Genomic DNA, 72089 nt, shown 5'->3' with positions numbered 1-72089 from the left:
AATAATTTCATCCATTACTTTGTCGCGAAACTGACATTTCTTACATTAAAAACGGTAATTCACCTATTGCAGTTTAACTGCTTTCATAACTAAATATTAACTGTATTAGACATTTCACAAAGTTCTATCAAAGCCTAAGGAGAGATCTAATAGATTTGTATCTTTATCAATATTAGAACAGGCATATCTCATTAATGTATAAAGGCATAAAAAGTAAAGTCGTCATAGGTATTGATATTTATAATGTAAATACCTTTGATGTCAAGTTGCGAAGTAAAACATACAGAAATATTCCACGTTAAAAAGTTCATATATTTTTCATAGAAACTTATGACGGTTAAATGAAAATATCTTATATGTATTACAGGTTTTTCAAAGACTAAGATGACTGTGCTTGATCACTAAATGTTTGGATGTGTATAACTGCTCACATTGTTTAGTTTCAGGATTTTACAGTAAATATGTTGAAATGAAAACTTTTGTGGCAGATTAAAAGATCATTGGTATTAATTTATGTGTTAATGGGGTAGTTCTGTGGTTAAACTCTATTCCCAATGTCGTTTATCTAATGGTCCAATCTTATAAACAGTAATGTTATTTTTCACTTGGCTGTTAAATGGAATGCCTTAAGGTAGTTCAATAAATTTTGTAGTATGGAAATAATTTTTATTTTAGTTTCATAGAACTTTAATATACACTTCCTAACTTCGAAAAAAGGAGAAACAAATGTTTTATTATTTCACGTGATATTAAACTCATGTGAAGTAGACCATATTGTAATCAGAAAAAAATAAAAACGCCTGAAAATGAAAGTAGTAAAATTTTATAGTATTTTCATGAGTTATGGATTCAGTTAATGGCATATTTGTTATTTATTTGTGGCAAAGAGTATGTATTTTAAATCTCAAGTGTTTGCTTGGAGTATACTTAAACGATCTTAAAAGCGCATATTATTGTAACACACGTGAAAATCAATCTTCACCAAATATAATAAGATGTATTCTTATTAATTCGCATACTTGAGAAAATATTTTAAAGTGAAACTTCTATAAATATAATTAATTAATTAAATTTTTAGTAAAAGATAAAGATTACTCATGTCATTTTATTGTACCCTACTAAGAAATGGTACAGTAGTTCTTATTTAGGCTTCTTTCTCTTATTCCATATATAAACTAAAGTATACGGAATATGAAAGAATAACTATGCTATAAATTGACAATGTATTAATTTTATTACATATGACATCATTTAATAAACTTGGACATCTCAATAAATGAGTAAGAAAATTAAAGCAACAGTCAAGATTTAGTAAACAGTACAGGAACTAAAAGTTATAGTTCTTCCATATAGTTTCAAATCTTTTACTCTGGTACCACACATAATAAAGGAGGGAAATTGTAAATCTCGGTCCGCAGCATTAGCTAAGACAACTGGTAAACAATGGCGCGCTAGCCCTTGGGGTTGTTATACAGCTTGTAATATCTAACAGCCATATTTATGAAGCCGTGGTCTCATTGCAGTTCATTGTACTCACAATGTACTGATATGTAATTTTTGTAAGGGACATGCTGGAGCGGTAGTGTACTACATGTTTTACACTTTCGTAGGTTATAATAAGTAGTAAAACAAAATTGAAATTACTTTCCATAGTTATAGGTTGTATTTATTTTAGACACAATTATGCGTTTACAGTGTACACCCTCAAAAATGTGACATAGTAGATATTCTTCTAAGTCGTAGGCAGTCTTATGAATGAATTTGACTCTATAAGGTGTTAAGAGTCAACTTTAGTAACAAGTCTTTGAAATTTACCCCAAGGGAACAATGTACAACTTAAGGTACCTTTATACTCTTATTGTTTATTGTATAGTTATGGAAGGTATGTTCATATTATTTTGAGTATTAAAATAAATCTCAAACTTTATTGTACCTTATAATTTTATATTAATTATTAAATTTCAAAAATAATTAAAACAGTTTGAATACGAATTAATTATATCTTTAAAATGATAATGTGTTCGAGTTTAAAATTTGTCTTATTTACGTGTCTGACTGTCAATTTAAGCGAGTCAAACATAAGAAAAGTATAACCTGATAAAAATTTTGTTTCATATGTTTAACTCTAGATATTCTCCCATGTTGATCACCACCATAATTAGCGCGGCCCATAAGTGATTTCTTTCATAAAGGAAATCTTCCTATCGATTTCAAGGGAACCAGGCTGTTTACTTTGCAGAACAAATTGGCTCTCAGCTCATAGATTAATAATTTCACTCAGAATAGAACAGAGAAAAGTAAGGACGAGTTAACAGTAATGGATAAGACAGCAGGTAAACGGTTCTACACTAACCTGTCGGGTATACCACTTCTATATCAGGCAGCCATGTTTATGATTGAGTTTATTGACTCTTTACTCATTTTTTTGATATGTGATCGGTTCTGATGCTTAGCATGTGTACCCTCTCTTTTAGACTTTTAGAAACCCAACAAAGTCTAGTGAAAACAAACTAACTAAGAGAAACTTACATATTTGCCTACTGCTGTCAAAAGACAACTAAAATGAGTTTGATACCAGTATTTATATTTATAATAAAAGTTTGATATTAATTTTTTTTCGATGTCAGCTCTGCGCTCAACAGTGATTCAAGAAAAAATTTTAATAGAAGTTTTGTTACTATCAAGTTTGATATTTGGGTTTAAGATAAAAAATTAAAAATGATCTTATAACAATAGCTTAGTAAATAACATATGGTTATAAAGTAATAAAACAATTTTTACACAGAATATTTTATTACACTTAACAGCAGTTCTTTAAATAATAACGTATGATGTAATGAAACTAACCAGTGGGGAGAAGCCTAGGGGGATTTTAGAAATAATATGATTCTACCCAACTGGCGAGAAGTTTGCTGCAAGATGAAAAGTATGCATATATTATGTGTGCCTCTCAAAGACAATTACCAATCCACTGTACAATTGTAGAGCAAGCCACAATAACGGTCGGACTAGATTTTACAGAAAAACAATTTGCATCTTTATGAATATTTAGAGAAAACGTTCTGCTGAATTGTATCTCAAACATGCTTGTTAAACATTTGTAGTAAACATGTTATATATAATTTTCTATGCATTATTTTATAGAATACATTTCATATAGAACCTTTTTTATTAATGTAATATTTTGTAAATTCTTTATGGCATTGCTAAAAATGTTAGTTTTTTACAAAAAATATTTAATTTTCTTGGTTTTAGAAAATATTTTCTGTAACAAAGATGAAATTCAGAACAAAAAGATGGTCATGAAACTACATGTATAAATACAATACGTTATCAAATAGCTGCATGGAGGGGAGAAATGGGTTACCGATGTAAAGCATCTAAGAGAAATTATTTTTTATTCAAAGATGGGTTGCTGTTAAGAGCGACCGAAAGATTTAATGAGGTTTTAAGATGAATATTGTGTTATAATCCTTTAAGGGTAAATTAAAAGTAATATTTATAAATAATAAAAGTCTGAATAATTGCTTGATAAGAAACAGCAACAATAAGAGTATTTACAGCTTACCAGTAAGTTAGTGTAGGCTGTAGTAGCTGCCATAACAACACACATTAAAACAAAGTTTCAGGCTTTTACGGCTTAGAACTGATTTAGCCAAATAAATCATGTTGAGGGTTTTCATTTGTGTTTGTTGTAATAAATGTGCTACAAGTTGATATTTCACGAAGTATCATTAAGACAGAATCTGTTGGCAACTACCATAACATACTTTCTCTTAATCCTTAATGAGATTAATTTATAGTTTTTATTCTTTGAACGCAACTTAAATAATGAGAGAGCTTCTGTTTCGAATTACTAACATTACTAAATAAGCAAACCCAACTAATTAATTTAAACATTTATAAATTTTACAATCCAAACTCTTCAACAACTCCTGCCATTTTTCTGAGACGTCACGTATATAAAAGAACTTTTATTGACATCAAAAGGTAAAAATGCTTAAACTTGACAACTAAAACATAAGAAGTTCGGGGCCAAATTAAGTTCTAAGTCTGGATGTAGCAGATAGCTCTAAAGAGCTTGAAAAAGAACATAAAACTAGAACTGGATGTACCACCAGAATTAATTATGATAGTTTAAACACCATTTAAAGATCTATAGAAACTTCTGTAAAAATTAAAAACGTATTGGTTAGACAACCTTAGTTTATAGAGCAGAGCAGGAGAGGAAAAATTATTGGGAAGTCTATAAGAAGCGTAATGTCTTGTTATTGATCGCATATTTTAAATTAAAACTTTTAAGTTGGTTTCGTTAAAAAAAAATACAATTGGAATATTAAAAGTGTAAATTCGGAATTGATCGTTACGCCACTGATCCATGGAGTTTTATCTTCACCAGTTCACTTGTAGAATGGTTTTCCCATTTTTGGTATATTTAATAAATGGTATTCCAAAGTTTCCAAATTATTATATGGAGTTACATATTTTACCACAATGTATAAAACTTATATAACGTAAACAAATATTAAATTGTTAATCATATTATACAATTTTGTAACAGCTTTGTACAGGAATAGAACGTCGATGGTATAGACCTAAACTTAATATGTTTGATTTAAAATTTACTTTATTATACCTACTTACTAAATACAGTAAAATTAGTTAAATTATTTCCGATTTGTATAAATCTTCCTTTATTATTAAAAGAATATTCTATTAATCATTAGAAATACCAAAGTCCAAAATAGGCATCTGTAGAAAAATTTCTTATTTTCACATTTAAACGTATTAAAAAGAGATCACGAAATGCCGAAAATAAGTTAAGTTACAAGATTCTTTCAAATATTGAGTGATAAAAATTAAAAACTTTAACTAGTATCACTGTTTTCTACTTAATTATTAAAAACTTTCTTAGAACATATTATAAGAAATGTCATACTATTTTACCAATATTTTATTCAGAGTGCAACTTCTCTTACAAAATACTTTGGTTTCTGACGTTAGGATTCTGAATCCTAGTTATATCAGTGCTATAATTTCACCGCTTATTACCTGTACTTCTCAAAACAACTTCGTTTTTTAATTAGTTTCATTTTTTAAGAATGCCGTTCAAGTAGGAACAGTTTTTATGATGCTCCAAAATAGAATTGTTTTAAATCGCTCGGGAATGATTACAACAGTATGAATATATGACGGCAAATTCAACACAGTATTGTTTCTAATATTTGTCTCATGGGGTCTGGGTCATGTTAAGGATGATAAGTGACGATGAGGAACTCCCGGCTTTCATTAACGATCTCAGGATAGTCGATGAAGTCCTATTAAATGCCGCGAGTAATTAGTGTATACACAGTTTTATTGCTGGATACTGCTATACATGTCATACTCTACATGTAATACTGTTGTAATTATTAAGACCACCCTACTAATTTCAACACTCAGATCAATTCAAGTGATAGTTACACATGAAATTCATCCAAGGCATGAATTTTAAACATTTGCAAAGTCCGAGTTTTGTTGATGAACTTAGTAAATAAGTCTTTTTATTTAGTTATAAATAATAAAAATACTTTAACACGTATTAGAATGCATACTTTGCTCTAGATAAAATTAAAATTGAAATATGCATCACTTAGGAGGAATTTTTAACTTATAATGGTCAGGAAAAAAGAAAAGGAAGTGCTTTTATCACACACATTAAAATTTACTAGACGCATTAAAAGTTAGGAAGTCCATTAATGGCTGTTACTAAGTAACGTTTGTTTAATATAAATAAATAAATATCAACAGGTATGTTGTAAAAATGTTATTGTAATAATATAAAAATTAATATCATAAAATCTGATGAACTAAATAATACGAAATTTGGATTAAATGTTTCTCCCAACAATGCCAGGTATTGTAAAAAACAATTACATTATATTTGATATTTTCAAAATGATGGCTATAAGACTTTCATCTTAGAATATTTTAAAATTTTGTTTAAATATTCAGATCAAATAACAATAAACGTCTTTATAAAGAATTGCAAAGAAAAACAAAACCAAACTCCTAACTAAGAGTAACAAACTCCTAACTAACAGTAACAAACTGATTTATTTATATTAAGGCTTCCTTTATTAAAAATCACTGTTAAGAAACAAAATAAAGGTTTTATTAACTAGGTTTCAATATTTGGTATTAAGAAAAATATCCAATTAGTACAATGTTACAGTAATGTTTAGAAAACAATGGTTTTTTATAATTTCCAACAGCATAGTTCAGCTATTTTATGTGAAAGTCAACTCATTACATTCTTGAAGCTCTTGCCTTTTTGGAAATGATATATTAATTCAAACAAACTCTCCAATAACATAAAGTTTTTTATTTTTGTGAGGCCTTTCGTACTCAATGAGTACATCTTCGGACTCACACAACTGAATGAAAGTTGTGTGAGTCCGAAGATGTACTCATTGAGTACGAAAGGCCTCACAAAAATAAAAAAACTTTATGTTATTGGAGAGTTTGTTTGAATTAAATAGTCAACTGATTGTCATATAACCTAAATTTAGTAAATAAATAATTCTTAAACAACAGACTATAACATAAACTCATTGAACATGAAATATTAGATACTATAATATTCTTTGGTAAGCCTGAAATGTGTGGATTTAAATTATTTTGAATCATAAAACACAAGAAACGACAAAAGGCATAAGGCGTACTGGAGCTGACGTTCATTCTCTTTTGTATTGTTGGCTATTCGCTGAGAACCTCAATATGAGCAATTTCATTTCACAATAGATCTGCTCTAAATCAATTATTTATCATTGGATTTATAATATACTATTTAATTTTGGAGTTATTGTATTCGTAAAAAGATCCACTAAAATTTATCATTCTTGTAATTTTGGGCAAAATGGCTTGGTTTAAAAATGTTCAAAGATTCAAGTTTTAATAGCCGCCATTTTGAAAATATGAAATATAATATGTCATGAATTTTGCAGAACCTGGCATTGTTGCCAAAAATATTGTATCTAAATTTTGTATTATTTAGTTTATTACTTTTTATTATATTAATTTTACTATAAAAAAGTTCTGACAAACATCAAAGAATCTAAGCACCGAAAAACATGGGGTTCATATGATGAAATGTGTTTTTCTTGATAAGTAATAATATGGTATACTTTTATCCAGATACCAAGTATATTAATTTAAATTCCTAAGATCAGTTTCTGTTAAGTCAAAAGTTAAAAAGACACAAGATGAAGATTCAGCAGAGCTGTTTCAGCAGAAAGTTATTTTAGCTGAATGTTTTACAGTTTTTACAACATTCAGAAAACTACTTCGCGCTGGAGAGAGGTATATCTGTAAAAATGTTGTAAAATCTTTATAGACTCCGCTCCTCAAGCCACTATCTCTTCCAGCCATCAAACACAAATCATGAGAAAATAGGGCTTATATTTAATCTTTTATACAAACAATGTTTATTTAAATATTTTGAATACTAAAATGACAAGGCTAATTTGAATATTAATTCTGGTTTGGATATATTTTTTTACCAAATATCCAAGTAAATTGTTCAATGTTGCATTGAAACTAGACTTGACCATAGTCAATAAGTACAGGTTAGAAGTAGTTTATGTCCATGTAAAAATAAAGTGTCATGCAAAACATAACCCGTTCCAGGCATATACACGTATTACAAGCAATCTCGCGCGGCTACTTAATTTTAAAATCACGTAGGATAAAAATTCTCGTAATTTAAGTTTTTTATTTTTTTTATTTTGAATTGTATTTCTTAAAACCAGCGATTTAATGCATTAGGGTGTACGCTGAACGTGAGACAACATTCGTATTGCTGCGCTCATTTCATTGTTCTTAGTTTTATGTTATCAATTCGAAATTAATTTTTGTTTTTACCGACCCTTACTTGGCCTTGACACGGGAGCGTTTGATAGGGTTTCCGTACGGGAAAGGTGCTAGTGCAACTCTTGTGACCGGCGAGTAAGCTTATCCTATCTAATGTTGCGAATAATAGGAGGTTGTTTCTTTGAAATAGAGATTGCATCTGTGTTTTCAGTGAATTCTTTTAAATTTTATATTAAACCAATTATAAAAATGACTAACCCTGGTGAAGAAAATGTTGATTAATGCGTCAGGTACATAATAAAACATATATAAAAATCATTTTCCAAAATCAGTTTTTTTTATTTTGTCCTATAAAAACTTTAAAAAACTAAATTTACAAAGAACCATAAACAATTTTATCATTACCACGCTAGGGAAAAAGTACAGAAATTTATATTCAGCTTTCTAAGATATACAGTTTACAGATAATATCTTTAACGGCGTATTTATCACATGAGGCATTTAGATCTTTGGTTAATAAATTTTGTTTCATATCAGTGTTGTAATAATAAAAATTCCGTTCTGGTAGAGACGGTAATAACATGTAGGAGTGTTCTGAAATTATTATTGTCACCAACCCTTGTCACTCTATTATTTTTGTTTTTATTTACTGTTATTATCTGTGAGTAATAATTTCATTTTAAAACTTTTATGACTGTACTTACTTTGTTTTCAAATTGATTTATTCTGCAATTTTCTCGTTGCCATCATGATTACCCATGTGACCAATGTATAATGTTTGCTACATCTCAGCCAAATGCACAACTTGGGCAACCTTATGGATTTCCAGGAGCGGCACATCAATAACTCTAAGAGTCAAAGGTTCTTGCCTAGACATAAGGCTGTGGCACTCCCTGCCTGCTTTCACTACACTCCTTATTCCTACGGGACTTAACTTGAGATTAGTGCCCTACGATTTTCCTTATGAATCTCGACAGGAGGCGGCCCATACTTCCTACATTATCTATCCAAAATATCCTGTCATTCCGAAAGCAGCGTAAATTTCCTTATAGGACAAGGTTGCAATTTTATAAGCTTCTTGTCCTAAGAGAACGAAAAAGCATAATTTGGTTTTTGTATAATATACATACATATCCAAATTGATCACCTTCTTAAGAGAGTAAAGCAACAGTCTCAATATCTGAAGTATAGTTTTTACCGTTACAAGCAACATTAAAATAAAGTAATATCAGCACACGTGCACTCCCCTCGTGTCTTATGAAAGAGGTATTTTATGAGAGGTACTGATGTTGGACACGGTACTGCGAAACATTTATGTGTTACTGATAGTGAATCAATAATAACAAACTAATTTGATATTATTTACTAGATATGCATTTACGAGTATTAAAATGCTAATTCGTTTTATGATAAGAGAAATATAATGTATAAATAAATATTAATAGTTCCCAAAGTGTCTAGTACGTGTATTTATGTCGTCCCTCTATGCTTCAATTCACCTCTATGCATCTATCCTTTAGTTATAAATAAAAAACTGACTGCCCTTAGGTCGCTTTAAAATTGTATTGCCAACTTAAAAAACATATAGGTGGAATTAATACGAAGGTTGCTGATAAAAATGAAGCGTTAAAACACACAGATGCAATACACACAACGTTTGGACTCGCTTGCTACTAGGTATAGATAGATTTTCAGTTCATTAGACTGGTATATTTGAAACTTGCTTCATTCAACCTCCTGGTTCCGTAAAATTCACAATAATGTGCATTCAACTCGTTCTCTCGTCAACTGAAAGTATCCAAAGTCTGTCAGGTCACCGATATTGAGATTTCTCAGACTCTGACAGCTCTTAGCTACTAGGCAGTTCTCGGCTTATAGAAGGCTCCGTCCTTTAAAACATTCCAGCCTCTGACACCTCTTGGCTTCTGGAAACTCTCAGCGTCTTGGATCTCCCAGCCCCAGGCAAGGCACAGCGTTTCACATTCCCAACCATCTTGGATTCTGGCAGCTCTGGACATCTGGCGATTCCCGACTTATAGCAGGCCATAGCCTCTTTTTGGATTCTACCTCTAGCAGTTACCGGCTTCTAGCAATTTTCAGTCTCTGGAAGTTGATTCTATATACATCCCACCAAGTACAGGTCCCGGACTTTAAGATTTCACATTTGCTATCTTTCGGAATATATCTATTCTGTGTTATGATTGTTATGACGAATTCCATAAAACGTTCAAACCAATTGTAGTTCAAATAAATCTCATCAAAAATATTTTAAAATAAATTTGTTTATACGGTTTTAGGGCTTTCGTTCCATTACATTAAAAGAACCATGCAAGAAAATGCCTGCTTCGTTAACATTTTCCATGTGGTATTAAGTGTTTAAATTACTTGATATCACTGAAAGTCCAATTTTTTTACAGGAACAACCTAACTAATTTTACAAATAATTTACGTGCTCTTCGGTAAATAAAAATATAAGAAACAATTGTTAAAGTTTAATATAAATAAAATTAGTTTCTCAAACTTCTAAGAATTAATTTCTAAACAAAACAATTTTTTTAATCGAATCAAAATGTCCTAAACCAGTTAACACGAGTAATACAAGATCTACTACCCAGAGCCGTGGAGAACCTCATGAGGAAGAAATAACTGCATAAGAACAACTTAGCAACTTACTGTGATGAAATCAGTGATAATCGGTCACGTCCAAGCAGAAGCTGTTGGGAAGGTATGCTCCTAAGCAACGGACTGAAATTACTAAACAATAGTAATATATGATAAGAAATCTTATAATTCATATACAAAACGCGTTATCGCAGATTTCATATTCTACTACATATTTACAAAAACCCATGTAACACTATTGTTTGAAAAAATAGGTAAAACTGAATTATAAGTAATTTTTTTTTAATAATTAGTTCAATTTTTAAAGTGTATGGTTTGACAACATTTTTAATTATTACTAAATGTTAATAAAAACACTACTTTTTTCCAATGTTAGTTTATTTATCATGGACGAGGCCTTTCGAAACCTGTAAAGGGTTTCATCTTCAGGCAACTCCACAAATAGAATATTTACACATTGTATTGTTACAATTAATATTAAAATAACATATGGTGTAAAAATGTAAATACAAAAATTTTGAAAATATTTCAGCCAGTATGAAAAATTAGATTTGACTAGAGTTTAATTTTTGAATAAATTGAGAAGAAAGAAGATTGGAATTTTCAACAGGGCCCTCTTCATTGTTCATGACTTTTTCGGTTTATTTCTGTTTATGATATAGTGTTTCCCAAGCATTCAAGTTCATTGGTTTTGTTATTTCTTTTATTAATTTTAGATTTGTAATCGATGTTCTGTGTCCTGATTCAATGCAATGCTTGGCTACAGCAGATTTGTCAACTCTTCCATATTTTGTGTGTGATAAATGCTCATATGTTATTTTAATATTAATTGTAACAAACAATGTGTAAATATTTATTTGTGGAGTTGCCTGAAGATAAACCTCAGGTTTCTCAACCTCGTCCAAAAATAAACAATTTGGAAAAAAGTAGTGTTTTTATTAACATTTAGTAATATTTAAAGAATTTTCCAATTGCTCCAAGAGTCTACAATAACATTTTTCACGAATAAACAAATTATCTCATCTATGAATTTCAAACACGTATACGGTATTCCCGTAATGTTAGTTAAATTAATACTTATCATGACTCCGAGGACTAACGAAAAATACATGTTTATCAAGTAACAACTAAATGCCAATAAACATTTTTGGAAATAACTTTGTAATTTTACCACTCTTTTAATATATTGAGATAATAATATTGGTTGACTGGACACAACTAGAGGATAACTGTAATAATTTACGTTTTGATGGTAAAGCAACACAGAATTGAGAACGCTTATATAAAAAAGCTAAATCAGCAAGAAGCTTTCTGTTGTTGGTTTAAGTGAATAGGATAACAATATTGTCTGTCAGTGAACCACGTTATTTTATTCCGCACAAAGCTGAATTTACTCTGCTCCAGTTCACAGAATTTTATATCTATAGAATATTTTAATTTAAAGTGGATTCTAAATATATAATGCCATTATATTTACTCGTGGATTGAAACTAATTTATCAATGTAATGAAAAGTTCATCCATTAATGGAATTAAGTTTGATTAATTTAAAACTGTATGCTTCTTTTAAACCAAAATTGTGTAAGATACACATAGTAACACTACTTTAGCAACGAGACATGACTTAATGACTTCATGCATATAAGTTAACTGAAAATTCTTCGGTTTTTAGTTCCGCCATAATGCTATGCAAACATAAAGTTCTGAGCTGAATGTTTTGGATCCAATGGTACATTTAGAAAGTTATCGCTGGAAAGAGTAACTGTGGGGATCTCTGTAAAAATGCTATAAATACTTTACAGCCTCCGTTCCTAAAAGCTTTATCACCACATACTAAACATAGGCCAGGAGAAGAGAGATAGCTTACATGATACCTCTCATATAAACAGTTCTCATCTAGGCGTGTTTATGATTTTACTGTTCAAATTACAAGATTACTTTTTTTATTTTACACAATTGTTATTTACATGCGATTGGTGCATTAATTTTCCGCTCCATCCGTTATATCATAGTTGAATACCGCTTTAAAAATAAATAATAAGAACAAGATTGTATGTACATTAATGTATATAAAACGCATTAAAGTATTTATATTTATCATCAACTATATATAAAATATTATAAATCAAGTTATTTATTTTTGTTCACATTTGTTTTCAAAGAAACTATCAAAAGAAGGTAAGAGGACGCTACAAATGGCTTCATTGAAGATGCATGTAAAATTTCAAGTCATAGGACTACATGTATTTCTATGTATTGTTAAAACATCATACGATTATACTTAGTTTGTATAAAAATTATTTATGCTGGGGTTTTCTGAGGCTACAATACGTTTCTATCATAAATGTGTCAAGCACATAATGAAATAATAATCATTTAATATTGATTTTTGAATTAGGTTATCTGTATGTTTTGTTCTGTTATTTGAGCGGTGATACATCAATCATTTAAGTTCGCTGTTGCATTTGATCGTTTTGGTAGCCCAATACGGCGCTTAGTAAATGTATTTATGACGGATTCTGTGAATCACTCACGTAGATTTTGCCATTGAACATTGGCATATTTTCTATGCGATCGGTAAACAATTATTTGTATATTAATTTAGTTAAGGTATTTACAAACTGGATCACACATTAGATAAAATAAATAAATGAAAACTTACCTGACAAATTAAGCAGACATTTCCATTGTGGATGGTGAATAAATAGTGAGAAGAAGCTTGCTAGCGGTTTTATATTACGATACTTTACTAAGTAGTTGGGTTTGGGGTATCAGTTTAGTTCTCTACGTAATTCTTCTAGGATTAACAAAGTAGCAACATTCCCTTCCAATATACATAGTAATATTAGCGGTAGAATATTCGTAAAACAACTCTTCAGAAGTTTACTTTGAATGCACTTAATAAATACCGTACACTTTTAAACTGCAGAAAACTGTTATTGTTACATTAATAATGTCCTGAAATCCTGTTAGTATAATTTTAAATATGCATGTGTTCTGAAAACGTATTGAGTAGTGAAACGTTTACCGATTATGAATGTATATTTGTAAATAACTCCTCCTGACACATCCTTGCAGTCATTTAAGGTGATCCCGATTGGAGACTTCGTTGTGCGCGTCCAGATTAGGAACAGTTAAGCCACGCTTAATAAGGAGTATCCTTACAGTTTCCGTACACATTTTTTCTTGTTAATTTTTAAAACCTGGGTAAATCTAACTACTAGAACATTCGTTGGTAGTTATAAACCCCATAAATTTAATCCCTAATGTATTGCGCTAAGCATTTCTTATATTATTATATTATATTTTAGGATCAGTCCACCTTACAAGTGCCATAGTTTATGACTACGGCTTATTAGCACTTCCGTGAACAAAACATTACACTGTTAAACATTTACAGAATTCTAAACAAACACTCATTTTTCTGCTGGCCGACAAAGGAGAGCGGTCCAGCTTCTGGTATAGTAATAGTGTTGTACCAACCTTACGCCAAGTAACCTCTGTAATTTCCAGTTCTATCATCGATGTTAAATGGGTCGTCCATGGGTTATTAACGTGTATATCTAGAGTCAGTCATTTCTAGGCGTGATATACAACAGACCGCAGTGTTTCTTCACCACATTATTAATGTAAATGTACGTCAGCCTTAGAGTGACCTTGGCAGAGTTCAGATTCGTCCTGAAAGGAGATAGCAACGTTAAAAACAACTCTAAAATTTTAATATATTGGTCTTGTCTCAAAACAAGATTTGGGAATAGACTCCTTGTTCGATGTTTCATTAAAGCTAAGGTTTTACAGTTAAATTCAATATTTATAAACCTATAAGATAAATAGAGATTCTTTAATGTTACTCTTTACCGCTGTGGGAATGGATCATTCCATAACATATACATTTTTCAGTCAATGTCATGTTAGGAGAACTTCCACTGTGAAAACGTAGCGAAGGAGTTTTCTATAAAAATGTAATAAAATATTTACAGCCTTCGCTCCTTAAACTTTTATCACTTCCTGGTTTACATTTAATCTTTGGTACAAATAATGTTTGAGTAATAAAATACCATCACTACATATGAATACCTGTTTTCATTTATGTACCAATTAAAGCTTTTAATTCGTTTCTAAATTGTAGACACTATGGTGAAACTAATATTATAAAACCTTCGAAAAATTATTTTGTTATTCCTCGATAATATAATCCTTTGATAAGGGTTGAGTAATTGAATACAAAATAATAAACATTTCATTTTCATTTTCGGTATTTCTTTATTAGTATGTATAAATGTTTAGAAACTTACAGTCATAAAATGTGTTTCTTCTCTACTTAGTTTTACTTTAAACTAAATATAGCCTTAATCTTTATCAATTTTGTCAATTTTGCCCCTTGTATTATCTTATGATACTAAAATCTTACTGCAATGCTTGATAATTTACAAGATTATCCATCCATATATTCCTAGTTCCTGACACCACCGGCCCAAAAAATATTTTAGGATACGATTTTTATTAAATAACAATTATATTACAATTATATATTAATTCTCAATTTTTTTTAGCCTCCAAAAGTTTTGATAAAATAGCATTTTGTATTTTAAATCATTTTACGCCTTATGTGTTCTATGAAAATATGAAAATTTCTCTTTAAAAAGAACATTCTTGTATGTATTTTCCAATCCTAAAAAATGGTCAGTTGTAAATACAAAATTGTCCTAAAATATGGATCCCAAAAATCCCGGCACACGCCTTTCTTTTATATTTTGTGCAAGATTCACGGAAAATATGGGGATTTCTGTGCTTCCGGGCCTGCAGTTGTGTTTGTTTAAAACTTCATTGGTAAAAAAACGTTATTCATCACTGAACATAACATTTCTAACGAGCAATGGTTGAGTAGAAATTAGTGCTTATATTTCCTCCCAAAATTGTAAACACGTGAAGTTCCGTCTTCATCTTACTCATATACAAGTTACATTTTATAAGGGTGAATTTTTTCAGTAAGCATACCACAGACCCTTGGGAAACGTCATAAATATTTGCTACTGATCAGGTATACTGCTTGTATCAAATGTATCACAATCTTCAAAAATTGTGGTACATTAAAAAAAAAAATTGTTTTTGTCTAAAGGTGGCCGATCTGAGCGTAGTATCTGAAATGGGTCCAGATTCTTATTACAAAAGTCCATTAGTACTTCCTTATCAAATGTAAACAAAGATGTCCTACATTAAATCGCCTTTCTGCCTCATGAAAATTCAATTCAAATGGCAGAAATTAAATATTATTTCTAATTAATAGTCGTGACTGCGGGGCATTATTTCTCGTAGGCAGTAGCCTAATCATTTGAGAATATTATTTAAAGGTACGAATGACAAATCGATTGAATTTATTAACTGTAATAACATTATAACAGATAAACATTTCTCAAAAAACTTCACAAAACAGTAACCACACAATAATGATAACACTGGGTTATAACCACTCTAAAAGTATCACCTTTTCTGACGAGATTAAAACAAGGAAGGGACCTTTTTTGTATTAAACATTAGTTGGAACCGGGAAAACTTGTCACTCTTTGCAAATAAACATCTTATAAGTTGACATTTTAATCTTCATTGGATCCTTCATCCATTGCATTCCTAATTGAATCAGAATAAAAACGACCGATAAATCGTTTTTTTCCTCGCAAACAGTAACAACAACAAAGAAAGTTAGTGTAAAGCCTTAATTACAATCATAACATCCTATTATTTTTTTATGGGACAGATATAGTGATATCTGGTATTCACCTTTTTTTTAATGTTTATGCTCTTAAAAATAAGGGGTGAATGAAGAGCGATTTAATTCTAATTCTTTTTTAATTAACTCCCAAAATCCTGCACTTTTAGGGGACACAAACATTTTCAAAATCACCTAAGGAATAAAACTTCCTTTCCACCACTAGCCAAACGATATATCATTATATAAACTTTATAACAAAAGACAAAGGGTCCTGACTTTTTATTTACCTCGTTTTATAGTAGAAACAGTTATAACAGTTAATGCCCGTTAATGCTAATATTTGCTATTTTCTATGTCCAAAAGACATGAATACTCATTTGGTAAATACAAAGAACACATTTTCCGAAAAAGACATTTTGTTATTAACATAACTAACTTAACTTTTTTTATACAATAATATTCAATTTTGGCAATAAACAAGAGGAAGAAATAATTACTGATATAAATAAACATATATATAATACATATATATATATATTTAAATGTATCATGAAAAAATTAGATGATACATTTAATTTTATGATCAGTAATGAGAAATCCATCCATTATCGATTAAGGCGAAGTATAAATGATGGAGTAGTATTCAGTCGACGAAAGGCGAGAGCGTCATTAGTTTTAATGGAAGATACGGAGCCATTTGTGTAATAATAATGTATAAGTGATTTTCAATCATTAAAATATCGTTAAGCAGACTGGATTTTCCTTACAGAACCACTGTAATATGAACTTTATTCTAAGTTATATTTTGTAATACTGTATTTGGTATTAGTACATATTTAAACATCAGAATATTATGAACGCTTGTGAACGATTATTAGAACACTTTTTGAACTGCAGAGTTAAGTCGCTTTCAATTCATCTTAAAACGTGAATACAAACAAATATTTTAAAACGTTTGTACAAATGGACATAGACACTACTTGTGTCTAAAAAGTTCTTTTATTTATGATCAAATGTAAACTTTATTAAAACATTATTCCGTTCTTGAGAGACAAAACCATGTCTTTATAGTTAAATGATGATTTTGGTTGATGTAATACTTCATTGCCTTGAGAGCCGACTGTAATGAAACGACCATCCATACGTTTAGAGCTCATACCTATGTACTAGTGTTTTATACGTAATGTGATTTTGGAATGTAAATAAGTTTATTTAACCTTAGTATTATTTCAGAGTTCAAACAAGCATTCAAACTCCTGCTATATAATTTTCCATAATAGAAGCATGTGTAATTGATTTAAATTAAATAATTTATATGTTACACGTACCTGTAAGATAATAAGGAAGCCTCTGCCTATTTTATTCGGACATATTGGATAGCCATATTTTCGGATTTCTTTCATAGGATTCGAAGTGTAGACTACATAATTCGACACAGGGTATTGTGCCGGGTTTGGACCCGGTGTAATAGACTATATGTCCATGTTTCAATTACTTTATTTCCTTGATGACCCTAAGAAATATATAAATATACAAGTCTATCCAAAATGAATTTAAGATAAGGAATTGATATCATGATGATATCCAACACTTGGACCTCGATGTTCAGGTCATGATATCATTGCACTTTGTTTAATTTTTTGTTTTATTTTTTATGCCCTTTGTAATAGACGACAGGTCACATTGCACTCGCTCGTTTTTTAACACGTTAATTTAGAAGAACTCTAGAAGTATTGTGCGGATACCTTTAGAGACCTTTACTTGAATACACCATTAATCTGTTACGTCTTGAATCACTGTAAACGTTGTTCTGCCACAATTTCAGATAAACTGCCTTCCAAACGCTGTACACATATTCAAAGTTTTGGTGATTACGGCTTTATAGCAATTTGTATACAATAAACCTTATAAATTAGGTGTTGCAGAATCGTAAGTTTTTATATATATAAAACTATATATATATATATATATATATATATATATATATATACATATAAAACAGAGTTATATAACGGATAAATTGCTTTATGTAAATAGTTTTCACTATTTTCAGTAAGTATGTCTCTACACCAAATGTCAGCAATGCCTACCATTACGTGGATATGGATGGTGGGCAAATCTAGAGACTACACATTGATCAGGTTATATCTTGAAATTTTTAAGATGAGGATTGATATATATTCTCTTCGTATGTACTATTAGAAACATTAGAAACATGAGTTGCATTATAAACAGGTGTTGTAATGTAAACATCTGTTATTTATTGTTTACCCAAAATTTTATGTGAATTATGTTATTATTATGGGTTGAGATACTAAATAAACAACTCATATATACAGTGTTTTTCATGTTTTATATAATAGCCAAAGAGCACAGTATTAATATTTGCGCTGCATTTGATTTATATTGGCAGAAATTGGGCCACGTTTTGTTGAATGTAATTGTTTCTGTCATCAACATGTTAACTGGTACATGCATAAGGAATAGTTTAGTATATTTCGAATACCTCACAAAATATTTTCTTTTAGCATTTATAGACAAAATCAAGCCTATCTATATTGATTTGGCAAATAGTACTGTACTCTAGAAATGCTTACTTGGAAAGATCGAAAACTAAGCTTACTATGGAATCAGCTACCAAATTATATATATATATATATATATATATATATAATATATATATATATATATATATATATAAATATATATATATTATTGTAACTATATGCTTTAAAATATAGTTACAATTATTTATTACTAATGCAAAATTAATCAGGATTTTAGTAGCAAAAACTATTTTTTATTCAGTTCTATCCATTTAAGTCACAAAAGAAAATCCTAAATCTTTCCAATTTTACTGATTGATCTCGCCAGGTTGAACAAGGACCTGTCTTTAATGAAAATGTAATTTCCCCAGAGGACTTTACATCACTATCCCACTTCTCCACTTCTGCTCTTCTACTTCAAATATATATTTTTTATATTTAAATGGTAATTTTCTGACCATATCCTTATTCTGGGTTGCTCTTATAAACATAATGTATATACATTACAATGTATATACTGTATATATATATATATATATATATATATATATATATATATATATATATATATATACATACAATTAACCATGAGATAGATTTTAGTGTTTAAAAACCGGTAAATACTGGGATAACTTTTAATTGAATACTTTACTTCATAGTGGGAAACAGATACTTACTTACAGTATATATTTACATATATCTATTTATGTATAAATTATATGTTATTGCGATGCCAAGGAAATTGCTGTTGGTTTGTAGATAAAGTTTTATACCGTAAAACACTCCTTTGTTTCTGTGACACCAGTAAGTCTTTCTTTGGAGAAATTCCATATGGTCAGTGTCATAAATTGTATTGAAGCACTTAAACATTTTGTTTCACGAGCACAGTTAACAAGACAGAAATACAAACAACTTTCACTGGAATGTGAGACTAATTTATGGAACATTTTGATTATAAGACAACAGACGAATAATTATTTACAACATTCTACCGATGCTTTTTTGTTTCATTGAAGCTTTATTTATCCTTATACTAGTTGTTACCCGCGGCTTCATACTGCATAACAGGGACGTCAGGAATATATTTTTTCTAAATTGCATAGCAACTCATGAGATAAGTGGGCATTGAGGATATACCACTTCTAATTTACTAACAACATTTCATGTTTATATATAGACAATATATGTATTGCTATATGATAATTTTTTAATTATTTATTTTTGTAGTTTTAAATCAATTAACTGTTTCCGTACAAATGTTGTTTCTCAAGGTTTTTGATATTGACTAAACTAAACTCATTTACAGAACAATGTAGTCATGAAGGTTGGAGAGGTATGTAAACAGCAGGGTGCAGAATAAACATTTACGCTAAGATGAGCCTTTAAAATGTGTTTTGATAAGAGAATGGTACATTCAACAAATAACAAAATTCAATTATTTTTTGTGTACAAAGTTTCAGTTTTAGTTGGGTTTCAAGATTATGTTATTTGTAAAAATTATTGAAAAAATGTGTAATAAATTAAAATATGTTCATTAACCATCTTTGTATACCAAGTTTTTATGACACCAACCAAGCACTACGATCAACGATTTAACTTAAAATATACTTGTGGAAGTTGTTGGTACTGTAGAACAGCCCGAATACATCAGATAAAAAATTTAAGTCTGTAAAGCTTCGATTTTTATTAAGTATAATGGATACAATGGATAGTCGAAAGTTAAACGGATTTAAGAAATTCTGATATCTTAGTATGGTTATAATATGCCATATCTTAATGTCTTTCGAGATATTTTTATTAAAGAACAACCACACCTGTTATTGGTACAGAAGGAAGTTTTTAAATGGTAATGGTAACGTTTCCAGAGTGGATAGCTTTCGATGTAAAGTCTAAGACAATTAGAATTTATAAAATGCGCTTTTATATAGAGTAATTCAGTCATCTGAAATTAAAATAAAAATGTAAAAAAATTTATAACGTAATATATTAGGGTTTTTATTCAAACCCGTTTACTTTCTATATATTATTGCTTAAATTATACGTACTTACATATTGTAACGAAAAAATAGATAAAATTCTATTTTATGACGAGAGCTGTATTATATGATGGTATTAATATTGTAATATTTTCCCCTTCGCTTTTGTATAATGTGTGTAAAATAAAAAGAAACTTTCATATGTATTTATAAATTAGACCTATTGTTAGAGAAACTCTTTCTTTTATCATTTCTAAAAAAAGAATTAAGTATGTCGTTAATTGTATTCTGGCCGGCGCCAAAATGGCGTAGCACTGTTAGCTGACAACACATCTAATATACCCAACATTTGTCTGTTACAAGAGGGACTTGGTATTTTTGGCTGAGTTTCATGGTAAATTGTCCACATTTATTGGTAAATTGAGTTACAGATATTTATGTCCACACTAATTAAATTTTTATAAATAGCAATAGCCGAATTTAATTTCAATAAACATTGAATCACAAAAAGTACTTGCTCTGCCAGGACGCATATGTGACAGATACGGCCAAATACAAAATAATTGAATCGTAAAAAGGGCTCTGTGGTGTAATGGTAGCACATTCACCCGGCAAGTTAGATATTTATGTCTAAATTATATATTTTAATTTTTACTACTATTTCATTGGAGAACTGGCTGGATAGAAAATAATAATGTACAGTATCAGTACAGTACATATTATGTATTAATATTGTTTCACTAAACACAATTAAGTTAGTATGTGTATTGTTGCTGGATTTAATATATTGTTAAAACAGATCCTATTACAGCGTTATAAGTAAATATAAATTAAGAAAATTTAATATGTGCTTCGAGAGACATCGTCTCTTTGGTTTAAATACTTTTTATACAACTCAAAATTAATTACCACATTATTTACCATTAAAACTAATATCATATTTTCTATACCTCAATATATATTACTGAAACATATTACAAAAACATCATCAAGTAACTTTTATTTCAGCTATGTGGGTCTGATGATGTGTTCATTGAGCACGAAAGGCCTCAAAAATAATAAATCTTTGTCATTTATTGGAGTGTTTGATCATATATTAATCATTTAGTTTCCAATAAGATAAAGCTGGTAAAATGTATTATCACGTAAATTTTGATATGGATTCTTTTTAACCATGGTAACGATGATGTTATTATTATACATATCACACTACAAAGCATATCGATCCAAAAACCCCACAATACATGCGCAACCGACATTCACGGTTCAACAAAAAAGTTCAAATTCCATAACTAAAATTAAATCGATACTGAGAAAACCTCTTCACGGCTCTTCTGAGAAGGTTTTCCATGCACATGTGCAGCTGATTTTCAACAACTGTTTTCTTATTACGTTAGTAAACGTTTCTAAATTATTTTCTTATTCTTCATCGTTAAATCAGACTCTTTCAGCACATGTTAAATTATTGCATAATTTATACATAAAAAGGACACATGAGAATAAGCTTAAAACTCTCATCGGTTCCTCAACATGTGTATTACCCTTTTTTTCTTTCTCTGAATATAAATTTAATTTCTTCTCAACAACAAACATTACAAACCCTCCGAGGTAAAATATATATAACAAATAAATCATAAAAGAAAAATAATGTTTATAATATCACTATCTGATTTGAAACGATTTCTATAGTTTTTATAAGTTATGAGAAAATTTAAATGAAAACTCCTTCTTTTACCTTACCTATTAATCAAATAACACAGAAATTGTTGTTCTACTGTACAGATTACATTGTAAGATTAAATCCCACACAATTTCTGAAAGTATTTACGATGTTAATAAGTTATGAGTATCCTTTTTTAAGCCTGTTGCTCGAACTATCTGTAATTTTGATTCGTTGTAAAACATATACAATATGTACATCATTGTTTTTAAAATACTCGCTCGTAGTTAGGTGGTGTATGTTAAATCACTAGCTAACACTGTTTCAATGCTATTTTTACATAATACTTTCTTATTACATAATTCGGAATTACGTATAAAAACTTGGATTTATAATCAACTACATACTATTATTGTATAACTAAATTGAAGAGAAATTATCACTAAATATGAGCGAGTAAATCCTTTTGTAAATTTCTAGGTTTTAGCACTCCCTTGCTTATAAAGGGACAAATGATGATATAAAAGTGCCCTAGCCTTGTAGGTATGGTTGCCAAACTGTGTTGTATATCAAAGCTAAATTACAATTTTCAGCTTCACCCGTTTTATCAATTTAGCGTAAAATGGAGACAAGGGAACAATCACTCAGTTTCCAAACTTTTATGGCAAATGCCTCTATAGTAGTATTTGAGAGGCAGCTCAAAAAACGTTTTAAGCGAAGATAGAAAAACAGTAGACTACTTATTCAATCTTAATAAAATATGGCAGGATAAGAATTTCAGCTAATAAGAAACATAAGCAAGATATTACTGACTTTTACTAGACACAGGTTTCGGGCAACAACTCAGAGTGAAATAGTTCTAAGCTAATCTAAATTTTAATGAAGAAAGTTTACGCTGCTATTGTACTCATGTTGATTGCCTTTCCGGCTCAGTAATGTTTCTTTGCACAGTAAAAATGAAATGTATCTTTATTCCGATAATCTGTGTGAAACTTTGGTGAATAGATTTAAAAAGTTTTAGACACTTTAACATGCTTCATAGAATTATATAAGTGATATACAGGTATTTCACTTAAATTAAGCTTTATATTACATACAAAACCTTAAATACGTTTTTATATCAAAGTAATTTTGAGAGGTTCATTTCATATCCCCCTTTTTGTATTATATGAAGCGTTAATGGGTATGCATTAACGCTTTTTCATTACCTACTTTAAAAAAAGTACGGTTTAGGTTCGCAAAGTTAAAGATTATGAAACATTTCCTGTTTTTTTAATTTAGAGCAAATCAAATTAAGTTTTTATAGGTAGATTTAAAATAAAAACTATATTTTATTTTTAGGGGAAATTACATGAATTATCTTTTTATCATGCTTGTAGGTGCTAATTATATATGAGAATTGTTTATAATGAAATGAGATAGTTAGATAGTTATGTAATAATATAACGAAAAAAACACATAGTTTAACAGTTTAAACTTCCTTCCTAATAATGAAAATAAATACTTGATTTATAAAGAAGTATGGTTACCATTAAATTTCTAAACATTATATACTAAAGGTTCCCTTAGCGATTCAATAAAGGCTAGCTCTTTAAGAGTTTTCTTCGCTATAAAACATCCTTCAAAGATATGAAGGATTAGGTTTATAAACAAAACAACGTTGAGATCACAACAGAATATAAACTCTAAAAACCTTCTTTTGTTATTTAAGATCTTTCAGTCTTTTTACTGCCCTTACTGAACTATGATAATCTCTGACGAGTACACAATATTTTTACTCGAAAGCTGTAAAATACTCATTACGCATAATGTAAAGTTAACTATTCAGTAGAGATTGAAATACAATATTCAATCTACAATTTAATCTAAAACTAGATCGTCAACGTCACTACTTTTAGGAGGAAATAGAATTCTAAGGCAAGCATCAAAAATAACAAATCCCATGTCATATTTTTTTATTGAAAAACTGAAAGCCGCCTATTAAACGGGCAGAGAACGGTTGTACCAAAGTAAGCCATCGAGTTAATGATAATAAAATATAACAATAAGGATGTCTAATACGTATAAAATGTATGAACATAAAAAATGTCTTACGTGTTAGGCTTTAAAATGGTTCAGGTGCTTTGACTTTTTCAGAGATTAAAAAATACCTTTCTTTTAAAATACTTACAGGGGTGTACATAGCTCATTACTTCACAGGCCAGGTCTTGAAACATTAATCACTCTGAAATATGAAGGCATATTTGTCAAAATTTGATAGTCAATAATAACATACATGCTGTGTATATTGATATAATATTCCAGTTATGATTATAATGTATCCAATCCTGCAACGTAACAAAACTACTGGTGTAAAAGGAATTTAAATTTAAAATACGAGTATAAGAAAGTATTTGAATAGAAGTTAGGTTAGCATAAAAAAACAATATAAAACTTATATGACTATTTTTTCTCCGTGTAAAATTGTTTTTAAAAACTGATTATTTTAGTATTGTATTAACGCGCTAAAATATCTCATCCCAATGTAGGGAAGAAATTATGAAATAGTATTCTCTCAGACTTGATAACCTGGTTTTTATAACAAAGCGTTCTTTCCTTTGATATGGTACGGATTAAGTAAAACAATCTTAGTGAAACACAGACCAACTAAATACCCGGGATATACAGTTTGGAACAGTCTAATGTGGTTAGCTGTGGTTAAACGGTTATTTGCACTGAAACCAATGTTCGTCCACAATTCTATTTAGAAGTATTTCTAACTGTATTGAATGCAGTTTTCATCATTAAAACATTTAAAATGCTTTAGGATATCTATGAGCTGAATTCAGTATAATGAATCATTATTTTTCAACATTAGTAACTCAACTTTATTAAAAAGTACACGTCCTTTTGCACAATATACTAAGATCAGGCAGGAAATTTCAAGCTATTAAAAGTCTATATATTTGACATATTAATCAAATAAATACGTGCACTGAAGTAGTTTTGTTAATTGAAATAAATAGTCATAAATACCTGAACTGAAACACCTTTGTAAAACAGTGTTAATTGAAAAGAGCTAGGAAATAAAGCCATTATTATTATTACCCACACCAATTTACAACTGACAATTGAAATAATAGACTACTCAAGGTCCATAAAATAATGTAATATATTATAAGAATGTAATAAAAGGTTGAGTTATAATATAAGACTTTAATAACTTATTTACCTAAAGAACTAAACGAGAAGTATCCTGCTTAGACAACTTTGAATGATACCAAGATCTGCAAATAAAATTGGTCCCGTTAGGTGTAGGGACAGTTCTCTTCCGTCAATAGCTTATAGAGGTAACTTCTTTGATTACAATATATTACACCGCTTGAGTGCATTAAATGTATTCAAATCTATCTTAAAGATTTTATACTTGTTCATATTTAAACACATACAATATTTAATTAAAGGAATATATTTCTTCTGCTTTTTATGGAACCGTTTAGAAAGAACTAAATCCCAATATACACTAAATGAGTGGAAAACACAGAACGGAACCAAAAAAGTAAATTAGACGCCAGGTTGTCGTGTACTTGAGTATTGTCTTCAATAACAATGTGAAGGGGAAATAATAATGTCATAAACGAAATCTCATTAGTCTTTTAGTTAAACTCTTTATATATATATATATATATATATATATATATATATATATATATATACATATATATATATACTATATATATATATATATATATATATGCAACTCCTCGCATAATTAATGCATATATTTCAGATATTAAATCACAAAAAACATGTGAATTACATTAAATAAAAATACAGTTCCATTTTATGAGAGAGCAGTTTTTAATATAATCAAAGTTGTATGTAAGAAATTTTTTTTACTTAAATTTTTAAATTCTTGTCTTTTTAATAGGCTGGTACTGTTTACTGTTGAGTGAGGTAAATATCAAATAATGTTGATTAAAAATTGTGTATGATCCGAGCTTAGTGTCTATTAAAAGTATTCTAGTACACACGAAACTTTCATATTTTCGGATTGTGTAAATTATTATATTATTATTATATATACATTAACGTTTCAACTAGATGTTTCTAAGCTAAATTGACGACAGTTAAGTAAAAAGTATATTGTCCCCTTGTATATTTGTACGGACCTAAAGCTGTGTAGGAGCATCGTTAAGCTGTTTTTAACTATTGTTTTATACTTTTACAAAACAAATTTCTCTTATTGTTGTTATTAGAAGATGTGATCAAATATTATTTAGGAGTTTTACGTATGTTACTGATAAAACGATAATTCTTAAAAAATCTTTGTTTGCAATGAAAGAAAACATGATGTCTGCCATTAAATGAACGTTATGAGATGACAAAACAGCGCAGCCCTGCGGCTGACAACACATCTTCAACACTCGACCCGACATTTCTTTGTTTAAGAGCGCCTTGGTTTGCTGATCTTTTGTGTGCATGAAGAATGATCGGGTATTTTTAATAAAGTACAATAACATCATTCCCTTATTTAACTAATATTACCATACAACATAAAACAAGTAATGTTATCCTAAATAATACGTTAGTCTAAATAATTATAATACATTAATTACGAGTTAGAATGAATCATAAAGCTTTTTCCCTCAAACTTCAACATTCTAACCGTATCAGTGGACATCAGGCCGATTATATTATTGGAATTGACATTCTTTTTGATATTCCATGTACGTTGGTATAATGCGTTTTTGTTAAATATTATACGATATATTACAAAATGTCCCACATCAAAATTTTTATATTTTAATTGGATTACTGTAGACATTAACACCATAATTAAAACCAACTCTAAACTTCAGTTCCATATACGAGACTCGGCTAGGAGACCGCCACAAGAAACGATGACAATACATATTTTTTCCTTTTTTTATGTAAGTTGATAGAGTTTGTCACATATATAATATATCATATTTTATCAGTTCTTATGAAAAAAACAAAAATAGGGACGTCGTGATCGAATTTTGTACTTTAATAAAATTAATTTTATTTGGTACCCTTCTAAAAATAGGATTGTACATGATAAACGTTAGTAAAACATTGACTGCATAACCACAAATGTGTGCTTTTATGTGTGTTTACATGATACGTTGACTGTTTTTATATTCAAAATGTGACCTATTTATGAGGACGCGCGCTTTTTAAAATAAAGGATTGGTAGACTATAATTAAAGTTTTAAATATATTGATAAACATCTAAATTTAATACAAACATATGGTGGCTTTGAACTAATTAACACCATTGCAGTGTTTCATATCATGCGTATCTTGTACGAAATACAAAGAACTATGCTTTTGCAAGGTTCTTGCTTTTTTAGATTAAATTTTCATTGTGACAACACTTTGCTAGGAATGTATTCACCTATTTTACTCTGAATCTCAACAGTAATGAACTACTGAGCAGTTTATTCTTTTAACTTTATTCTTTTAAGTTTTTAAGTTTATTCTTATAACTTTATTTAAACTTAAGCGGTATATATTTATAGTTTTTTATACATACGCACAAACCTTGTCTGATAAAATCTATAATTATTAAGTCAAGCATCTATGACTTTCAAAATTAAACATGGCCTGTTATCTGCAAATAAATAAGTATATCAGGTAAAGAAAGGTTTGCGGTAATAAAGGTTAGCATTAATATTCAGTTTCAACAATCGTAGGAAATTATATAAGATTTCATAAAGACTTTTAACTTATCGGTGCATTCTAATGAATAAGTCACAAGTCCTACTTCATATGTTATAAATTAGCAGTAAGAAATCTAAGATAGTGATTTATTTCTCTTATTTAACTTTCTAACGATTTTACAATACGGGTACCTAAGAAAGAAGAATTTGTATTTCGGATCGGTGGGCTGTAAATTAAAAACAAAGCAGGCCGGGGATATCTCTGGGGGCAGGTTCCGTTGAAACAAACTGTTCAGAGGTAGCAGTGTTGCATATAAATAGGACTCCAAAACTCTACTCCGAACTCTGTAGCTCTCAGTTTATTCAAACTCTTTTTCAATCTACCAATGAAATTTGTATATTAATGTAGTGTTAAGATGAAATACCTCTATAAAGAAGTATTAATTAAAATGTTAAGAGAAATACAATCATGTTTTTCAAAATAACAGTATGTAAAAGAAAAGTTATTACAATAAATAAATATTAACAAATCGATGTTATAATCAACCGTTACTATATACTCAAAACTAATTATTATTGACTAATTTTAAATAGTAAATTAGTAGACTGTTTAAAAATGTTTCATCTAAATGTACTTAACCACGTTTAGTTATTTAGTTTTCTATAATTAATTATAATTTACCATTAAAAATACTTTTTTTAAGATGTAACATGGTAAATAAGTTAGGCCTATTCTCATATTCTACAAGTAAAAATACAATTGAGTATGTAACTGCCTTAGGGATTGGAAAGATAATGATAAAGTGCTAACTATTTCTATGTAAACCATTTTTGGATGTTTTTAACATTATTTTTCCCATAAAGCCACTTCCACACATCAATGTAATATCGCGGTAGATTTCTTTTCTTTACCATTCATCCATTTGCTACTAACCTCCTATATCTTATTAATCCCCATTTAATAGACGGGTTAGTAAGTATTTTGAATATTTACTATAGTTTATTAAACAGGATATATTCCTGTTTACCCTACATTTAATTTACTACAAATTGAAATATATACAAATATATATGCATATGGCAACTTTTTTATCACAATTTTCTTTACGCGGATATTAATCAAGAGCGATGATTTTAGTAATTTGTTATATACACTTATATTATAACATTTCCTAACAGGTTTTCGTATTTTTATCAACCATAGTTTTTTTAAATTCCTCACTTCACTGAAACAGTTATAACCATGCATAAAAGTGGAAATGAACTTAATATATAAGGGAGACAATATTTTCCATAAAAACTAGCCATTTAACTTTTTACGATAATCAATGTGATGGTTATAGGTTTCATGTTACCTGAAGTACACTTAATAATAAAGTTATGTTTATAAAAAAGCATATAATGTTATACCGTTCACAGGCATATGCGATACGAACATTATATTGACGCTCCTATTAGAGTTCATATGAAATATACCTCCTACAGCAGTAAGATAGGCAAACTGCAAAGATTCTTCCAAATAATCAATAATAACAATAAAATAACATAATTGTATTACAACAAACCGACTTGCAAAAATTTGTTATCAAATTGGAATTAAAATGTATAAATAGAATTTAATTAGATTAGAAATAAGTTACTTAACCAATACCACTCCGATATGAAGATAGCCTCAAATTCTTTCCTATTTTACAGTCTTTATAAATTTAATGTGCAATGTTTCTTAGGCAAAAAATAAAACCTTCACATGTTTTGATTTTACTTTACAACATGGCACTTACGAATTCAGTAGCTGCATATTGACTGAACTGCATTATATATAGTGAAGGAACAAACAATTACATTCACCATATATTATAGGTTATATTATTACCCTTTCCATCAAAATAATAAAAGAATAGAACTTTATTCATAAGACCGAAGCATACGAAAATTATATAATTTTAAACTTGCTTTACTTATTAGAGTCTTATCTTAAAATTGCACCCGATATCTTTTTTAGACTAATTATTACCCAACATTAATGTTTACACAAAATAAAAGTTTAAAATGCCTTCCAAAACTGTATGGTAGGTATCGGCTTAGAATTTTCATCTTGGAATCTTGATATATGAAATGGAATGTTCTCACAACCACTCTAAGGAAAAAATATTGATTTAAAACATTGCTCGAGGACGAATCATTTATATTGTCTCCGATAGGAACGTCACTCGTATCATTATCATGAATAACTATTCTCTATCATCTGTGAGGGAAGGTATGGTCATTAGAAGAAAAGAACATCTTGTCATCATATGCCGTCCTTGTTGCTCCATGTCGTATTTCCTACATAATTGTTTTCTAGAATCTAAATGTAGAGTCTAGTAAATTTTCCACATCAAATGTGAGGCAACTTGCAAAGGCTTAGACAATTCCAAACTCCGCTCTCAATTTTGTCCCGTTGTTGCAAGACGGACCTTTTACTTGTCAAGTAATAGGGTCATCATTCCATGAAACACAAAAAATAATTTTTCTGCCACTTATGACGTAGTTTTAAAAAACGGCATCTCCATAAGTTGCTCTTTTTGGCTTCTTCATACGAAAACTACGGGTTAGATAATTGTCAATTCTTAAAACATTTATGTGGAGTCCATCTGAAGTAGCTTTTGTTACTTTAAAAAGATCGGTCTATAAATCGTTATGGTACTTTCAGATAAAATCTCTGATCATATATAAAAAAGCAAAAAAAAAAAACAAAACTGGTAGAATTGTATAACCTCCTAAATTCCTTTTTGAGCTCGGTTAACCAGTTTTTTTTTAGTTATTCATGTAGTTTCTTGTGAAACGTTTCAAATTAGTATATTACTTTAAGGTAATATTTCCAGAATAATATATATATATATATATATATATATAAAATTATCCCTTATATTAAAAACAATAAATTATAAATGTAAGTGCACTAGATAAGTTAAGGCTTGACAGATAATTCTTAGTAAGGGAAACGTGCTAACTTTATACCTATGGCCGAAAGAACACAGATCTAAGAGTAACACCTTAAACCGAAAAGGGGTACCGTTACGGTTAAATTGTACTCGAATCTAAACTTAAACACAATCTACATAACTTTAATTAGGCAATAGTAAATACATAAAGTCATATTCGCCAAAGCTTGATAAAAATACAAAATTTAAGATAAACTTGTGCATTGTGATACAAAACAACAACGACGGTGTGACGGTTAAAAGCTTTCTTATGTTCGACAAATTAGTTTTGGAATTGGGATGTTCTATAATTCAGGATCAGACAGTGGTAAGCGTTGTGCAATCTCAATCTATAATTCACAGCTACCGCTTGGCTGTTCAGACGGTTAACTGGAAGTACGGATGCAACTCGTTTTGTGCCTCCTGCCATTGCTAACCTATTAGCGATTCCAACATGTCCATATTAACAACGGTTTTATCTCTGCTATAAACTTTTGTTGATAAATAGATTTATATTAACTTCTATTAGACTAAATAATAGGTTACACTTTTATATTACAGATTTTAGTAGTTTTGGCATTTTGAACTGTTTAATATTGTATTTATAATTCTCACTTAGTAGATTTTATTATTAAAAACGACTCTTAAGAGTGTAATATTAATTTCTGGGGATTTGTTACTGCGGACTTGGTTTAGATTTGGATCAATAATCCTCACTTCTTCATAGCCTACACCAAGCTCGATGGTGGTGTAGTTTCTTTAGTGCGATTTGGCTGGGCTAGCCAAGGACTTTAAATTATTATGTTTTTTGTTCCATTACTCTTGAATTCTAAATCCTTTCAATCAACCGGACATGTCTACTAGATTTGCGTCTGCAGTAAAATGCACAAAGCTTAATAGGATAAAGCCTAATTATCAGTGATTAACCTAAATCATTTTACTTCCACGATATCTGGAATGTAGGGGGATTCGCTATAATTTCTTTTAACTAATGAAGACACAAAAGTTCTTCGCATTTCTTCCCCCAAATATATTTAGTTTTTATTCTTGAAACTATTGCAGGTAGCACACATTTCAGTATAATTTAAATAAACTTTTATAAGAAACCAGCCATACCCAAAAATATGTAATGGCATCGCACCTGTCCAGGAGAAAGAGGGGGAAAGTTACGGAACCACTCGCATCTGTCTCCCAAAGGGATCTGAAATTGATCCTCAATCACTTCGACAATAGCGATAAATTGGAGGAAGAACCTATGCAAAACATTTTTGGTATGTATTTTTGTCAGACACAATGTTATGTACAAAAGTGAAAGGTTATTCCGCGCGACTCGTCTCTAAAAATGCTGTCTATAAAGAAGCAAAATAGGCTTGTTTGAGGAGATAACGGGGAGAAAAATAGCACCATTAAAATGAGTAACAGGGTCTTCAAAATGTAGAATAATAAGCCGTGTTAGACATTTACTTGTCTATACCTCAGATATAAGCCAAAACTACACGGACGAGTGTGTCTGTCGCTTCCTCCTGCCAGGTTTCTATTTCACTAGCTATGCGTGGAACAGGCAGAGGTGAAAGTCGGCTGCCAATACCCCAAGGAAGTAAATACCAATTTACTGCGAACAAGAAGAATGTTGACGATGTACAAGTTCCCAGTTGAAGGCTTTCAGTTAGCTATTAAAAGCACCATCGTGATTTGGCCCTATAGAGGTTGTATTTCATAACGAAATCATATATCATATGAAACAGAAATACATAAAAATAAACGTTCGAACAATTTGGAAGACATGAAGCAATGGCACAACGATGGACCTAGCTGGATCTGAAAAGCACCATCAGACAATATCTGCTATGCCGTGAGCGTATAAGATACAATAAACATAAAGTAAAAGAAACCGTGTTCATAGACACCTAAAATAAAACAAGAATTAGTGAAAACATTTACTGCTATTTGATTGAATGTAAATGACATCATGTTTCATCAGTGAGTTCTGATCGGCAATGTGAACCGACTTTCCTTAATTACCCTTATTAATCTCAGGTTGTCCAGTGGAGTGGAATATTTCCAAATATTTCACGCGCGAATCTATACTAACAACTTTGCCCCTTGTCACCACCAGCAAATTTTATAGTAAATTTAATGAATACTACTCCGTCTTATACTTCCGAAAATTAAAGTTCTCTAACACTATCAACGCTTTTACTCGGTTAGACGTATTAATATTTACAATTTCGTCTATACTTAGAATAAACTTTCTTTGAACTAACGTTCAAATGTTTTATTTCATGAATTATATGCATCACTTTTATTCCATTACATATGATATATACAAGGAAACATTTAGTATAGATTTTACAACTTTTGTGTTTCGTTTGAATGAATAAAAATATCCTAAAATCTTCGGAAATGTTTCCAGTATTACTTCTCACCTTTTTGGATAAGAGTAAATAGGCATTGGAGTAAGAAAATTCTTAGTTGAAACGAACTTTCGACCGAAGTCCTGGCAGCTTCATCTTGCTAATGAATATCCAGGTGAGACCAACGAAACGCACTGGCCCTCCCTGACAAGGCGCCAAGCCGAGGAATTTTGCAATGTCTGCTCAATGCATGGATTTCTGCCGACTCTCCGTATGCAGAATTCGAGACCATGCCTAGATCTGCGAGGGACTGATCTTCATTGCTTGCTAAGGAGAAACCACTTCGAAAACTGTATTGGGATTCCACCAAATACGGTATATGGGAGGTTCTAAAGAACTTTTTGCTGACTTGTTATATCCTAGGGGATAGCAAGCTATGTCACATCCACCTCCTCAGTAATGGTTTTCTATACTGCTGTACCTTCAACTAAATGTGGTCTAACCCCTGCGGCTTCACCACCACTACTGAAATACTATATTATGGTTAGGGCAATAGCTAAAATACTCTGGAGAACCGACAGAACTCATGGTCCGGACGGCGTCAAATATGGGCATTTGGAAACTCTGTGCCACGTGATTTCCACATTGTTTAATATGTTCCTACCTGTCTGCTCTCTATGAAGTGTCAACTACAGGCACATCCACAAGAAGGCTGCCCCCGATGAGATAACGAACTTGCGTCTTAGCCTCGCGTCATCTCCTGAAGAAATGCCTGTCATCGTGGATAAATGACGCATTTTTAGAGTTGAGTAATGGATCATTTCGAGCTTTAAAAGCTTCTACATATGGCATGTCTCCAGGGTCGAGATCTTAGATTAACGTGGATATACCTTACGAAGACTTTCGGGAGTGTCCCGCAATCAGATGTCGATGCGGTGCTCATGGAGGCTCAGCTTGCCGTTGTAAGGAGCTTGCTTGAGTGGAATACGACGACGATCCAGTACTCTGGCGGGGTCATTCCAGCCACTTCGTTTAAAGTAAGAGTCCATTAAAGAAGTCTTTTCCTTTTTGTATTCTTTAACCTTGTGATGGAGTTCCTTATTCGCACCGTAATTGCCACGTATGAGGCCAAAACCACGAGGCAAACCCCATTTACAATATATGGCCCCCTCTAAATTATTAATAATGGAGATTTCTATGAGAGCATAGCTCCGGTGGGGTGGAGCAAGGAACGGCGAACGTTCCAGCTGGTAGTGCCTGGCTTGAGGAAGAGCGTCATTGTCAACAGAATAAGCCATTGCCTGGATTACCCGTGCCACGAAGCCGAAACCGGACCAAGGAAGGGTGGCTCAGGTCGTTACAACATGCCCCACCTTCCAATAATACAGATCGCGAAACCCATTTTAACTACTGGGTGAACGTTAACACCTTGCCACTCAACGGATTTTGGAGGTAGGTAAACACGACTATAAGATACGATAAAACAACACCCCCATGTGTTTTTCCACTGTTTACCATTGAAATCCGGAACCAGATATTTGGGGCTTCTATTTTGTGCCTTTATTTTCTTGCTACATAACTAGTGTCTTAATTCTAACAATTTCCAAATATCTTAATCTAAATAATAATAAACTTATATTAACAGTGTCAGGTCTTAAAAGGTAGGGGAAGGTGTCAATCAAAGCTGGGTCAATAAATTACTAAAACATGCAATAACACAAATAAATAGTTAAAATCGTCAATATATACTAAGTAACATGCAATAAATAAATAACTACAATATATATATATATATATATATATATATATATATAAAACTTGGTCAAAGGTCAGTCTTGCCACTGCTGGACGCCGGATACATGAGTGACATATATGTCCCGGCTCCAGCGAATGGCCTCGGAGACGCAGCGACGGGAGAGGGATGTGCCGTATCTACGGTGGACCCCGAGGCGTGCCAGGGTTCCCCGGTTGGCACTGTCCCACGCACCCAGGGAGCCGACGACGAACGCGTCCACGGAAGTCCTATAGCCTCCGGCCGTCAGCATCCGGGCGAGTGGACCATAGGCGTCGAGCTTCCTCTCCCGCGCAGCTTCGATGGCCCGCCAGCCGTCCTCGTATGGAACGGCGATGTCGACTATCTTGACAATCTTGTTGTGAGCGTCGACCATCACCACATCCGGACGGCAGCGCACCATCTCCTCCGGGAAGTCATCCTCACGGCCTTGGAGCAGCGCTTGAAGGGGCACCCGCTGGTTCACGCGGACCTCAACTCCCTCCGCAGGTCTGATGGCCGCGACGAGGAGATCCTGGACGGCGTTGTGTCTTCGCGTGATGCCAGTAGCGAGGCTGGAGGTGCAGTGGCAGAGCACGTGGGCGGTGGTCTCGTCGTGTCGACCACACCGCCTACAACGCCGATCGTTGACTCCCCAGCGTCGGCAGCCGTTGAGAGGAAGGACATTCAGCCTGGCCCGGTGAACAAACCGCCAGTCCGCGAAACGAGTGTAGCGCCCCTCGTGCAGCATGTGGTTGGCAGTGGCGCAGGTGGTGGTGACCCTGGCCACCCTTCCCTGGTCGGGTTTCGCGGAAAGGGTGGCCCTGAAGTGTTGCTGCAGCGAGGAGCGCAGACTGGCGGACAGCGCGTGACGGGAGCCCCTGTCGACGATCCTGAGGGCCCTGTCCCCAGGGATCGTAATTTGAAGAGTTGCCCTGCCGGCACACCAGCCCCAGCGCAAGTCAGGCAAGCGCTTCTTCAACCTGTTCAGAGCTGCCCGCGCGGCAGAAAAAGTGGTGGCAACGTTGGAGTTCCCGGGGAAGTCGCCGTTGAGGTATCCCACAAGGAACTCCATTCCGGCGCGGGCAGCACTCCTCTGGCCCGCAGAAGCCGCTAATCCCTCCAACGCAAGCGAAGCCACCCTGGCATCCGGTGAGGTGAGGAGCCTGAACGCGTGGTTGATGGCGGCCAGGTCCGAGAGGTCGGCCAGCGGGACGAGTCCAGCCCCGCCGCAGGAAGGTGGAAGATAGACCAACTCGGCACTGGCGCGGGAAGGAACATTGAAGATCTTCTTCACACCACACTTGATCTTGCTGTCCAGGCTCCTAGGTGCAGCCTTGCGGATCCGCGCGGTCTTGAGATTAAATTCCAACTGCGGAACGATGAAGGTCCGCAAGGCGTGCAACTTCTGCCAAGGCGCCAGTACACTCTGAAGGACGGCCTCAGTCTCGGCTTCCAATCTGGCGATGGTGGCGACCGGGGTTTGGTCCACCTTCATCCCGGTGGGGACTCCAAGATGTTGATAGGACTCCCCTTCGCCGAGGACCCGAAGCGGCGCACCGTAGATCCGGAAGACTGAAGGTCTAGTAGTCCTCCGGGCAACATGGAGCGTGGCACACTTGGTGGGCTTGAAGCGGAGTCCAACCCACGTCGCAGCTGGAATGACGACGTCCAGCAGAGCCTGAAGAGACGCCTCCGACCTCGCCACAAGGGCGAGATCATCAGCGTATGCCAGGACGCTGACGCTGGTGCCGTGAAGTACTGCTCCATTTTGGTCCTCCAGTGCAGTGAGCGGCCGAATCAGGTACTCCATCACCAGGTTGAAGAGGATGGGGGAGAGTGGGCAGCCCTGGCGAACTCCAGCTCCAAAGGCGATGGGGTCAGTCGATCATCTGGAGTGGCGAATGGAAGTAGAGCTCCCCTGGTACAAGTCCTCGATGAAGCGCAGCTGGTCTTGCGAGAGCCCCGCGGAGCGGAGCGCGGCGAGGAGGGCGGAGTGGGGGACACTGCCGAAGGCGTTGGCGAGGTCCAACCACGCCACGCAGAGCTCCTTCCCACGCCGCCTTGCGTCATCGAGGAGTTCCTGGAGAATGAAGTTATGTTCCAGGCAGCCCTCCGCTGGGGTGAACCCCTTCTGAGCCCCAGAAATGAGATTGTTGTCGGAGGCCCACCTGGAGAGACGATCCGCCAGGAGACTGCAGAGGAGCTTCCCCGCAGTGTTGGAAAGGGCGATGGGACGCCAGTTGTTAATGTCGCCATGGTTGTCCTTCTTGTGTATTAACACCGTAGAGGAGGACTTCCAAGATGGCGGGAATCGTCTGGCGGCGATGCAGAGGTTGAAGACCGCCGCCAGCACGTGTCCTGTCGAGTCTCTACGGCGCCACACGTTATAACGTACCCCATCAGGGCCAGGGGCAGTATTGGAGGCCTTCCTCAGCAGGAGGGAGACCACCTCAGGTAGTGCAGAGTCAAGCAGTGGCGGGGGGTGCAGAGCGGGAGGGACCAGGCAATTCGGCGGGGGGACACCGGCATATCCGTCTCTTGAAGAGACGGAAGGTATAAGAAGCCTCAAAGTGTCGCTTAATGGTCTCCTCAGGGATGGAACAAAATGGCGATGAGGAGCCTAAAACTTCCCTCATCGCCTTCCGAGGAGCCCGTCGGTAGAGGCGCTGGAGCCTGGCGGCCTCCCTGACGTCCCGGCGGTTGTCACGCGGTGCAGCAGCAGCACGGCGACGAGGAAGCCTAGGTGGATTTGCGGGCTGCGGTGCCGTCGAGAATGAGGCCGTCATCTCATCCAGAGCCACGATGAACTCATCCCATGGGGTCCCAGGGATGAATCGGGGCAGCCACTGACGCTGCCAGGCTGTGAGGTGGTCAGGAAGCTCGGCAGGAGAGCCAGGTGGCACCCCAGGCGACGGAGGATCAGGTGGAGGGTCTGGAGCTCCAGGTGAGCGACGGCCAGGCGGCAGTGCTCCGTGACGGGACGTTGCCGGAGATGATGGATGGTCCGGCAAAGGACAGACATTCTGTCGTCGGAGATCGTTGGTTGTCGGACGGAGATAAGCCTGGAGCTGCTGCCTAGCGTGGATATCTTGAGTGATGTGGCCAGCTGCCGGCAGGACTTTGCGATTGTTGACAATAGCAACAAAATTATACGAATCGTTGACGCCACAGTTCTATAAGTTACTCTCTTGAGAAGGTCTATATAAACACCATTGTCTGCAAAGTATTCAGCTCCTCCAATCTTCTGCTTACTGCATGATACCAATATAAAATAATGAATAATATTTTTGTATATTACACATAGAATAAATAACATATTTGATTTACTTGCATTGCAAATGCCTAAATTTTACCATCTAAACTAACTAAAATAACATTGAAAGTTGAAAAATTTGTTAATTACAGAATTACTACATGCAATATAAACAAAGCTAACAAAAACGTGCTTTGTTACATGTAACTACAACAAAATTTTGAAAAATGCAACTAACATTTTATTAAAACATGGAATTTCAGGAGAAAAAAGATAGGTTATTATTAATTTACATTAAAAGTCATTATTATTAAATAAACATTATTAAAACACACAAAATATATTTTAGTATCATTGCACAGTAAAATTTAAGTTATACGAAAGTTTCAGAACACAATATGTTTTTACACAACTTAATGTTAAAAACACAAATTAAAATATAACTATCATAAGAATATATACCACGTATATCAATACAACTATTACCATTAATTTAATATCTAAAACTTGGAATGAATAAATTAGGTTGTAATGACAAGAAAAACTAAAAAACATAAATCGTGATTTTAGACCTTGAGTTACAGTTTGGATGTAAAAAGATGCAATCTAAAAACTATCACGCAAGATATTAATTGAGGTAGGAACGTAGAACTTGAATTTATCCTCAGTCTACAAAGCAATGCACTAAACTATGTTATTCTGAGATATTATATTGGAGCATTCACGTAACGATAAGGGTTCAGTTGTTTTAAGTATTAAAAAAAATATTTTTTTGTCCCAGCTGATTTCAATTGTAGTGTACTAAAAACTATTCTAGGTGTTACGTTTTTGAGTTTGCAGAGATTTTATTTGGAATTTAATAATAGAGCTTTATAGTAAATATGTTCCATTTCTTTTAAACATTAGACTTTGTCTTAATTATGTGAGTGTTTTATAGAATGGAAAACTTGCTATTGCGTTTAGCCCATTTCGAAAATTTAAAACCCGCGTAGCTACATCATTATTCTGAAAGCATACCACTTAACTTAAAATAAAGTTTTTCCAGAAATGGAGTTACGTGAAGTGAAGCACAGTATAATTCTCGGAAAGAGAAAACTCAGAAGCTTTATAAAGGATAAAATGAAGGCGTTCACTGACAAACAATATTGTTATCCTTTTTACTTTAAACCAACAACAGAAAGCTTCTTGTTGATTTAGCCTTTTTGATAAAAGCACTTCCAATCCTTTGTTACTGTCCATCAGAACTGTATCTTCACTTCAAATCCTTTCTTGTCACTCATTGTATTTGTGTTATTTTATAAAATTATTTTAATTATTATTGTCTATTTCTTTTAATGTATGTAATGTATTGAGTTAAGTCAGATAATTATTTATTTAGTACATGTGTTTCGATCTGATTGTTCCTGGACTAAGTCTTACCATAGAAACGTCAAAGATTGCTCACACTATTTATATATGGTTTCATAGTTTAATAAGATCAATAAAATATTTTTAGATACAATAACCCAACTGTAATAGTGATTTTAAAATTATACTGTTAATAGTGTATTATTAATTATTTTTAATTGTTTACATTCAATATAAGTAGACGTAATAAATTTAAATGCTATCATAAGCCTTTGCCTTTCCAGTTACACAACTAATTGATTATAATTGCAATGGTATACATTTTCAGTATAACTCTATTTTTTTATTCCATATATGTGTCAGTAAAGTACTGAATTCATGAATTTAGCCAATAAAAATAATTGATTTACAACACTTAAAAAATAGTACTTTCATCAACATACTGAATTTAGTATCCATTTTAAATAACAATATTCAAATTGTTGTCATATACCAGTAAAGGGCCAAGGATAGAGTATATATCCCTGAGGAACCTCAAGACTCATTTGAATTTTGTTTTGAATGGACGTTCGAGACCTGCACGCACTGGTCTCGGCCCTTAACTATGAAGCCATTGCTGCGGCAGATCCCGAACATCACATTTTTCTAACTTATGCAACAATATTTTATGATACACAAAGTCATAAACTTTATGAAGGTCCAGAAATATACTTAGTATATTTTCTTGCTTCCCAAGCCATCGAAAACAAAGTCAAAAAGATACACCTTGTGCATCAATTTTGGAGTTATATTTTCTGAAAACAAACACGTGTTTTATACAAAAACTTCTCAAATATTTTCATGAAAAATGGAAGAGTTAAAATAGCACCAACGCCCGAATTGGGAAACTTTAGATTTTTAATTTATGGGGAAATTTCTATTTCCCATGAGAGATTAGTTAATTTAGTTTGTTGCGTCAATATGCTTGATTTGCAACATTTGAGCAACCACATTGCCATACCATGGGTGCCACAAGTTTTATTATATTTTAGTATCTATATAAAGTGGGCCACCTCTTCCTCTAACACAGCAATCAAACCCTCGCGGAAGACACGAGAAATACATCATTCAGAACAACAGAGCAACGACCTGAAAGTGGTAAACTTTACGCACCAGATGAAAAGTACTGATTGAACTCAATCGCACGCTTTGAGGACCTCTAATTATGTTCTCTTTAGTTTCAATCTGAACTCCTCATCTTGAAGTATTATTAATCATTCTCCAAACAGCTTTTTTTATGTTCACAGTTTTATTTTATATTTTGATTATTTTGTAAGCTTTTTCATTTTAAATTACCTTATCGTAAATTTTTCACTATTTTCAAAGAAATCTATTGAAATTTATCATTCTAAGTCTTAATAAATATTGTGTGGTGAAACTTCACCTACTCCCGTGACATGAGTACATCTTTAGTCACCTAAGACTTTTATCGAGGTATTAGTATTTGCTTGGTTTTCTGAAGGGGCAGTAAATATTCAGAAATCAATTGAAACAGTTATTGAATGTAATAAACATGAGTGGTGTCTGCAAAGTTATAAACATTCAATGAGATGGATATTCTGTGACTTGGCAGCTAGAAAAGTTAGAGCTTTTACCACTGGAGTATGTCTAACGACTACACCTCCTATACTAAATGGCCAGAGAGTGCTACATTTACATTGTTAACAGAAATGAAAAAAAAATTAAAATTTTTTTATTTAAACAGGCAAAATTAGGGCCTCATGGCCCTTTCTTACACCTAACTTGTCTGAAAATAATTATTGACAAATATTAACCAAATTAATATTAACACTAATCTAATTTACTAAAGACATTAAATTAAACATTAATCACAACATTAAAAATTATAAATATGATACTTCTAAAAAAATATATATATAGTTATACAATCATAACACAAAATAATATTACAACTTCCATTTTTTAATAAGAACCAAAAACTATTAATAATACCTAATAACAATAATTTATAAATAAATAATAAGAATATTTTAGAAATAAACAATATTTATGGTGTTTTATCTCACACACTCCTCACACACAATGCCAGCACCACACCCACAGACCCCTAGGACGGACCCGCCCCGACCAACCGTTCATGGTACAAACAGAGTCGGGTGAATTAGTATAATTTGTAATTACGTTGTCGATAGTGAACATAAAAGTAAACTGTACATGTTATTTACATTTAATTGACATTAGAATCCAATTAAAATGGCAATCGGCCAGGACATTGATTATTATTATTGAAGGCACATACACAGACAGAATGTGAGAAACACAGAGACTGCAATCATACACACGTACTTGTCAACGTCTTGCATCAGATATACACGAGCTCGTAAAACTCCTCAGATAACTTTAGCGTGTCTTACATTGCTTATTGTATAATTAAAACAACTGATCAGAGACCATATCAAGAAGAAACATAAAAACTTTAGGTATATTTTTGTAAGTATTAGTATTATTATATATATTTTTTACCGCAATAATTTATAAATCATGAGGAACATATACGTTCACGCCCATTACAATTATTAGTTGTTCATAGCTCTAGCATTGTATGTTTATGTTTTTATTTTATGGTAAAGAATATGATGTTAGAAAGTATAGATGTTTCATTGTGTGTTCAATACTTTGATTAGAATATAAACAAATATTATTTTTACATACGCAGAATACGTATCAACTAAAGAATAATAACATATAAAATTAGGGACTCTTTTTAAATTTAAACTTTGTTGAAGAATTCATGTCTAGCATTTATGATAAAGCAAACAGCCGTAATAGGTTCATGTATTTGACTTTCAATTATTGAGAAACTGTCTTTTACTTTGCTTTATATTATTGTATAAGCATTACCTCAGCAATAATTAAACTCAATTATACCAAAATCAATACAAATGATTACTATTACTATTCAGTACAACTTTAATTGTATGTTTGCAAATATAGTGTATATTAAATAAGAATATTTTGAATCGTGGTGGTATTACCTCTTACAATTATAAGTACAAGAATCTTCACTTTTAACTGATAAGAAGCCATCTCGTGTGTGATAAAAACTAACAGGCAGATTTGCGTAAACCTTTCCTTCTTGATTCATTAGTTAATCAATTAATCAATACCGTATTGTATACACATTCCTCTACTCTGGGCAAAGCAAACATACAGTAAGGAGATTGCTTGCTTAACCTGTTCTGGGTAGATTCTAGAAGACGTGAGAATTCTTTAGATTTTTCTATTCACCGACAATTGCGGACAGTTATCGTCTGACATACTAAACAATTATTAAACTGTTTCTTACTGTACAAATTATACTATATCAAATACAATGCTATGTTATGTAGAACATGTTCATATACCTTATGACAATGTTGTTGTGTAAAGATGAAAATATGTCAGGGTATCGAAAATATCATAGTTTATATGATTATTATAGTTTGCTTTATTAAAAGGTTTATTAAACTTTGTTTTATATTTATATTTTACCGTAGTTTTGGCTTATAACCATATAAATCCTAATAATGAAATATTTTGTAGAAGTATTTAATCAAAAAACACTAAGATGAAATCTGCAACAATAAATATTTGGTAATTTTCTTATTAAAAAGCAAAATATATGAAATATATCATAATTTTGTACAATCATTTGTAAATTTATTATAAACCCTAACCTTTTCATATCTTCAAATTTCAATACTCATTATAAATACATAATGACTTTTAATAACAAATTAAAAAGTAAATTCGAAAGTTAGTCTTTGGATGAGTACTTGGACGCACTTTGATTTTAATAAACCGCAAGTTGAAAGTGGCTCCAAAGTCATTACAATAGGTTAGGCCACCATTCGTATTAAATTACTTTTAATAACTTCCGAGGAGAACTTTTAATGGCGAAGTTCTAACATGTAACTTTAGTGATATTGTTAGTATTGTCCAGGAGATTTGCAAGTTGATGTCGGTCTTACTACATGTATTTCAAGCTTTAAAATTGTAATTCTTCTTATTGTAAATAACAAAATTAAATATAATAGTTTACAACCTAAATAAATTTAAACACGTACCTTTATCAAAATTTAAATTTCCAACAAAATAAAACGAATAGGTAAATTGCTTATTCCATTATCTTTTAAACGTTAAAACTGAAAAACTATATATTATTTAAAAAATAATATTATCGGGGCAAACTTGATTAATGAGTTTAAAGGAACTAAATTTTCACTGTTTTTTTGTTCACATAAAACTATGCTCGATGAGTACTTGAATTTTAATACTGCGTTGGTATCAAATCAAAGATAATTGGTGCAATCAGAATAAAAATATATACTGCTGCTACTAAACAAATACATAGTCTAGTTGCTTTGGGTGTCACTCCTTGTTTGACATGAGGAAATATTAATTAAACATGTTTGATGTTATAAAATGTTATTAGTTACAAATTTATAATTAATTTAAAAACTAAAGGATTATATGCATATTTTCATTTCACCGACCACACTAGCAATTTTTATTTGGTTTCGGTAAAAAAGAACAAACACTCATTACACCACTGTAGTAATAAATTATTTCAAAACATTTTCCAGTTTTGAGGGGCAAATGGATAACAAAATGTTGTTGTAAGAGTGTTTTGAGCAATTTTGTGGTAAATCTAAATGAAATAGCAAGATTATTTTCTTTATTCGCACAATCATCAAATTAGATAATTTCATATCACATGATCATGAGGAAAGGATAGCTGCAATAAATATCAACAGATTCCTAATATACCTTTTATGATATTTAGATATATCTTCGTAAACACAAAAACTGTTGTCCATCTATTTATACTCATACTGAGTCACTTGTCTTTTCTATGAATGTTAATATAGTATTTTAACATAGAGTGATTCCAAGGTTCCTTACAAACTGTAGATTAATGTTTAAAAAGAAATAAAAATACGAAAACTAAATAAAATCAAGGTTGTATCTTTTTCTTTGTTCTCTGTTTGTGTTTTAAGTATAAACATTCCTTATGTTTAATTGCAAACTATATTTTCAAAATATCATTTAAAACACTGTCCTATGTTTAAAGTTGTGGGTTTTAACATTATGGGATCAACCCCACAATGTTATATACTTTTAATATATAACTTTCAATATAAATTTTACTTTCTAGGACCTAAATGTAGTAAGTAACAATTAGTATTAAATATTTAAAAATATAATTTATATTGAGATAGAGATAATACGAATTTAATTGCCTTCACTGATTCCATAGTTTAATACAGAACGACTGCGGTATTGCTCTTTATAAGGTTTTTTGGCACTAATCACATAAATTCGGATTCTGGCTAATAAAAAACAATTAAAATACGTTCAACACTGGTAAAAGCTATATTATACTATCCATCATATTCCTTTCAAAACATTTTATATCTATTATACATTAACTATTATACTATCGATTGAAACTGTCATTAATGTTTTATAAACGTAAATGTATTAACAAAGCCATAACCGGATTTTAGGTCATTTTGCAATTAAACAGCAATCATTCATATCAACCTCAACCTTTCTAGTGACGGAAGTGGTTGTACAATCACCGGATCACCAGAGTACAAACCAAAGCTGATAGGGTTTCATGTACAAAATGTTTGAATAAAGGATAAATGTGTTTTTAACATATATAGTTATAATTATTTGTTTTAGCAATATAATATATACACAAAAACATCCTTATCGCCTTATATTACTAGCCGTCAGAGATAAGGCATTTATCAATGTAATAAGTATGAATCGGATATATAGGTGATTTTATGTACTTTTATAGTGATTGCTAGAAATCCTAAAATTGATAAAATAACGGTTAATTGACATTTCAACACATTGTTTACAATTTATAAAGTGCATAATTTTATACTTTTACAAATTCAGTGGTTCTAATGAGTATCGGGACTGAACAATTCCTTTTAAACGATTTTAGAATGTATTTTTATAAATTAATTGAGTATTTAAAAAATTTTAATAGCCACACATACGAAATGCTTCAGTCTTTTGAAGTCAGATATTCGCCATAATTTTTCAATGTAAAGCATCTTTAATTAAATACACAGCTAGACCTACATTTCTTTTAAAGAATTTTTACTAAGCTCTAGCAAGCTGGACGTCCGCGTCTCTTTAAGCAGGCTATTATATTGAAAAACATAAAATAATAACTTAATATTACAAAAAGTAAAATAAATAGGTTTTTCTATTTCAATCCTAAAAAAGTGATTTGTCTATCCCGTGACTATTCAACGCCCCTGTGTATCAACACAAATATTTCAGTGTGCTAATGGATCGAACATCTGGCCAGAGAACTTACGAACTGCTTCCCAGTAAATATTCAACTTTATGACGTCATAAACCAGGTACTCAATCCCGAGCGAGTCCGCTTCATGGGCAGCTCCAAGTTCTAAAGTCGAAGGGAATAATATTGCATGGTTTATATCCTACACTATGACGAAGTAATATTTTCCAGCCTTATAGCACTATAAATTGTTACTATAAATAATGAACTGATAAAATGTAACAAAACATATCAACATGGAATTAAAACAGGAAGTTTTACTGGTATACAATTTTATTCTAATGTTAAACTATATAATTCATACATTTATCTTGCATTTTTTATTGTTGTACAATTGAGTTTTGGTTGGAAAAATACATTTTTATTTTAAATTCATAGTCATTTACGACATTCTTTTAAAAAATAAGAAAAGGGAGACATCATTTTCTAACCTGTCTATAACGAGTTACAGGCTTTTAAATTAGGAACCCAAAAAAACGAATGTAGATAAAAATGAGATAACAATGTTTTATATTATGTAAATGAGTAATAGCTTATGGTATTTACATAAGATAAAAAGGGGCTTTAATTTCAACAATGTCTTGTTATTGCGTAATTATAAAATCGCCTAAATTTCAAACTATATATTCCTGCAATTCCTTGTTGAGTTATAAGAAGTGGATTTAATTTACTTTTTTCATAGAAATTATATTAAAGGGGCTAAGTTTTTAAAATAAAATTAACATTTTTTTATCTACAGGATACCTTGAGGCGTGAATGAGAATTGTCAATGACGTGCTACATATACAATTCCTAGATAGTTAATGCTATATTACAGTTAATTATCAGTTTCTCTTATGGCCAGGAAATTTAAACTTCTACGTAATATACAAATCATTAAATTTACTCGTATTATATAATGCGGTTAATAAATAAATAAATGTGTGACAAAAGTAATAACAGCTAAAAAATACATTGTTTTTATGGTATTAAAAGCGTCAGGTTTATTCAGTCTTCAAAACTTAATTAACTAACTAAATCATGGATTCTTGGTTTTACTTTTGGTAGTAAAATTGAACACTTTTAAACATAAATAAACCTTCCATTAAAACGCCAAATAAACCTTTACTATTTAGTTCTTGAAGGTTGTTGTTGAAAGTCAGTTTCTTCTTAAACTATACATTAGTGTTTATCTAATTGAATTTTTATACTAAAACATTAAGTGGGCCTTATTACGATTAAAATATTTAGTCATAATATACTGAATAAATATATCAAGAAACATGTTAATCATATGAATGTTAATTAATAGATATTACTTTACATTGAATGAAAAAAATACGAGGAATACATGGGTGGTAATAATAACTTCCATAAAGTTATAATAATTTTTAAAATAGCGTATTATTTTAAAATATTCTATTCGTTTTCTAGAATAGCAAAACATTGCCATTATATATATATATATATATATATATATATATATATATATATATATAATGTAAAGTTAAATGTTAATTCCATCCCTCTTTCGATATCCTTTTAGAGCAAATCTTCTGTGATAGATAGATAGATAGATATGTTTAACACTTACACATTAGACTATAAAGAGTGTCTTGCAATCATTTGATCACAATTTACAAGGTTTATAAGCAAGTAAAATCCAACAAATTATTAATTATACATTTCTAGTCTTTTTAGAAAATAACTTGAAACAAAATATTTCAAAATACTAACTTTTTGGATATCCGTTTCAAAATTACGGTTGTAAAACATTTTCAAAGTTAAATATTTAAATCTACCAGTATAACAAAAAATACGAAATTATAAAATATTTAGGCAATGCCAAAGCACATCCAAAGGTTTATGAAGTTTTACCATACAGGTAAATGAGAAAATTAATTGGTTAAAATCTTTTCTCCTCCGTTTATTATAAAAACTACATTTAAAGAGTGCGTTAGTAAAATACAGTAAAATAGTACCAAAATGCAGTAGTTTACTTACGAAACTACTCGTGAAAACTAAACAAAAAAAATTTAAAAATAGAAAACTGTGTATTTAATGAAAAACCCCAATTAATTTTTAAGTATAGTAATATTAATTTACTTAATATTACTATAAAATAATGTACTATAATACATGTATTTAAATATGTTTTACTTGAAAAACTACTAAATTTCTTTTAACTTGGTTTCTGATAGTAGTGCTGAATTCCTAAGTCAAAATACATGAGTTTACAGTTTTAAAATATATTACTGACCGAATTAGAAGACAACAGTTGTTAGAAAGTAGTTAGTAAACAAACTACTGTTGGAAAACCAAACAGCTGTTAGAAGAAACAGCTCTATAGCAATAACAACTTTAAAAATAAACATTTATAGTTAAGAAACACATTAAGTATCTATTCATATTTGTGTAAACTTAAGTCAGAATATGCATTTCTTTCCCTAGAAAAAAATTAATATTAAATTTTTCTTAATATAAACCGTTTTATATTAAGAAAAATTATATTTTTATAAATTATATATTTGTATATCAGCATAATATGCTGATATACAAATAACGTAGCTTTCGTGGGAAAATTTGATTCAGTGTGAATGTTGAGATTAGCTCCAGCTCACCTTCTTCTTAGTGCAGCGTGTCAAATCCGAGGCTGTCCCATACTTTACTCCTTAATCTGGCCATTGAAAAAAGTTGGGGGATCCAGACAACTAATATTTTCCCGTAATGAACAAAATGTAAAACCCCAATTTTGTTCCTTAAAAAGTTCGTTGAGCCGTTTCATTGTTGAACACGATCTTTCAGTAGTACATGTCAGTAATGCTTAATTATTTAAATCATAATAAAGATTAAAAATATTAATTCAAAAAATTGAAAATTTTGGGAGTCTGGACTCCTTGCACCCTGCACCCCTCGCTGGCTACGTCCTTGACGCCAAGGCTTTTTGAGACAGAAGACAGAGCTTTCTGTGATTACAAAGTTTTAAGTGAATGAATATAAATATGTTTATTTTTAAAATGGTTTCCCTAACTCATGATTTGTCGGAGTTTGTTTTTCTTAAAAATACTTTAAAATTCATACCCAATCTGAACCATTATAAATTATTATTGAAACACTAATATTCAACAATAAACATTCAATAGTATTAAGGTAATACATTTTTGCTTGGCATATAATATTTCAATATTATTTTCTTATTAGAAAATATTATTAAAAGAAACATCATACTATATCATTACATAAAATTAAATCTATACCCTAATAACATTAATATAAGATAAAGATATTTCAGATGCATATATTATACTGGTTTATATGTGTTTTAGCAGTTCAGTGTGAAAACACATTAAACGTGTATTATGTACACTTAATACTACTTAAAAATACTGTCTTAATGTATTTATAATTAAAATTAAACAATTATGACCGTAAAATAACATATAATCGTGATCGTGATGCTTTATATATATTTTGTGATGTAAATAAAGCTAATTTTTAAAGAGCCAAAGACAACGTAGTTGGTAACAAAACTACAATTTATGAGGTTTTTATATTTCTCTCACATTAAAATTAAGGTAGTAAATTTCATACGCAGTAATTGTATTAGATAATATTTCCTTTAAGGTTTGGAATAATAAATAAATTACATTTTTAATATTCTCTATAACGCATGTAACATAACATGTCGTTCTTTACAGACAAATTAGAATCAATGTTTTAATTACAAGTATATGTTACTGACATTTAACATGAATTGAGAGCCAACAAAACCAAGGCTGTTGTAACAGAGAAATGTCGGGCCGAGTGCTGTAGTTGTGGTGTCAGCCACAGGGCAGCGCTGTTTTGTCACTCCTAAGAGCAACATTAATACCAGACTTTCATTTTCTTCTGGCAAAAAATAACTAAAGTGGCTTCTGGAACAGTCGTTCTAATCTATGCACAAATAAATTTCCTTCTTAACTTATATATTCACAAACTATTTGTATAAATATAAAAATGTAAAACTCTTTCGTCTACTGGATTAGAACAAAACATTGAATACGTAGTGTGGACAAAGTTTATAATAATAAATTAGAAATAAATTGAATACTCAGAATACTCGTGACACAATTACTTAGAAGTATATTTAATGTTACAGTGAGATAGAAAAATGTCAGTATCCATGGCAGTTTCTATGTGAGTAGTTATATTTCTGAATGTCATTAAAAGCTCCACATTTGCGTTTAATGCAAATACTGAAACTAGTCATTATCTAATAGATGTTTAATTTTTAACCACTATTTAAATAAAATTATTTATTTTGGTAAAATAAATTGACAGGGCATTAAATAATGGTAAGCTTGTTAAAAACACTGTCCTGATACACTATGTCTTTGACATTGCAAAATACAAGTGATTTTTCAAAATATTATGTGTGATTTTAAGCCTAAATCCATGTATCTTGGTGGTCTAAACTCAATTCTTCGTAATAGTGTTTTATTGACTCTGTTCACATCAATAATAACAAATACACATTCAAATAATATCAGCACAACAAATATCGCTATCAGGTATAATCTATACCTGAAACGTCAAAGAAAAATTGTATCCATATTATTTAACCAAATAACTTCTAACCAATTTAAATTATCTTTCACGTAATTTAAACTTTCCAACCAAGTTATAAAAATGATGGAGTGCTCTAACTAATCTTAGTGTTTTGCATAATGTATTTTACTTCTCAACTCAGATAAAATGTATGGAATAACTTTAAATTATCCACTGAAGCTTTGCGTTTTCTTACAAATAATGACAAAAAATTAAATAATCCTTTCGTAAGAATTAATGAGAACTCACCAATAATCCGCCAGTTAGGTTTTATAGTGTTTAATAATGATTTCACTGTTGATGTAATATATGTACTATTAGCTTGCACATGTACTATAGTTGATTTTTTAGTATATAAATAAGAGCTTTTCAACAACTGTAATCTTTTTCATATGCAGATACAATGTCAAAGAATATTGCAGCTAGTACAGTAATACAAAATTACCATTTTTTTTTCTAGGCGAGATTTTCAGTTTTGGTGTAACAACTGTTAACTATGAAATTTCTCAAGAGTTAATGGTGTAGGCAATGTTTCGACCTAGTGTCAACTATAAAATCTGGATGCTACAAAATATTATTTTACTTTATTTTCAATTGTGGCATTGTAATGTACGATTCAAATAATGTTAGCTATAACTATTTTTATATATACAGATAAATATAGAAAATGATTATAAGTGTTAAAATGGTTTTTACATGAATGTATAACAGAGTATAAACAGTATTATCTCGGGGCGATGGTTTTGCCTTGTTGCCAATACCGATGGTAACATTTTTGTCGATAGTTTTAACTAACTACAGGAAAGAGATGCTAATTGAAAGTCAGAAAACTTTATACATTTCCATACTAATTTATTTCTTGATATTACAATATTCATTATACATAATATACTATTTATGATTTAAAATATCAAAAGCATATGATTGATGTACTTTTTAAAAATAAACACGAGATATTTTTAATTTGAATTTGGAACTTTGTTATAAAAATGTGCATGTGTCATTAAACACTAAAACAGTTCATCCTTATATGGTGTTTCTTTGAGTGAATGCTCACAAATTTATTCTTGTTGGTATTCGTTTAGAAAATCTAACCAAGGAATTATAAGATGATAGCACTTAACTATGGATTTTCACGTAATTTCCTGCCGAAGAAAACGTTTAACAGTAACAAAACTCAAACAATTAGGTAACCAATCGTAATAAACAAAATATAAACAACAAACTTGCTATCAAGTTGTATGTAGAACATTGGTAAGTTTTCACAAAGAAAACAAATTTACAAATAATATAAATTAATTTTATATTTATACCTCCATCATTCCTAGATTTTAAAAGAACTGATTTACGTTTTTAAATTTATTTATTCAAATTAGTTTCTGGGTTTACTTCTAAGCGATTCACAAATTCATTTTGGTTGAAACAACGTTTGAAATAAATGTTCGTGAAGCAACTATAAGTCATTATTACTCTTAAAATAGGGATTGTTTTGCCTATATAGTCTTTTGGCACAAACGTTGCAGGAAATATACACCACATAGACACACATTGAGAACTGGCTGGTCAGAAGTCCCCTGCTACTGTTGAACTAAGAAAAGCCTTTACAGTAAAGAATTATATCTCCGAACTTTTATTCCACTTCAGGTATAATATATACCTATAGAGTGAAAAAAAACATATCTTCTTCATGATCCTTATTTTTCAATATACCTATATTGGTGCTACATCTTTTTACTGTACGTTAATCGGTTTTAGAGATAATAAGTGAACACAATCTACGTGAGAATATACAGAACAAAACAGGCCTATGAATTTTTCAAACTGTTCCGATTTGGCAACAACATTTACGATTGACTTAATTATATATTGAGGAGGCCACCCGGCTTGCCTTCTTTTGTCTGTACTCTTGGTATTAGTTCTTGGTAAATATTTATCACAACGTTCACCGTAAAAAAACTACATGAAATTTAAAATAGTCTTAGCCAAAGAGTTATTGACAAGTAATTAATATAAAATTAACCGTTTTAATTGATCTTTTATGTATACATTAATTTTTTTTCCTAATGCGTTCAAACGCTGATCTAGTTCAAGGAAATGTGGTTGTACTACAAGGCGCCCTCCCTAGAAACATTTTGGTATGTGTTCAATGTTACTCATGTGTATATATACTCAAAACCTATACATGGATTGTGCGTGTATGAATATGGAGCTTAGGTGTAATGGAAGCATTGAACATAATCTGCTTATATAGTTAAAAAGCACATATTTAAAGTTACCTATTGAAGTAAAATTTAATATGTATTTTATGACAACATTTTGAATTAATTAATGTTTGGTCATTTTTAAAATAAAACAACGAAAATTTGCTAAACAATATAAGCTATAGGTAGTGTTTCCGTTAAATTTGAGTTCGTTAAAATTTAAAGGTATACACATGAACACTTTTGAAAAATCTTGTGTTGCCCTTTGGTGTTGAACCTGGTTCGTTCTGAGCTCAGAATCATAATGAGTTAATGAGTTATTATTCTCCTGTTAATGTTACTGTGACTAGGACAGGTATATATGAATAGCTGACCTGCAATGTTCACCTACAGAATATACTGTCTTAGTTGGTTGAGCAATTAATGTAAACCTCAATAGTTGGCTTGTTCATATGGTCATAATATTTTTAAAATTTTAAATTTCATCATCTTAATCCAGGTCACTTTCTGCACATAATCAACCACTATAATTGGCAGCTCTAAGGACAACTCGGCTCCACACGTAGGGTAGCGCGCATCCAGATATTTTATACTATAGTGGGTGCACGGATACGCATATAACTAGCTTCAAATATTCTGGACTCAGTTTATATATCGCAGGTAGAAATAATGTTTCTAACATTATGTCTTATACTTATAAGCATATAATACCTATGTTATTGGATACTTTTCAAACTGTTTTATGACCTCAACCTTGAAACCTTCCATGATATGAAAACTTATAATGACGCAATTTGTTCTAAATAAACTCAGGGTTCTAAGCCATATTCAATATACCACTAAAATACTTAAAGTATTACCTTTCTATACTTGAATTATTGTTTTCTTTAATTCTTAAGAGGTATAAAATTTTAAAAGAATCGCTAAATGTATTGCTAAGCGCTGTATCTCTAGAACGCCTAGACCAATGTGTTATTATTTTTGCAAAATATTAATTGAAATCTATCTTATTAATAAATATATGTATTAAACTAAAGTAATCTAAATATTTTTAAAGAACTTAAATTTGTGCTTTTACTTTTATTAAATCTTTTACTGGCGTAATAAATTAATTAACCAAAACACTTCATATATCAAACACTAATATAAAAAAGAGGACATTGTGTACTTAACTTAACAAAACACTCTATAAAAGAGTATATTGTGCAAATCTTGGCTACAGTATAATAAGAGGCCACCACAATATAATCATATTTATGAATATCTAAACTGTAGAAACAACAATGTTGACGCGAATTACATTTTATAAAAACTATCTATGTTGTGTATATATATAAAATGTAATAAACAAAACAGTTTAACTACTTCAACAGTTTATTTTTAAGGATATACTATTATTCTATTGTGGTTGTGGCCTCTTATTATACTACAGCCAACTTTGTTAAAACAGAAAGAGATAGACAGTGTGGATGAAATAAACATTTAGAAAATAAGAAATTAAAATAAAACTTAATCATTTAAAATTTTTGCTAAATAAAATCAAATTTATAGTTATAAAAATCCAAATCTTAAAAAAGAATTAAAGAGATCTTTAAAAACAAAATAAAAATCATTTAGATCTATTTACGAGTTATTTTTTACGAGTTATTTTTTTTTCTATACTATTTTTTTTATTATCTATCTCGTAGTATAGAGAAATTACATTTAAATTTCTTCAAACATTGGTCATTTAGTTTAATAAAACGTTAAAAACATACAAATCATATAGGCTCTAGAAGTACTAAAACTATTCAAATATTAGCTTTCCAAAATTGTATTATAACAACAAAATATGGTAAAGAACAGATTGACAAACTCTGTAAAGGTTTAAAAAGTACGCCCATATTAGTAGAAAATAATTAAATGTTCATATACTAATGTTTACAAACTGATACTTTAAATAATTCCTTCTTTATAATTCCGATAAGAAAATCGTTGATATTTCTGCATGCTTAGAATAGCAAAGAGCTGAAAAGAAAATTTTATTGGAAAAATCGTAAAAAAAAAACACAATATTACAGGTCAAATAATAATATAATGGAAATACGAAATTAAGTAGTAGTAGTAGTAGTAGTAGTAGTAGTAGTAGTAAATGGTGAACCTCAAGCTACTAAAATGTAAATGTATATATAGAAGTACACAGTTCCTAAGTTTTCCATATCAATGTTTATTAAACTATTAAAAAATAATAAAAGTTTGGGTTATAATGGTTACGTTAAAGTGGTGAAACAAAAGATTGCGGATACCTACCATATTAGTAAATAAACTATGAAAGGTCTAGATTATTTTTTAACATTATTACTACTGGCTTACCATTTTTAAGCAGTGTGTAGTTTTATTAGTCTTTAAAAATTTTTTACCTTTGATATGTTTTATGATTTGTATATTTGGTTGTACATGTTCAAACAATTAAATACTCCAAACTGGATGTTAAATTACGTATCATTGTACAGCTTCTATAGAATTTCGTCACTGAAGATTATAAACTGAAACCGCTCTTAAAGAACACTATAGAACTGTATACATGAAATTAGTTGAAAGTAGTTTAAATATAAAAAAATATTAATTATTACATGTACAATTGGTTTCAATCATACGCTTCAGTTTTACCAGAACATAATCACAGGTAGGGTACGATAAGCGGACCCGGTTTTTATATCAAAATTGGCAAACGATATTACTTAATCAAAACCATCGATATAATCAATGGATGCAGTTTTATTATTTTAAACAATTAACTTAAATAATCTATATCAACAGCTGTAAACACTTTCAAATAATAGTCGTATTTAATATTTCAATTTTATATAAGTAACATTTGATTATTATAAATGGTAGTCACTATTAGAAAACTACACAACATTGGTTTGGAAGATGATAAGACATGGTTTTCGTGACTTCAACATGTTGGACTCGTACCGAAAAACCCATTATGTGAAATGTGTGTGAAAGAAACAACTGTAAATGTGAGAGGAGCAAATATGGTTATCTTCAGTTTTCCTATTTTAATTTAAAACATATGATTGTTATTGAGGACTATAGATACTTTTATATCGATTGATAGTCTAGGATTTGAGGTGCGAATGTTAGGTATCGATGTCATTCTTCGATATAAAAACCGGGTCCGCTTATTACTCTAGATTATGGTCTGGGGTCTAATACTACTAAAATATTAATATAAGGGTAATTAAAGGGAGTAAAAATACACTGTTAACTTAAAACTACTTTTGTTTAAATTAAGAAAATTTATCTACTGGATTTTTAAATTTCCAATCATATTACCCACAGTGTATTGAATTCCAAAAGCAGACGCAGGATCAGTGTTAAAGTGATAACTCATACAGGCAAACAGACAGCCACTTCCATTTTCTAGATTGTCTCTCTGGAAAGCTGTCACTGTTTTTCGCAAACAAAGAAATATGTTTCCCAAAGGTTTATGTTTCACCGTCATACGTCTAATATAAAATATTTCCAAAATTTTTGTTTATTTACAGTCTAAAACAGCAGATATTAAAACCAAGTTATTTATAAAACGCCATATTTTCAAGAAATGCTGCAAACACACATGTAAATCCGCAAACTATTTTTGTATAAACATTATAAAATGACTACAGTTGTAACATGTAAAATAGCTTTATATATATATATATATCAATATCTATATGTATATATATATCATTTATATATATATATATATATATCTTTATGTATATATATATATATATATATATATATATACATATATATATATATATATAAAACATTTTATAACGTAGAAGCGAAGTTTATGCGTCATATTTCTCTCTTTTACAATTTAAGACAACGAAGAAATAAGTTTATATATATATATATATATATATATATATATATATATATATATATATATATATATATATATATATATTGTATATATAGTATATAATTTATATATATATATATATATTTATATACGCATATATAAATAATTCAACAAATCTGTCCCTTATTTTGAAAATAATCATAGACAATAACGTAAAATGGAAATCAGGGTCGAACTAATAGGGTAGAATAAATTGACAGGAGAGAAGAGTAAATAACAGGAGCTCCACAAGGCCCTCACCAATTAATTTCTGCTCAAACCCGATTAGTTGATGAGCTGTAAAGTTAGAGATTAAATTATCAATTATCCAATCACTTTAAATTCAGAATACCCATGTAAATATTAAAATAAAATTCCTCGAGTAAACATTATATGTCATTTTCTTATGTATGAATTTTTAAGTGCGAACTATAACTATTTAAATAATTTTGTATAGTATAATTACTATTTAAACCGGTATGACGTTTTTGGTTTGGGACAGGTTGTGTTTTTTATTATTTATTCTTCATAGTTTTAAAAGTTACTTTTGGTTCTAAATGGTAATTAGAATTTTGAAATAGAAATTAAATCTCTTACGTTAGGATGAGGAGCAATTTTGTTATAATATATAAATGTTTATTCATCATTGTAAGGTCTTGAAACTTCATCTCTCTGTATACTGACGAACATTAATCTTACTAAATAACTTGTTATTGAAACTTAATACCTATGGTGTGGTTTGAAAACATTAGTTAATAGATTACTTTGTGTATAAACTGAGTTCAAATTCGTAGCTAAGATGGTAAGGTCAATTAAAATAATAAACTTAAATGTGGATCCACACATAACGTAGACTTCCATAGTAAACCGTATTCATAAAACAATTCTTCACATATAATTAAATTAAACTAATATTATTGCTTTGTATTGATTTGTCTAGTTTAAAATTTAATTCCCAATGTTTTTATTACAAAATACCCATATTTATATGGACACCTGTTTAAGTAAAATTTAAGACTGACACAATTTCAGTAATTTACGTTTGTATATGAAAACGATAGCAATTTGAAATCTATGTGTAACGATCCAAATAGGTTCCCTGTGTGTGATATATGAGGATTTATAACTTTTCTCCCTCTTACAGCTCTAGTCGTTCCCCTTTATATCCTTTATATCTTTAGTACACCTTATTTGCTTAACTATGTTTATATTTATCGATAATAGTTGTATACCATTCATGATAGGTAGAAGATTGATTGCCTATTAAACAGTTCACCATTCATTGATAGAAGGCACAGTAATCAAATAAAATTAATAATCAATGCTAAAATATTAATGTGTAATTGAATAATAAAGAATAATACATATTTATAAGGGCTAAGCAGTTGACCACACCACACCAGTCTTTCAGAAGCTTAAAATAGTTTGAATTAAAGAACATTGACGTGGCCAGTCTTGCTAATGAAACAACTGATACCGAATGCCAAGAGTCAAAAATCTCCTTTAAACTCACTAAAAAGTAATTTAATTTCGATTCTATAAACAGATTGGAAGTGTAAGTTTGTCTTTCACATATATGATTGTCAAACATGTAATCAATTACATTTGACGAGTCTGCACTTTTTGTTACAAAGGGGGACGTCCTCAATTACAAATTGTTACAATTACAAATTTGAATTCATCTGTCATAAAGGGTAACTTACATTTTTAAATACACATTCTTAACACACATTGAAATACACAATGAATAAACTATTAGGGGTACTTTTAAATAAGAGGCATTTAAGGTTGTACAATGCTTTTGGCCCTGAAGTCAGAGACAAAAACACTTATTATAGATACTAACTAAATACTAAATTGGCTTCTCTGCCATATTAACACTTGCCGTACGACTATTTATACCAATGTGGAGATACTCTGAAGTCTAAGTTTGTATCTTCTTTTAGTGAAAACGATTACTATGTATTATGTAAATTGCATTCATATGATATTTCTTAAATGGAAGTAAGCACATATCAAGTGTATCATCAGGTAACATCAGGTAACACATTTTCATTGTTCATAGCAAAAGCGTCAGATATTAAGTGAAATTTTGAGTGACTCTTATTTTAGGTTTTGTATTTGTAAGAGCACTTCTGGTATATTTCCCAAGCCATATTTGAGTTAGCTTTTTGCCTCGATAAACAATAGATACAATATATATATATATATATATATATATATATATATATATATATATATATATAGTGTTGTATGGGACTTCGTATAATTTTTAAGTAAGGTTGAATTAAATATTAAATTAAAATATCCCTGAAAATGTTAATATTCCTATTATAAAACCTATCTGTAGAACACAATTTACCGAACTTAATAATAAACCTCATTGTTTAATCTGCTGTTATATGGAATATTTGTAAGCTTTGTTAAAGAAATTTAACAAGGACAAATGGAGAATTATTTTATCATTATGCTGTTGGGTAGACTAGATTTAAAAACTACCTGATGTGCAATTTCCTTACACGTTCCATATATTTATTAGTTTTAAATTATGACCAGGATTTAGTTCTAATTCATGAGTCCTTTTTAGGTTGAAGGAAACTTTGAAATAGTTTTGGTTATTATGTTGAATTGCGTGTTCATATAATAATCTATCATAATTTTGGTAACCATTATGAAACCACTGAGAGTGATTCTTACTCTTAAAAGAGTGATTGTTTTTCTAATACAACATTTGTGAGAAAGACAATTTACAAGTATAAATACATACCTACATTAAACTAAAAAACCTATTACAGCCAAAAAGTGTCTACTTTCATGCTTTCATTCTACTTTGATTACTAGTGGTAGAGTGCACAATCATATCTTCTGTTTGTGTCTTACTCTTCATTAGTGCTAAATATCTTTAGTGTAAATCAAACGATTTTCGAGATAATTAAATAAAAAAACTATTTGGGCATACACACATGTTTTAACTTCCATATAATAGCAGATATTGATCTACCTAGCAGATATTAATAATTATAGCCGGACCAACCGGCTCATTAACTTTTGTTTGTACCCTGAATAATCGTTTTTTATATGGTATGTAGTATGTAAACCTAATATAATAAAGCATATTCTCTTTCTTCTTAATCCCTGAACACTATATGATTTCATTTACTTGGTCCAATCTAGAAAATACTTACTTATATTTCCTTGACGATTTTCTGTCAACAAATTGCATGTAGAGTACAATTCAGCAGGCGTGTTACTTATTCTTGTCTTGCTGGAGCCTGGCTTCGAATTGTAGACGGAGAGGACAGAGATATGTCATTGAGCCCATATTCATTGCAATATAGTCAGCTGCATAGTCTTTGAAATATGTTTCTAGTATATCCAGTCCCTCCTTTTTAGTTTATTTCTGCTATTACAAATATGCCGTACAACAATTTCGATGAAAACCAATTTCTAGTACCTTACATAGTAAACTTTCAGAATTTCGATAGTAAAAAAATTTAAATAAAAAAATTGGTTTACATTTTTATTATTTTTAGAAATTCCATCATGCTGGTTTATTATGTTAAGCACATCTAAGTAAAGATATGATTTGTCTATTCAAAATTTCTAATTTCTTAAAATCTAAAGCAACTTAAATAAAATAACATTTAAAAACTTATATTAGGTATTTAAGAATTCATCCACCGAATAATATCAAAAGGTAGCTCTTCAGGGAAATTTTAAACTTTTTATAAGAATAATTTTTTTTTATTCCATTTTAGAAATGAATATCGAGCCCCTTCTTGGAAAATAAAATTTATATCACACTATTTGCCATTAATATATGAACCACACAATGCCATCTAGTATTTATTTATGCGATTTACACCATTTTAACGAATAAAAACGCAGTTTAAAAGCATATTTTGGATTTATAACGTTTAACGTATATGACTTGGTTAACCCTAAAACTGGTAATTGTGAACTTCTATTGAAAGCAAGGCATTTTTGAGGCTTTGAAAGGCGTATTACAATAATTCATAAAAGATGGGCTTTGTATATTTATCCCATCATGCATACCGTTTTATTCAAAACAAAAATAATATCGTATTATATCATAATTTCATAGTTATTCAACTTTCTTTAAAACACAATTTGTATGGGTAAAATGGAAATAAACGTTTGTTAGATAAAAACTCCAGGTTTACCTCTTTAAAAATATTTAATTTCTTTATGTAAATTCCATTATATATCAAATATAGCACAAATTTACATCAATAAATTTAATCACTAATAAAATGATATTGATTTTATATAATAAAATTAGTTCAATTCTACTAAACTAACAATATTTTTCACTTAAATAAAAATATATAACAAAATATAAACTACACTTTTGTAACATAGTTTGTGGAGTTTCTTGTAGTTTAAGGTAACATAAAAGTTACACGAAACGCTAAGTACGTTTCCTACAAAAAGAAAAAGTAAAATACTGATACACGAGTCTACCCAAAATAGAAACTCGCCAAACTACGGTGTAGAATAAAATTAATATTTTGAATCAAAATTCAGCAGCAGAAATGACACAGATAACTATATTGAATCTGAAAAGATATAGAAGAGATTGGCACCAACCTCAAATTTCAGAAAAGAATTCAGCTCTAATAAGGAAGCTAGAAAACTATATATAAATGTTATTTGTGCTGTGAATTTATTGCGATTTTTTTACCAAAGTTAATAAATTTTGATTAAGTTTTTTATTAGATATTGTTTAAGGGTCTTATGTGCAAATACTGAAAATATTGCTCTAAATTGAAATATAAATATATAAGTTAAATTTTTCTGCGAATAGTTACGATTTAAAATAACCTTGTTAAAAAGACTGATCCTTTCCCAACGGGAACACATGTACAAAGAATTCGCCACCAGTCTTTAGCCAGTTCTATAATTAATTTATTAGCGTTTGAATACTGATGTAACTTACCTAGAATAAAGTTATGTTTCAAAAATAAATTTAGAAATTTGGAGAATAGGTTAGTTGCTAAAAAATGTATATCAAATAATGATCAAAATCGATTGTTTTAAAATTACCTGTGCAAGTAAGCATTTTGTGTACTAACGGATACCAGTCTCCGGGGAACAAGTACTCAAGTACAAGTTGTTTTTAACTTAGCAACTTTTTAGATTATGCCGTCTGAACTAAAACTGAGTCTGTTTAGAGAGACAACTTTTCTCTGCTAGCCAGGACCAGATGCCACTGTTTACATTTTACCATTATGATAACGAGATGGCCCCAAGCAGTCGAGCGGCTTCGCATCCATCGCTTTAATTTTATTCAAAGTGCACTTTAGTGCAATGTAGGTTTTGCATGAATTCTAATACTTTTTTACACGTCTTAACTATAATTTTCTAAAATTCCTCTAAAAGCAACATAAATATACGTCATGGGTTATGACGGATAAAACAATTGTGATAATACTTAAACTATAAAATTTGCAAACAACCCTATTGAATGAATGGGGTTAAATTATTCCATACATATTTTTAAATAGTTCTTCCGCATCTGTCACAAGAAGGGATATATTCTGAAAACTGAAATATTTTTTATCTGTAATATAATTTATTTACTATGGGAGTAAAATGTAACCAACACCTCGAAAAATGTTTGAGATAGAAAATCATGTTTTATCAATAAATACTAGGGACTATTATGTGCGTTCTAGAACACTTTTTAATTTGTCTTTACCAGCATAAATAACCAAGTGGTGGACTAAAATTTATATGGAATGGCGTAACGAGGTGGATAATGAAAGTAGCCTAGATAGCTTTTTCAACATGTTTCGGCATTTCTCTCGTCAGTTTATGGTGATTCCAATTTAATATGTAATCGATATTTCAATAATCTAAAAGCTGAGAAAATATTATAAGCATTCAAAAACACTTTATCTGTATCAGAATGCAAATATGGCGTACTAAACTGTCTAATGAAGGCCTGAAGGATATGTAGAATACGGAAGTTTGAAGTTGGCAGCAGGCATGTGTTTAACAGTTAAAGCACGACGTTTCAAAAATTTCTATCTGCAGTTTTCTTGATTTGTCGAAAAAATAAAACTACTATCTTAAGTCAAAGAAACGACCATTGACGCATCAAATTCAAAGTTGACAACCAAGGTCTTCCTCATACACAGTTTGATCGCATCCATGGAATGCACTAAAGGCCAGGATGCCTAAGTTAGTCTTTGTAACTTAGTTCTTGTGTATACACTTGTAATTTAAAACCACAAAACAATTTAAATATCAAAATTAAAAAAACTTTATATTTTGACATTTGTAGAATAAGTGTAAAGTAGCGTAATAGTTGTTATAAGTGACTACTTCTTTTTGCAGGCTATAGATGTATGTTTTACATGGGAGGGGGACTTTCGCTTCGCGTCACGTCACGCATCACGTATGTTCGCTCTGTAGCCGCTATGGGCGGGATTATCACGGCCATTTTGATGTCAGTTAGTTTCGTTGTTGCTTTCAATGGTTATGCAGCCGTGCTAGTAAGAGTTTATTGTCGCTCCTTGTTGTAGTTAAAAATATTTATAAATTTTTTTCTTGATTACTAAATTTTACACCGTTATCTGTGATCGTTTTGGACGATAAGGTTACTGGAATAATGAATTTTTCAAGATCTAAAACAGTGGTCAACCTCTTCACGGTTGTATTTAAATTAACACATATTTTCTTTTTAATTCATAAACTTTCAAGTTAAGGATTGGCTTAAAAAATAAACTTGACGTCATAATGCATCCTTTACCTCTTCTAGTTACAAATAAGTAAATATATTTCAAATTGTACAACACAATTGCTATTTATATACTAACAAATACTTTTATACATTATAAATAAACTTTTAAAAGTTGTAATCAATGTATAGGTGATAAAATAACTCGTTTGTAAAACCTCCTTAGGGTTCTTCTGAAATAAACTTAGTTTTTTGTTGAGGCTTGTTTATAGAATGAAAAATAAATAAATATTTCAAGGAATTATCGATTCCTAATCCTTGATTCCTGATACTAGATTTAGAGGTCTTCGTATCTAAAACCAAGGGAGAGACGCTCAGGTGAGGTTGTTTTAGTGTAATAAATATATTTTTAAAGTTTAAACGCAGACGTTTTGTTTCCTAAGATAGGGCATATTTCTTTTAGCACACTAGCATAAAATTGTTTATGAGAGAGGAGAGGAACTGCCTACATTCACTGTTATGCTCTGATCATGAAATATGTATGAGTTGTCTGCTGTCTTGTAGTAATATTAAAGTACATACATAGTAGTTTTTTGTTTGTTGTAAGTTTGCTTTTAACTCCTCAAACTTAAACTCAAATAAATTTTATTTGCATAACCTAAACTAATAGCACGTACATCAATGTTTGTCCATGTGGTTTAGGTTCAATCTAAATGTGTACAAAATAATAATATTTACAAAAATAATAAAACAAAAAACTGAAAAAACCGCAACCTATTAATAACAATTAAAAAAAGGAAATTAAATAAAGCATGCAATCTTGACAGTTTATTAATAAATTATAATACGACATCTACTTATAATGACATTATATTAGGAATTAAATTGTAAAAGAGGATTTCAACAAATTAGTTTTATACCAATTACAATCTTAAACTTTGGTTTTAATAGTAAAATTATCTGGGATTCATTTTAAATTAACAAGGTATGCATTCCTGTTTCATTCGTCTTTCTCTATAAAGTTTTCTCTTTTTTGCATTTATATTATCACTAAGTCAGATCACGGTTTCACTTGTTATTCATTTAAGATCAACTGTACCAAATTACGTCCACCACTGTAAAATAAGAGTTAAATAAAACTTTCTTAATGTTGCTTTCTGGTAGTGACGTAGGTTTACCAAGTCGAAGGTTGCGGTTTAGGTTGCCATTTTTAGAGTTATATTATGAAGATATTAATTATATTTATATGCAATGTAATACTTTTATTTATATGAGTTTTAACGTAACTTATGAAACATAGGAACAAAAATAATGTTTCTTAAAGATACTAATTACATTTACTTAATTTTCGGTAATTTTATACAGAATTATATGATTAAATTAACGTAATATAAATTAACTTGAAATATCTTTAAAAACACTTAATTTTCATTCTGTACAAAGTATACTTAGGCTTACTTAATTTCCAGAACTCTCTGATGATAACATAAGGGCAAAATATAGTGTCAATAGAGTGATATTCATTCGTCCTATTTAAATTTATTTGTCATGCCCTTGAATGGTTAACTCATAAACATTTGTCCAGTATGTTGTTAGTGATCAAAATTATACACCTTTAGACCGTTTTATCATAGTTCAATTTTTCTGTTGTAACGACGTAAACAGATATGGTAGTAAGTTTAAACGTTAAAAAAACATTCAGTATGACTCTATTGCGGTTGTAAGTACCAAATATATTATACAAAATATTACTTTTGACGTGACAACGTCTTAAATTAGGTTGCGGCTCGGAGTCACTCATGAAAAAGTGTAACGCGCCGGTAACGTTACGATGCCCGTCCAGTGGGTCCGCCGCACGGGATCCGCACGGGATAATGCAGATAACTATGTTTATTCGTGAAAAATGTGGAGTGCTTAGATTCGTCATTTACAACAACTACAACAATAAAAGTAAATAATTGTACACTGATATTTCATTATCGTAAACTATGATTGATTGATTAATTGTTAGATTGACACAAAAGTTGAGAAACTGAGTTTATATATTATTAACTAGAGTTTATATATTATGTCCATACTATTGACAAATGTTGATAGTGTTAAGTAAATTATTAGTTTAAATCACTCTACAATCAATCGTAATTCAGTCGATTGAGAAGAAAACAGCGCGTATTGCTAGTCAAACATTTAAAATAACAAATTATAACCTCTAACCTGTCATAACAGTGCGACCAAACAAACGAACTAAACCGACCAATCACCACGCGCGCGGAGTTAGAATTTAACTGTGTTTAGCAAGAATTTCAAATTCCAATTTTAGTAAATTGTTTTATTCAACTTTACCATTTACAATAACAAATTTTAATTAATTTCAAATTATGTACAATGTTTTAGTAAACAAAATATATTTCTATAGTTAAAATTTGTGCAATTCTTATTTTCATTCAATTCCTTGTTCCTATTGTGCAATTTAATAATATTCATATCAATAAATATTCTACCGAGAAAAAGACGTTGTCACGTAAATCTTCGCCCGTAAAACCGACTTTACAGGCAACCATAATTTTTTTCTCATTTTCCTAAGGTAATAAAGTGTTACATCAACCACAAATGAATATTTTTGTTCTTCAGTACATGGTCCTAATATTTATAGCAGTTGCATTTCAAGAAGAAATACTAAGAATGACAGAAATCAGAAAACAGAAAATTCCTGTTATATCGAGTATTTATTTTCTGCGAAGCAGGTAACTCCTTGTGACACTTTCAGTATCGGAAATATCGGGAATGTGTCCTGAATGTGAATGTGGAAACGGACGAAGCAGTCGTCATCTTTCAGACTCATCGTAAAGAATGCACAAGTTTTCCACCGTATTGTCACAATTAATAGATAGTTTGTCACACATTTAAGCTTTATTTAGAACACTGTTTTATTACAATTCTTTGCTATTTATGAAATATAAATGATTATAGGAGAGTGACAGGCTTATTAATTTAATTTTGAACAATTGCATTATCTTTCTTTCTCAGTTAATTGATACTGTTTTGGTACCATTCCATAACATGAGCAAGATATAATTAATTATATCTGGTTAATTTTATTTGGTTACCGATGTCAATATTTTTTAGTTAATAATTTAAGAATTAAACATTATTTCGTATAATAAATATAATAATAATAATAATGAAATACCAAGAAGGGATTATTAGCACAAATATTCACCATGATATATATTTTAATTGAATTTCTACTATTTTTGTCACTCACAGAGTAAAAAGTAATTAAATAGTTGAAAGGGAGCAGTGTTTAATCAGAGGGCTAATCCAATAAAACAGCACTGGGTTCAAATGTTTAATCGCGCACAGACGCAAACACGCACAAATAAATTTTCCAGCCTCTTGTTAATTAAATTTGGTTTTAAGGGTTACATTAAACTCAGTCTATTTGGGGTTGTAATGCGTTTGAGGTTGAGATAAGTGACTTGATTTGTGTGTGTGTGTGTGTGTGTGTGTTAGAGTAATTTATTTTTGTATCACAGTAAATAATATTGAATTACTTACATATATAAAACAGTAGCACTAGAAACAATTGATTTCGTTATGTTTCGACTATAACAGTGGCACTCCTTTTCAACTTGCCCATTTTGGACATTTCCATAAATTCCAAAGGCCGGAGAGGAACTGGGTCAGGTAAAAAATTATCTCTGGATGCTAAAGTTCCGTTTCCACTCTTAGATATGCTCCCAGTGACTTTATCTCTGCTAGTGTGTGTTCTCTCTAGCTGCCATCAATCATAGCCAAATCTCTCCTATTCGACCGAGTAACTTCTATCTCTCTTTGGCAATCAGGGACTGTTGCAGTATCAGCAACATTTACTAATAATCATATGAAACAGATCCTTTAAGGAATTTGAATATTAAGTTTACAATATAATAAAACATAATAACAACAACAACATAATAAAACACACATAATGTACACAATGTAATGTTACATAATGTATGGTAATGTTCCATATGTCTAGACTCAAAATAGGCCCTGTATTTACAATTGCCATGACCCTCTTCTTGTACGGTTCATCCATCAGTTACTTATCCTGATGTTGGAGGTTTTAGCGCAATTTTGTACGTAAATTTTAGTTCAGATAGTTAGGTATCATAAACTTTTATTTCAAATTATGAGGCACTCATCACCTTGGCCATCATCACAATTAATTGTGGAATGATCTTTAAAAACAGTATTAATGAAGTGGCTATTTCGAAACCTATACTGACAGGTCGCCCTTTGCTAGACTCAATTACGTTTGCTAGCCCTAGCACTTGTTCTATGTATTATAGATTATTTTTTAAGTTTACATGTGTAAAAACTTTTTAGAATGTGTTTATGCTGAAATGCTCGATGAAACTAACGTATTGATAATTGTTAAACAGAGCTTTAAATCTTGATGTAGGGGAGACCGGGGCAAGTTGACGACGTTTAAGGAATAAATATTTTTAATAAAATATTGTGATAAAAATAAAAGTCTTACGATACATAAGAGTTAAGTATAAGTCTTTACCTACATTTAATTTTTTTTTAATTATCATAATATCAATTTTTTGTTTGTAAATTTTAGTTCTTATGAAACAATGCAAAAATGTCATCTTGCCCCACCCCCGGGGCAAGATGACTTTTGCATAGGGGCAAGATGACGAATGTTATGGAGGTTTAAATAAACACGCTACTTTGTAAAAGAAAAGGCTGCTAGTCATTTTTATTTATGTACAAAAACTGACAAACTAGCAGTAGTCACAAACAAATTCCCCACCTTCGTAGCTTGTACAATTCTCGTGCCACCATTCACTGCACTTGGAACACTGGATCCACTCTTCAACTGGAGGATCGGAGTATTTTTCTTCACACCCAGGACATCTAACTTCACTGCCTTTTGAAGTAGAAGCTGTGTTCATACACCTAGGACGTTTTTTGTAGGGTCCAAACTTGAGTTTCTTTGAAACCTTTGAAGCTCGAAGCTCTTCTCTTTTCTTTTTTAAGCGCTCTTTTTCATCCTTCATTTCTTGCTTTACTTCCAAACACATTTTTACTGGCGTGCTTGTTATAATACTAGAACTTAACTTCTGAACTTTTCTTTTCTTATCCTTTGGTTTACCTTTAGGTAAAGGCTTAAAGTCGAAGACACTTGTATTCTTCCTTTACCGGGATTGGGGCACAGTCTACTAGGCCTACTGTTTCTTGGCGTTCACTCAGCTCAATGGTTTCTTCTTCAGGTTCACCTGGAGTTTCTGTTGTATTTGATGTTGTTGATTGGATAGTAGGATTTTCATCTTCATTATAGCTAGGGTCTAGGCCTACATCCAGGTTCTGATCAGTTGTTTGTGATGCAGCAAAGTCATGTTCGTCGAATACAAGTGGATTATAAGGTTCTATTCCTGTGGACCTGAACCCACTAACGGCATTGCCAACAGTTGCAGCCTTGAAATAAGCAATGGTCAAAAGCTCACCAATTTTTAAAGTCACTGATGGTCTGTCCTGGATTATTGACCATGAAGTTGTCACAAGCTTGACTGTAAAAGGTTTTCAGCGAACCAAAGAATGAAACGTCCAAGGGCTGAAGACGGTGTGTTGTATGAGGAGGAAATCCAACCATAACAATATGGTTATCTCTGCATAAGTTGATTGCCTCTAGGGTTATGTGGGTTCTGTGATTATCGACAAGTAGCAGGATAGGAGAATCAACTGTGGGTTTTGCATTGAGGATAAAGTGGTTCAAAAACTTTACGAACAACTCTCCGTTGCTCCAGCCATTATCGCTGCAGTGGCCCACACTACCTGGTGGAGCTCTTTCCATGAGTTCAGGTCGCATTCGCTTTCTGGCAAATACCAAAAAAGGGGGTAGGTAAGTTCCCGTAGCATTGATGCAACAAATAATAGTGACGTTCCTGCCTCTCTCCCCAGACACAACTTTAGAAACTCTTCTACTTCCTTTTGGTGAAATTACCTTAGGTAATTTATTGGGCACAGTAGATAGTCCTGATTCATCTGCATTGTAGATATTAGCAGCGGGAAAATTGTGTTTTTCTCGCACTTCCTTCAAAATGGAGAAAAATTTATCAACACTAGGTTTGTTGAAACCCATTGCTCTTGCAACAGATGTTGCTTCTGGCTTACGCATACTAAAGTTGTGTTTTTTCATAAAGGTAGCCAGCCAATCCTCACCAGCCATTTTAGTTTCTTTATTAAACGGATGAGAAATCCCTAAGTGTTCTGCGTATTCAAAAACGAGTTTTCTGCACTGCAACTTGGTCATTCCAAAAAACATTTGGTCCATTACCGTCAAATAGTTGTGTAAATCTTGGAGCTGCTCTTCATTGAATACTTCTCTATATCTTCCTCCATGGACAGGCATATCCTAAAAAAAAAAACTTGTTTAAGGGTGAGCAGGAAAGGTAAAAAATTTATATTTATTTTATTTCATTATTTTAAAGTTTGGTACTTTTTAAGGTTTGGAAAATGTAAATAATAATCGTTGTAGGTTGCTTAGAAATGTTGTGATGAAGTAAATGAAAATGTTATGTGTATTTGCGTAAAAAGCTGGGGTACGGATTATAGTCTTGTCTTTGTAACGTGAGAAGTTGTTATACCAAAGTAAATTTTGTTTTAATATCAAAAACAAGGTGGTAAATAATTTAACTTAAAACAAGTTGTAAATATAAACGTGGTGCAAGGTGTAGGTGAAAATAGTTACCGAAACGTTCTTTTTCAGTCGGCGTCGAAGTGTTGCCTCTGGAACATTGTAAGTTCTCGCTGCTCCCAAGCAAGTCATTCTTCCCTCCTTGACCTCTGTGAAAGCAGTATCCATGTTGGTTTTTTCCCACTCTCCTCTAGAGGAAGTCTTTTTGTAGTTTCTCACCATCTCTGGAACCAAAGTAAAACTAAAAATCTGTACCCGCATATTAAATTAATAAAAATTCAATTCTAAAGTAAAATTGTTAAACAAAAGTGTAGATTAAATTTTTTTTAAATAAGTGGTTAAGTCTCACAGTGTCGTCAGTTATTAGTTTACTTAAATCAAAATTGTATGCATAACCATACTTCTTAAAAGTTTCAGCTTTGCACCAGTAAAATTAACCGGGGCAAGATGACGAACACGCCATCTTGCCCCACGTCATCTTGCCCCGAGCGGCCGTAATAGAGTAGGTAAATTTTATTGGCATTAAGTTTAAGATAAATATAAACAAACATGGTATTTATGAGTAGCCTAATACATAAGGTAAATATAGGTAATATTGAAAATTAACATATCTTACCTGCGTATTCAATAAACCTTACGATGCAAAGGCCGAAAGTTTACAAAAAAACAAAAACGCACTCCAAAAACAACAAGCCGCTTTTGTAACAACACACACAATGGCGAACTTGTCTTCACTGCCAGTTATTTCAGAGGCCATCCGTGTGGAGCGCTACTGACATTCGACCGGTGCTACTACCTAGCAACTAATTTGAGAAACTAACCATTCGTCGTCTTGCCCCGGTCGTCAACTTGCCCCGGTCTCCCCTAATAGTCTCTTGAAGTGCCAGTGATTTTGTCGTTAGTATTTGCTACTAAAGAAAAAATAGTTTCAATGAGAAATCGCGTGCTAAAAGGCCATATAATATGAGTTTTATTGTGACCTGTTTTCGAAGAGCAGCAGTAAAATGTATCATTAATACAAGATTAAAAGACGTCATTGTTTTAATTTATTACCAATTGTAATCAACAACAAGTTGGCATCACTTCATCTTAAATCCAGAATATCGTAAATAAAAATCTTTATTAATAGTTTTTGAGATTAGGAATCACGTTATGAGTAACATTTTTATTTATAAACTGCTATTTAATTTGTGTTACATTACGCTCGAGAAGAGAGCAAGAAAATTTCAATACGAGACCCACTTACAGGTCAATTACAAGGGAAATATGTAGATAAGCTTTTGGGAAATAAGTGTGCATGTTAAAAAGACCTATTTGTATTAAATTTGGGTTTTAACCTCATTTAATTATTACTATTAGGGCAATTTTTTATTCCAGGTTAAATTAAATTCCCTTCCAAAATTAAAAATAATCTGTTTATAAATTTATATTACGAGATGTATCATGATCTTGACTAGATGGTATAGGGATTTTTAAAAGGTATCAGTAAATTTTCTCATTTTGGCCAAATTATTACTAATTATGCTAACATAAGGAATCCCTCGGCCTATGTAAAACTTGGGTGAACTTGGTTCTATACGATCAAATCAGCGGGTAATATTTCGGGTGAAGTTATTTCCAACGAGTAGTAAATACGGGAGTCACCTTAAGTTCATTGGCATTCTTTAACCATCAAAACTAGGTTGAGGTGTAATTTTATGTTTTTTAATCTTCTATCTGACTAAAATATAAAATATTTGCAATATTTAACGGAAAAATTTAAAAGGTCCAATCAAAATTGGGTTGGTAACCATTCAAACAGTGATACATTTTCAATATAACAAACTTTTATTTCTATTTCAATGTGAAATTGGATAGTTTAATTACTCTCTACAAAGCCAAATTGAAACGGAATTGATTACAGTGAAGTGTAATCTCCTTGCAAACACACTTTGTTTGTCAGCTTTGGGAATAATTACAT

General features: G+C 31.1%; 2 protein-coding genes across 2 annotated transcripts; both read right to left on the bottom strand.

Annotated features, from left to right (window-relative positions):
• Positions 1-35176: 35176 nt before the first annotated feature.
• Positions 35177-36616, bottom strand: LOC124358304 (uncharacterized protein T26G10.4-like). Its single transcript, XM_046810601.1, has one exon. It carries the CDS (start codon positions 36614-36616, stop codon positions 35177-35179), a length of 1440 nt encoding a protein of 479 aa, XP_046666557.1.
• A 970-nt stretch (positions 36617-37586) lies between these two features.
• LOC124358303 lies at positions 37587-70776 on the bottom strand. Its single transcript, XM_046810600.1, has 5 exons — positions 70184-70776; positions 68940-69847; positions 68635-68875; positions 68246-68362; positions 37587-38294 (listed from the first exon to the last, which is right to left on the bottom strand). Exons 1-5 carry the CDS (start codon positions 70388-70390, stop codon positions 37587-37589), a joined length of 2181 nt encoding a protein of 726 aa, XP_046666556.1. The 5' UTR covers positions 70391-70776.
• Between the last annotated feature and the right edge of the window lie 1313 nt (positions 70777-72089).

Source organism: Homalodisca vitripennis, chromosome 3 (assembly GCF_021130785.1).
Source record: "Homalodisca vitripennis isolate AUS2020 chromosome 3, UT_GWSS_2.1, whole genome shotgun sequence".
Classification (NCBI taxonomy): domain Eukaryota; kingdom Metazoa; phylum Arthropoda; class Insecta; order Hemiptera; family Cicadellidae; genus Homalodisca; species Homalodisca vitripennis.
Note: the sequence above shows the minus strand (reverse complement) of the source record. Positions and strands in the feature narration are given on the sequence as shown.

Coding starts and splice junctions, on each gene's coding strand:
- LOC124358304 (XM_046810601.1), bottom strand. CDS start 36,616: ATGAAGGTGGACCAAACCCCGGTCGCCACCATCGCCAGATTGGAAGCC.
- LOC124358303 (XM_046810600.1), bottom strand. CDS start 70,390: ATGCGGGTACAGATTTTTAGTTTTACTTTGGTTCCAGAGATGGTGAGA. Junction 68,876..68,939: donor ATCAGTGACTTTAAAAATTG/GTGAGCTTTTGA, acceptor TAGTGGGTTCAG/GTCCACAGGAATAGAACCTT. Junction 68,363..68,634: donor TAGACTGTGCCCCAATCCCG/GTAAAGGAAGAA, acceptor CTACTTCAAAAG/GCAGTGAAGTTAGATGTCCT.